Consider the following 71,176-nt stretch of genomic DNA (forward strand, 5'->3'; position numbering starts at 1 on the left):
CGAGCCAATGCTCCTTTATCCGGCAGCTACCAACAAAGTCGTCACCTCGTCATCGTGGTGGAGCGAAAGGAAGAAGGTCATGAATATGACGTCCGGAGACCTGTCTACTACATCGGCGAGGTGCCGACGGAATCAAAACAGAGATATCCTCACTTTCGAAGCTAGCTTATGGCGTGTTCCTAGGCAGCCGGAAGCTGAGGCATTATTTCCAAGAGCATCCAAGAATGCCGTGAGCAAGGCTCCGCTGTCAACAATTCTCAACAACGCTGACGCAACAGGACGTACGGCTAAATGGGGCATCGAATTATCCGCCTTCGACATCGCTTACAAGCCAAGGACTGCGGTAAAATCCCAGGTTCTGGCGGATTTCGTTGCAGATTGGACAGAAGCTCCGGATGCAAGTCTGGAGCCGGAACCAGAAACATGGGTCATGCACTTCGACGGATCCAAGCAGCATCAAGGCTCAGGAGCCGGAGTCACCCTGAAATCCCCTACCGGAGAAGAATTGCAGTATGTTCTGCAGATCCACTTCGAAGCTACCAACAACATGGCGGACAATGAGGCTCTACTACACGGTCTGCGCATCGCTAAGGAAATTGGGATCAAGCACATCATATGCTGTGGAGATTCCGACCTGGTGGCACAACAAGTAGCCGGAACCTGGAACGCCAGAAATTCCGTCATGGCGGCCTACAGAGACGAAGTTGACGAGATTGCCAAGAGCTTCCTCGGATACAAAGTCAAGTACGTCGGAGAGACGATAACACAAATGCGGACATGCTATCCAAGCTCGGATCCGGCAGGAAACCAATTCCGCCGGCATTTTCTGGAGCATCTCCGGATACCCTCGGTTAAGGGCGCTAACCGGAAAACCCAGAGGTGGCAGTGTCTCCGGCTAGGGAAGTGATGGCTATCATTCCGGCTTGGACCCAGCCTTTCCTGGACTACCTCATCGATCAGAAGTTGCCAGAGGACGAGGTCCTCGCACGACAGATCGTCAGACGAGCAAGAACCTACACAATAGTTGATGGACAGCTCTACAAACGAAGTGCAGCAGGGGTATTTCTTAAATGCGTCTCCAATCAAGATGGCATTGAAATCCTCAGAGAGATCCACGCAGGGGACTGCGGGCATCACGCCGCTCCCAGATCACTCGTTGCAAAAGCTTTTCGGTTAGGTTTCTATTGGCTTACAGCTAAAGAAGACGCTGATAAAATAGTCAAGACCTGCCGAGGTTGTCAGTACTACGCTACTCAGCCAAACGCTCCAGCCCAAGAGCTGAAGACCATACCTATCACCTGGCCATTTGCAGTCTGGGGGCTTGATATGGTTGGTAAGTTAAAAAAATCATCTCCTGGCGGTTTTGAGTACCTCCTGGTCGCTGTTGACAAGTTCAGCAAATGGATCGAGGCTAAGCCAGTGAGAAAAGCCGACGGTGCTACGGCACTAAAATTCGTCTGCAGCCTCGTGATGAGATTCGGCATCCCGCACAGCATAATCACAGATAATGGCACGAACTTTGCTCAAGGAGAATTGAGGGATTATTGTGAGACAATGGGGATACGACTGGACCTCGCATCTGTGGCTCATCCACAGTCCAATGGTCAGGTTGAAAGGGCTAACGGCCTAATATTATCAGGAATTAAACCACGCCTTGAAGGACCGCTGCGACGAGCAGCCGGAGCTTGGGCTGATGAGTTGGAGGCTGTTTGTGGAGTTTACGAACTACCCCTAACAGATCAACAGTGGTTTACCCCTTTTTTCCTGGTATACGGATCCGAAGCCGTACTTCCCTCCGACATCATCCACGATTCACCGCGAGTTTCCGCCTACAATGAAGAAACAATGACGAGGCAAGACAGCTATCTGTGGACCTGATCGAGGAAGCTCGGAACTTAGCAGATCGAGAGATCCGCCATCTATCAGCAAAAGCTCCGACGTTATCACGATCGTCCGAGTTCGGAAACGCTCCTTTATGGCAGGAGACCTGGGCCTCCGCCTTCGACAGGTGAAAGACCATAAGCTGCAATCTCCATGGGAAGGACCCTTCGTCGTTAGCAAAGTGCTTCATAACGGGTCGTACTACCTTGTTGATTTCCGCGAGTTAAGGGATAGACCTGCTAACTGGCACCGGAAACGCAAGCGTGAGGATCCGGATGACATCTACGATGAAACAGATCGCCCTTGGAATATCGCACAGCTACGTCCTTTCTACACTTAGCATATATTTTCCGAGTTCTAAACTCTGTAATAGTTATACATGATCAATGAAATAAAGCTTCTGGTTCACTCTTTTGAGTCTTTTACCTCCTTTACTTGTTCATTTTAGATCGTGTATGTTTTTTCCGACTAAAACCGCAGAGCTGGATTTTTCCGCCTAGGCGTGTATGAAAGTTGTGATTTTCAAAATCGTCCTTTAGGACGTAAGCTTAAGTTTTCTGATTAAGTTGTTATCTGTTGCGAACTCGTGGATTCCTAGTAGCGATCTCCGGCACCTATGCCTGGGGGCTTGTTTCCGCGGTTATGGACGGACTGCCATTGGGCTTCGTCGCGCCGGCGAGCGTTTCCGGCTAAGGTTTTCCGGCTCGTGGAAGGTCAAGCGAGCAAGCCGGAAAATAGCGAAATCAGCACTTGCTTTCCGACATAAAACGAAACATGCGCATAATATTTAACGGATAGCAGGATAAGTTTTTCCGCCCCATGCATTATCGTTTCGTTCCTAGCTACTTAAGAATTTAGTCTTATTACAAACCCTCGCTGGGGCCAAAATGATGCAACTTTTTTCAATGTTTCAAACAGGAACTCTACTCGGAGTCCTCCTCTTCAGATTGCTGGTAGCTGGAGCCGTCGTCCTTTGCCGCCGGATCCGGCTTGCAGTCGTCTCCAGAGTTTTCTCCGGAGTGCTCGCTGCTGGACCCGGATCCTTCCCCATAATACTCTGGCTCGCCCGCTTCCTCCTCCGCTTCGGAAAAACCTTCTGGCAGATTGTGCTGCTTGTACCAGAACGAGTGATCCACTCGCCTGACAAACAGCTCTTCATAGCCTTCAGTTTCCGCGAGGAGGGCGCTCATGTCGGAACTCTCGGGGGCTCCGCGTGCAGCTTGCGCCAGGTTGAGTGAGGGAAGAAAGCCTTGCAGTGGCCAGGACTAAGGAGGCGGCTCCGCGCTGAAGATTTTTGCCAGTCCTTCATGAACTCCGGCACCTGTCGCATAAGTTTGGTCATGTGTCGATGACACTGGTTTTGGCCTTCTTTAGCCGCAGAGCCGTGGCGATTCCGCGACAAGCCCCAAACAGCGCATCAATTGATTTCCGCGCTTCTTCGTACGCCTCCGTCCTCGTCAGATTTGAATCCTTTGTCCATTCAAAGCCAAGGCTCGCTGCGGAAGAAAGAGGATCAGTTCCGTCAGAGAAAATATGCAAAGGTGGTCGGAGCAACGACGCGGAAAAATGCTTACGGAAGATAAGCTTGTCAATGGCTTCCGCCTCCGCTTCCAGGGCTTTGTTCTTGGCAATCAGGGAGAGCGCGCGGCCTTGGCTTCTCTCCAGCTTGTCGATCAGTTCCGCCTTCTCACGGGCGTGTTTCTCGGAGAGCTCCTTCCTCGCCTCAGTCTCTTTGCTTGAAGATTCTTTCATGAAGCTTTGGAGGGACTCGTTCTCCGCCTCAAGCACCTTGACCTTGGCGGATAGTTCATCAAGCGAGGAATGCTTGGCAGTTTCTTCTGAAAGCAGAATTGAACATGTTATGCACCTTGAACAACTGTCAGCGCAAAACAAAAAGCGAAGATCCGGATCTCGTACCTTGAAGTCGGGTCTCAAGCAGCTGGATAGCCTTTCGGCTATTTTCCGCGTGTTCGCGCAGTCCCTCGATCTCCTTGATTTGCTCCAGCACGTGAATGCGCAAATCTTCGTGCAGTTTCCGCGTGGACTGAGAAGCAGCAGAGAGAGTCGGATATTAAAATCTGGGGGGCTGGCAAAGATTTCGAAGACTTGGCGAAGATTTCAAATTTCCGCCTAACAGTACATTTTGAGAAGCATCGGCTAATACATGTTACACGGAACTATATCACCCAATGCTTGGGGGCTAGTATTACCTGCCGCACTTCCTTGTGCTTGACGAAAAATTCCTTCAGGCTGTCCTCCAGTTCCGCGAGATAACCCACCTCTTCCTCCGGCTTCCCCCATACCTTGTTCAGCATGGCGGAAACTTCCGCGTGACGCTCTGCGAGTGTAAGTTTTTGGAGGGATGGAGTTGGCTCGAGGTTGACGCGGGTCGCATTGGTAACTTGGAGGAGCTTGGCCTTTTGCTCTTGCTCCTCATCAGTAGGTCCCGCGAAAGCGGAACTTGGTTGATCTGGTGGAGGCACGGGTGAGGAGGTCCTCTGGGCGGAGTCGCCATGGTGGGCAGGGTCTTCGGAAGGTCATCGAGGTCAATGATGTCCTTCGGATTTGGCTTCTTGGCAGATGAAGCCTTAGGCGGAACTTCCACCTCAGGAGTGATAGGGAAGGAAGCCGGAGATGGTTTGACTTTCTTCTTGATGACCCTTGGGGCCTTGGGAGGTTGGCTTCCGGAACTTTAGGAAAAACATACAAATATAAGAGCAAGTGTTAACCAGAACTTGGGTCTCGGAAGAAGACGCTTACCCGGAAGGCTTGAAAAAGTGCTGGATGGCAGGCTGCCCCTTGTTGCTGGTATTGATCAGCGCGAGGCGCTTCTTTTCCGCCTCAGCTTTCCGGGTAGCCGCGATGCTGAGAGTTTCGCGGGGGCGTTTCGCGTAAGGGCTGGAAGGGGCTGGCTTCTTCCTCTTCGCGGGACGTGGAGCTTCAGGAGCTTCCGCCTCTGACGTGGCTTCCGGATCCGTGTGGCCGGTGGATGGGACTCGGAGGAGAGTTCCGAGCTCATTTTCCTCAAGCGCCTCGAGCTAGTTCAAAGTTACACTTAGCCAAAAGTTTGAAGAAAAGCGATAAACCAAAGTCAAGACGACGTACCGCAGTTCCGGATCCCTCCGTGTGGATGTCTTTGTTGCATACGTGAACGTGGAGTTCACGTGGGATCTTGATGAGGACCCGGATCCTTTTGTCGATGGCGTCGGCGGAGAGGTTATCCTTGGTGGCGCGCATCGGATCGTCGCGCCCTGTGTATTCAAACATCGGCGGTCCCGATGTTGCAGCCGGGCTGGATCCGCTTCGTGAACCACGAGAGGGTTAGGTCTTTTCCCGTCAGCCCCTCCTCCGTAAGCTTGCAGATCCGCCCGACAGCCGCGGGTCAGCTGAGGCGAGTCGGAGAAGTGGGGGCAAGGCGTCCAAGACGGAAGCTCGGTGGCGGGGCAGTTCTTGAAAGGTGGTAGCTTCTTGTCGCTCGCAGGGTCGGAGACGTCCTTCAGATAGAAGAAGCCCCCAGACCAGTATCTCGCGGATTCGTGGCGGTCGGTGGGGGGGTAAACGCGGCCCGGGCGGATGATGAAGGTGACGGATCCGCAAGTCGCCAACTCGGAAGTTTGGCGGATCTTCTCCTTCTTGACAGAAAAGTAGTATTGGAAGAGAGAGAGCTCTGGGGTTACCCGGAGGTGGCCTTCGCAGAGAGCAACGTGGTTGCTGATGGCGAGCACGCTGTTCGGAGATATGTTGTGAGGTTGGAGTCCGTATGTCTTCAGAATCTCCCGGAAGAAATCTGAAGGCGGAAACGAAAATCCGCGCTCCACCAGTGCCTTCGTCAGCACCATCTCGTTGTCCCTTGGAGCCGGAGCTGGTTCATTTGGAACTGTCCTCCAGCTTCCGGGTTGCAGGAAGCCCTCTGACTCGAGATTCTTTAACTCCATCTCGGTGGTGGTACAGGGCCACCACTTCCCCTTAGCTTCGGAGTCGCGCTTCCGAGCTTTTGATTTCTTGGCAGCCTCTTCTGTTAGCTGCTCCGACTGGCCCGCCTCGGAGGTTTTCTCCGGGTGAGCAGAGGTCCCCTCAGTCTCCTTGCCGGAATCCTTTGTAGGATCCAGCCTGATGGGAACAAAGGGAGGAGGGGCGGAGGAAATGGGCGTCGCCATGATCGGTTCCGAGCTCGGAGGCGGAGTTGTCGAAGACATCTGAAGAAAAAAGGTTGGCGGAAACTTTCCTTAGTCGGATCTCAATTCGTCTTCCCCAAGTTCATCCCTACCAACTACGGCGCGAAGTTTGAGCTCGAGGATTTACCGTAATGGCGCGTGCGGTGGTCGGGGTTGCCGGCGGCGAGTTTTTCCGCGCGGTGGTTCGCCGGAGTTAAGAACACGAAGAACACTGCGGCGGAGGGCTCGCTCCGGCAATGCTCCGGCGACTTTCCGGCAGGTTCCGGCGCGGCGGAGAAGAGGCTCGCGGGCGGCGCTCGGAGGAGAGGTGAAAAGGGGGTGAATGGGGTGAGAAGGGGTCGACGGCTGATATTTATAGGCTGAGGGGATAAGATTCGTGTTCCGCATCCCGTGGTCGGAACGCAAGCGTCGCGCCGTTGGATGCGTGACACGTGTCCCAAACCCTAGCGGTAAAAATGGCTAGAGATAAGTTACCGCGCAAATCGCGCGAAAATGGCGCCAGAATTGGCGGAACCGTTTGAGTCTTTTAAGATTCCGGGTGATTGCGTGAAGATAAGTTGGCTCTTGTTCGCAAAGGTGGAGTAACCCGGAAATGTTCTTTGGAACGTCGATGGATGAAGTCCCGCAGGATGAGAGCATTTTCCGGCTATAAGTTGGAAAAAGAAGAAAATGCAAAGTTTGAGCTCTTCAAGTTTCTCCGCGTTGCCGACGATGCCGGAAACCTAAGAAACAAGCATGGCGGAAACTGCTGGCGAAACTCGGAGAACTCTGGGGGCTACTGTTGTGGGTATACTTCATGGGTGTACCATCGACAGTGCCTAGATCCGGCAAGCCCGGGTGGCCTGGCGACGGTGATGAGGCATGTGGCCCATCGGGCGGCCCATTCTTTGTTGATCATGAAGGAAGAAGTCCAGCCCAGGATCAGCAGGCCGGATCCGCACCGACCTAGGAGTGACCCGGATCCAGGGAGGCCCATGAGGAACCCGGATCCAGTACGACATGTATGGAAGGCGGATCCGTGACGTGCACGGCAAGATATTGTACCGTAGCTAGGCTATCTGTAATCCGGCTAGGACTCTCCGTGTAAACCCTAGATCCGTGCGCCTTTATAAGCCGGATCCCGGGAGCCCTAGAGGCACAAACACAACTCATTGTAACAACGCGAAAGCGCCCAGATAATTCCAGACAAGCAGCAGTAGGCCCTGTCATCGTGCAGGTGTTCCGAAGCTGGGTAACTCGCGTACCACCGTCCCGTGTGCACTCCGCCCTATGGCCCCTACTTCTTCTCCCCCTCGTGAGGATCCCTCCTCCGAGGTACCGTCGATTAGGCAACGACACAGAGGATGTAGTAGATCCTCCTCGGAATCCCGACAGCACGACGGCGTGGTGTCGGTGGTGGTGGAGATCTCCGGCAGGGCTTCGCCTAAGCACCATGGGAGAAGATGGAGGAGGGGAGAGGCTAGGGTTTGGGAGATGGGGGCTTTGGGGCGCCGGCCAGGGGGCCCCTTTGGTGGTGCGGCCAAGAGTAGCTTGCCCCCTCCCTCTCCTCCTCATTATGTAGGTGGAATCCCTAAGGCTTTGCCCAAAAGTTCGAATAAGACCCCAATTCAAAACTTCCATATGGACGAAACCTAGAGGGAGAGGGACTCTCCCTTTCCCCCCTTTCTTGGCCGGCCAAGGAGGTGGAGTCCACCATGGACTCCACCCTCCCACTTGGTTGGCTGGTTAGGGTTGGTGGAGTCCAACCGGGACTCCACCTTCCATGGTGATTTCTTCCGGAAAGTTCTAGAACATTCTAGCGCCTTCCATAAATGCACCGGATCATTTCTAAACTTGGAAAGTGACTTCCTATATATGAATCTTATTCTCCGGACCATTCCGGACCTTCTCGTGATGTCCTGGATCCCATCCGAGACTCCGAACAAACATTCGAACTCCATTCCATATTCCATATCTACTTAAAACGACATCAAACCTTAAGTGTGTCACCCTACAGTTCGCGAACTATGTAGACATGGTTGAGAACTCTTTCCGACCAATAACCAATAGCGGGATCTGGAGATCCATAATGGCTCCCACATATTCAACGATGACTTAGTGATCGAATGAACCATTCACATACGATACCGATTCCCTTTGTCATGCGATACTTTACTTCTCCGAGGTTCGATCATCGGTATCTCCATACCTTGTTCAACCTCGTTACTGACAAGTACTCTTTACTCGTACCGTGATATGATATCCCTTGTGAACTAGTCGCATGCTTGCAAGCTAATTATATATCATTCCACCGAGAGGGCCCAGAGCATATCTATCCGTCATCGGGATAGACAAAATCCATTCTTGATCCATATGCCTCAACACATTCTTTCCGAATACTTACTCCCATCTTTATAACCACCCATTTACGCAGTGGCGTTTGATGTAATCAAAGTACCCTTCCGGTATAAGTGATTTACATGATCTCATGGTCGAAGGACTAGGTAACTATGTATCGAAAGCTTATAGCAAATTGAACTTAATGACGTGATCTTATGCTACGCTTATTTGGGTGTGAGTCCATTATATCATTCATCCAATGACATAACCTTGTTATTAACAACATCCAATGTTCATGATCACGAAATCATGATCATCTATTAATCAACAAGCTAGTTATACAAGAGGCTTACTAGGGACTCCTTGTTGTTTACATAACACACATGTATCAATGTTTCGGTTAATACAATTATAGCATGGTATGCAAACATTTATCACAAACACAAAGATATATTATAATAACCATTTTATTATTGCCTCTTGGGCATATCTCCAACAGTCTCCCACTTGCACTAGAGTCAATAATCTAGTTTACATTTGTAAAGATATAACACCTTGGCCTTCTGGTGCTTATCATGTTTTGCTCACAGGAGAGGTTTCAGTCAACGGATCTGACACGCTCAGAAACGTATGTATTTTGTAATTCATTTGCGCCTCAACGCATCACTCATTTTCCAAATGAGTTGGCATTAATCGTATATGTTCGGTCTTCTGGTGGAACCTTAATTCCGCGGTCTGAAATATGTCACTAATATTGTCACACACAATATAGCTTCAAAGTTCTGACACCAAGTTCTATTGTCCTCCCACTCAAATACTTCGCTAGAAACAATTTCTTGGAAATAAGAAACATCGACAAACACTTTTGTCTTTGTCTCCATAGTGGAAAGAATTCCCAATCAATTCTCTGGGATAACCAACAAAGACATTCATCCGATTTTGGTTGTAAACTTATTTACTTATGCTATGCATACCAAAATTTAAGAAATGACTATTAGGGTTTACACCCATGCCATAACTCGTATGGTGTCATTTCAACGGATTATGATGATGCTCTATTCAGTGTAAAAGCGGTAGTCTCTAAAGCATAATCCACAAAAATATAATGGCGTCATAATATATTATCTCATCATTAATCCAACAAGGTTTGGATACGTCTCTTGGATACTCCATCATCACTATGATACTCCAAGAAACGTGAGTTGTAGAACAATTTCAAAACTCTCTTAGATGTTTGCTAAAAATCGTAATTCAAATATTTCCACCATGATCCAATCATAGATATTTTACTTTTCTATTACGATGATTTCCACTTCATGCTGAAATTTATTTGAATCTATTCAAATGTTTCAAATTTCTTCCTTATTGAATAAATATATCCTTATATATACACTCAATTCATTGTTGGAAGTTTTCATGAAGTAGAAGAATCCCCCGCACACAGCTATGCCCAGTGAACCACATACATCATCATGTATGTTTCCACTAAGTTAGTTGCCCGTTCAACTCTTGGTCTATGAACGGTATTTCAGTCATTCTCTTTAGAAGAGATTTGCAAGCGTCAAACGATTCAAAAATCAAATGACTCCAAAAATCCATTTGCATGGAGTTCCTTCATGCGTTCCTTTCTAACATGACCTAAATGGCGGTTCCACAAATGAGTGGAATTCAAATCATTTGCCTATGGCGTTTTAGCGTCAGTGTTATGCATGTGTGTTTCACCATTAAGATTTATAATAACGTATCCATCGTACATGGAGTATGGTCATAACCTTTAACAACTCATTGTTTTTATTTGACCAGAGCTAAATAATAATTATTAAGTTCTTTATTATATATCTGAAGGGCTAGGTAGAATGCTGATACGTCTCCGACGTATCGATAATTTCTTATGTTCCATGCCACATTATTGATGATATCTACATGTTTTATGCATACTTTATGTCATTATTATGCGTTTTCCGGAACTAACCTATTGACGAGATGCCGAAGGGCCAGTTGCTGTTTTCTGCTGTTTTTGGTTTCAGAAATCCTAGTAAGGAAATATTCTCGGAATCGGACGAAATCAACGCCCAGGGTCCTATTTTTCCACGAAGCTTCCAGAAGTCCGAAGGGGAAACGAAGTGGGGCCACGAGGTGGGGACACAGTAGGGCGGCGCGGCCCAAGCCCTGGTCGCGCCGGCCTAGTGTGTGGCCCCACCAGGACTCCACCGACCTTGCCCTTCCGCCTACTTAAAGTCTCCATCGCGAAAACCCTACCACGTTCGACGATACCAGAGAAAACCTTCCAGAGCCGCCGCCATCGCGAAGCTAAGATCTGGGGGACAGGAGTCTCTGTTCCGGCACGCCGCCGGGACGGGGAAGTGCTCCCGGAAGGCTTCTCCATCAACACCACCGCCATCTTCATCAACGCTGCTGTCTCCCATGAGGAGGAAGTAGTTCTCAATCGAGGCTCGGGGCTGTACCGGTAGCTATGTGGTTCATCTCTCTCCTATGTGCTTCAATACAATAATCTCATGAGCTGCCTTACATGATTGAGATTCATATGATGATGCTTGTAATCTAGATGTCATTATGCTAGTCAAGTGGATTTTACTTATGTGATCTCCGGAGACTCCTTGTCCCACGTGTGTAAAGGTGACAGTGTGTGCACCGTGTGGGTCTCTTAGGCTATATTTCACAGAATACTTATTCGCTGTTATGAATGGCATAGTGAAGTGCTTATTTATATCCCTTTATGATTGCAATGTGTTTTGTATCACAATTTATCTGTGTGCTACTCTAGTGATGTTATTAAAGTAGTTTATTCCTCCTGCACGGTGTAATGGTGACAGTGTGTGCATCGTGTAGTACTTGGCGTAGGCTATGATTGTGATCTCTTGTAGATTATGAAGTTAACTATTGCTATGATAGTATTGATGTGATCTATTCCTCCTTTCGTATTGTGAAGGTGACAGTGTGCATGCTATGTTAGTACTTGGTTTGGTTATGTTGATCTGTTGTGCACTCTAAGGTTATTTAAATATGAACATCGAATATTGTGGAGCTTGTTAACTCCGGCATTGAGGGTTCGTGTAATCCTACACAGTTAGTGGTGTTCATCATCCAACAAGAGGGTGTAGAGTCTAGCATCTATCTATTTATTCTGTTATGTGATCAATGTTGAGAGTGTCCACTAGTGAAAGTATGATCCCTAGGCCTTGTTCCTAAATACTGCTATCGCTGCTTGTTTACTGTTTTACTGCTTCTTTACTTCCTGCAATATTACTACCATCAACTGCACGCCAGCAAGCACTTTCCTGGCGCCGTTACTACTGCTCATATTCATTCATACCACTTGTATTTCACTATCTCTTCGCCGAACTAGTGCACCTATTAGGTGTGTTGGGGACACAAGAGACTTCTTGCTTTGTGGTTGCAGGGTTGCATGAGAGGGATATCTTTGACCTCTTCCTCCCTGAGTTCGATAAACCTTGGGTGATCCACTTAAGGGAAACTTGCTGCTGTTCTACAAACCTCTGCTCTTGGAGGCCCAACACTGTCTACAAGAATAGAAGCACCCGTAGACATCAAGCACTTTTCTGGCGCCGTTGCCGGGGAGGAAAGGTAAACGGCACTCACACACCGGATCCCGGCAACGAAGCACTTTTCTGGCGCCGTTGCCGGGGAGGAAAGGTAAAAGGCACTCATACTTCGGTCCCAGGTAATAAGTACTTTTCTGTTGCCGTTGTGTGTGCGCTCGAAGCTATTTCCTTTAGATCCTGCAATTGCATCTTTTGGTTTCTTGTTTTACACTAGTAAGGCTTAATGGAAGACAACAACAAAATGAGAGATCTTTATGAACTTTATCTGGAATTAGGACATGATGTGTTTGAAGAGAAAATTAAAAAACCCATGGAACTTATGCATGCTAATGGGAATGTTATTAGTATGAATGCTTTGAACACCATTGTTGCTAATGCTATGGAAAATTCTAAGCTTGGGGAGGTCGGTTTTGATGAAAATGATCTCTTTAGCCCTCCGTGTATTGAGGAGAAAGTTTATGTTGATTATGATATGCCTCCCATATATGATGATTATAATGATAGTGGTCTTTTGGTGCCGCCTACTATGGAGGATAAAGTTTATTATGATGATACTATACCTTCTATATTTGATGATGAGAATAATAATGATAGCTACTTTGTTGAATTTGCTCCCACTACAACTAATAAAATTGATTATGCTTATGTGGAGAGTAATGATACTTTTATGCATGTGAATAAGAATGCTTTATTTGATACTTATATTGTTGAGTTTGTTCATGATGCCTCTGAAAGTTATTATGAGAGAGGAAAATATGGTTGTAGAAATTTTCATGTTACTAAAACACCTCTCTATATGCTGAAATTTTCGAAGTTACTCTTGTTTTATCTTCCTATGCTTGTCACTTTGTTCTTCATGAATCTATTTGTGTACAAGATTCCTATGCATAGGAAGTGGGTTAGGCTTAAATGTGTTTTGAATTTGCTTTTTGATGCTCTCTTTTGCTTCAACTCTCACCCTTGTGCGAGCATCGTTAAAATTGCTGAGCCCATCTTAATGGCTATAAAGAAAGAACTTCTTGGGAGATAACCCATGTGTTTATTTTACTACAGTAATTTTTTTTTATTTGTGTCTTGGAAGTTGTTACTACTGTAGCAACCTCTCCTTATCTTATTTTATTGCATTGTTGTGCCAAGTAAAGTCTTTGATAGTAAAGCCAGTACTAGATTTGGATTACTGCGCAGGAACAGATTTCTTGCTGTCACGAATTTGGGCAGGATTCTCTGTAACTAACTCAAAAAAATCTGCCAATTTACTTGCGTGATCCTCAGATATGTACGCAACTTTCATTCAATTTGAGCATTTTCATCTGAGCAAGTCTGGTGCCACTTTAAAATTCATCTTTACGGACTGTTCTGTTTTGACAGATTCTGCCTTTTATTTCGCATTGCCTCTTTTGCTGTGTTGGATGGATTTCTTTGTTCCATTGACTTCCAGTAGCTTTGGGCAATGTACAGAACTGTTAAGAATGATTGTGTCATCTCTGAACATGTGAATTTTTGATTATGTACTAACCCTCTAATGAGTTTGTTTCGAGTTTGGTGTGGAGGAAGTTTTCAAGGGTCAAGAGAGGAGGATGATACAATGTGATCAAGAAGAGTGAAAGCTCTAAGCTTGGGGATGCCCCGGTGGTTCATCCCTGCATATTTCAAGAAGACTCAAGCATCTAAGCTTGGGGATGCCCAAGGCATCCCCTTCTTCATCGACAAATTTATCAGGTTCCTCCCTTGAAACTATATTTTTATTCGGTCACATCTTATGTACTTTACTTGGAGCGTCTGTTTGTTTTTGTTTTTGTTTTTGTTTGAATAAATGCTTGTGTGGGAGAGAGACACGCTCCGCTGGTTCATATGAACACATGTGTTCTTAGCTTTTAATGTTCATGGCGAAGGTTGAAACTGCTTCGTTAATTGTTATATGGTTGGAAACGGGAAATGCTACATGTAGTAATTGATAAAATGTCTTGCATAATTTGATGCTTGGCAATTGTTGTGCTCATGTTTAAGCTCTTGCATCATATACTTTGCACCCATTAATGAAGAAATACATAGAGCTTGCTAAAATTTGGTTTGCATAATTGGTCTCTCTAAGGTCTAGATAATTTCTAGTAAAGAGTTTGAACAACAAGGAAGACGGTGTAGAGTCTTATAATGTTTACAATATGTTTTTTATGTGAGTTTTACTGCACCGGTTCATCCTTGTGTTTGTTTCAAATAAACCTTGCTAGCCTAAACCTTGTATCGAGAGGGAATACTTCTCATGCATCCAAAATCCTTGAGCCAACCACTATGCCATTTGTGTCCACCATACCTACATACTACATTGTATTTCTCCGCCATTCCAAAGTAAATTGCTTGAGTGCTACCTTTAAATAATTCAAAATTTATCACCTCTGATTTGTGTCAATGTTTTATAGCTCATGAGGAAGTATGTGGTGTTTATCTTTCATTCTTGTTGGGCAACTTTCACCAATGGACTAGTGGCTTCATCCGCTTATCCAATAATTTTGCAAAAAGAGCTGGCGCGGGGTTCCCAGCCCCCAATTAATCAACCTTCATTAATAATTCTCTTCACATGTTTTGCTCTGATTCATCAGTAAGCAACTTAATTTTGCAAATAGACACTTCTTCATGGTATGTGAATGTTGGAAGGCACCCGAGGATTCGGTTAGCCATAGGTTGGGAGGAGTGTCATCCATAAATAAAACTAAAATACATGTGTAAACAAAAGAGAAGAGGGATGATCTACCTTGCTGGTAGAGATAACGTCCTTCATGGGAGCCGCTCTTTGAAGGTTTGTCTGGCAAGGGGGTTAGAGTGCCCACTACCATTCGTTGACAACAACAAACACCTCTCAAAATTTTACTTTTATGCTCTCTTTATGTTTTCAAAACCAAAGCTCTAGCACAAATATAGCAATCAATGCTTCCCTCTGCGAAGGGCCTTTCTTTTACTTTTATGTTGAGTCAGTTCACCTATCTCTCTCCACCTCAAGAAGCAAACACTTGTGTGAACTGTGCATTGATTCCTACATACTTGCATATTGCATTTGTTATATTACTCTATGTTGACAATTATCCATGAGATATACATGTTATAAGTTGAAAGCAACCGCTGAAACTTAATCTTCCTTTATGTTGCTTCAATACCTTTTACTTTGAATTATTACTTTATGAGTTAACTCTTATGCAAGACTTATTGATGCTTGTCTTGAAAGTACTATTCATGAAAAGTCTTTGCTTTATGATTCCTTTGTTTACTCATGTCATTACCATTGTTTTGATCGCTGCATTCATTACATATGCTTACAATAGTATGATCAAGGTTATGATGGCATGTCACTCCAGAAATTATCTTTGTTATCGTTTACCTGCTCGGGACGAGCAGGAACTAAGCTTGGGGATGCTGATACGTCTCCGACGTATCGATAATTTCTTATGTTCCATGCCACATTATTGATGATATCTACATGTTTTATGCATACTTTATGTCATTATTATGCGTTTTCCTAACTAACCTATTGACGAGATGCCGAAGGCAGTTCTTTGTTGTCTGTTGTTTTTAGTTTCAGAAATCCTAGTAAGGAAATATTCTCGGAATCGACGAAATCAACGCCTGTGGTCCTATTTTTCCACGAAGCTTCCAGAAGTCCGAAGGGGAAACGAAGTGGGGCCACGAAGTGGGGACACAGTAGGGCGGCGCGGCCCAAGCCCTGGCCGCGCCGGCCTAGTGTGTGGCCCCACCAGGACTCCACCGACCTTGCCCTTCCGCCTACTTAAAGTCTCCGTCGCGAAAACCCTACCACGTTTGACGATACCAGAGAAAACCTTCCAGAGCCGCCGCCATCGCGAAGCCAAGATCTGGGGGACAGGAGTCTCTGTTCCGGCACACCACCGGGACGGGGAAGTGCCCCCGGAAGGCTTCTCCATCAACACCACCACCATCTTCATCAACGCTGTTGTCTCCCATGAGGAGGGAGTAGTTCTCCATCGAGGCTCGGGGCTGTACCGGTAGCTATGTGGTTCATCTCTCTCCTATGTGCTTCAATACAATAATCTCATGAGCTGCCTTACATGATTGAGATTCATATGATGATGCTTGTAATCTAGATGTCATTATGCTAGTCAAGTGGATTTTACTTATGTGATCTCCGGAGACTCCTTGTCCCACGTGTGTAAAGGTGACAGTGTGTGCACCGTGTGGGTCTCTTAGGCTATATTTCACAGAATACTTATTCGCTGTTATGAATGGCATAGTGAAGTGCTTATTTATATCCCTTTATGATTGCAATGTGTTTTGTATCACAATTTATCTGTGTGCTACTCTAGTGATGTTATTAAAGTAGTTTATTCCTCCCCGCACGGTGTAATGGTGACGGTGTGCATCGTGTAGTACTTGGCGTAGGCTATGATTGTGATCTCTTGTAGATTATGAAGTTAACTATTGCTATGATAGTATTGATGTGATCTATTCCTCCTTTCGTAGTGTGAAGGTGACAGTGTACATGCTATGTTAGTACTTGGTTTGGTTATGTTGATCTGTTGTGCACTCTAAGGTTATTTAAATATGAACATCGAATATTGTGTAGCTTGTTAACTCCGGCATTGAGGGTTCGTGTAATCCTACATAGTTAGTGGTGTTCATCATCCAACAAGAGGGTGTAGAGTCTAGCATCTATCTATTTATTCTGTTATGTGATCAATGTTGAGAGTGTCCACTAGTGAAAGTATGATCCCTAGGCCTTGTTCCTAAATACTGTTATCGCTGCTTGTTTACTATTTTACTGCATCTTTACTTCCTGCAATATTACTACCATCAACTGCACGCCAGCAAGCACTTTTCTGGCGCTGTTACTACTGCTCATATTCATTCATACCACTTGTATTTCACTATCTCTTCGCCGAACTAGTGCACCTATTAGGTGTGTTGGGGACACAAGAGACTTCTTGCTTTGTGGTTGCAGGGTTGCATGAGAGGGATATCTTTGACCTCTTCCTCCCTGAGTTCGATAAACCTTGGGTGATCCACTTAAGGAAAACTTGCTGCTGTTCTACAAACCTCTGCTCTTGGAGGCCCAACACTGTCTACAAGAATAGAAGCACCCGTAGACATCAAATGCCAATGATGAACATAATAACACTTTATTTTGTCCAGACGTGCATTATTACCACATTCCTTATCAGTCACTTAGGCCATTGTATTCTTGAATTGCGTTGTGTTGTATGACATCTCATACCAACCAATATGGTACTTATATCCAAGAATTCCATTGTGTGACTAATCAAAGAATACATTCATAACATGTATATCATCTATATACACCTGAGCTAGACTTTCTAGTCTTTTCTTTCTTTCTGCCAAAATATTTTGTTGTTTCTCTTTTAGCTTTCCTCATTCTCAGAAAACACTTCAATATGAAAATTTATTTCTGCCAAAAATATAGCTAAAACTTATTCGAATATGAAAATTGTTTGAATTAAAAAATATTCGGATCTAAAAAATGTTTAAATTTAGAATATGTTCAAATTTAAAAAGTGTTCGAATCTAAAAAAATGTTTGTATTAAAAAAATGAATGAATCTAAAAAAGTTTAAATGTTTTTTTAGAAAATAAATCTAAAAACAGTTGGATCTGGAAAGTGTACGAATTATAAAAATGTTCGAATTTGAAAAAAAATCGGATTTTAAAAATTTCAGAAAACTTGAGAATTTAAAGTTTGAAAAAAGTTCAAGAAAAACTAACTGGAAAAATTGAAAAACCCCGTCGAAAATCAGAATAAACTGAACAAAAGCGAAAAAAGCAGACACTGTCGCCGTTAATGGGCCGGCCCAGAATCAGTCCTCCTTGTGCGGAGCGCTGGATTGCTCCGGCTATGAGCGGAGAATAGGAACCGCCCCACGTGCCTCCGTGCACCACGATGCTCCGAGACTTATTAAAAGTTTGGACACTCTGCGGTGCGGGGACACGTGTGCCTAATCCGGTGAGTACCTGTGTGTTTCCATTTCAAAGAAGTCCACGATGTACGCCGCGTTGACGTGAAACTCTTTAAGTCCACGCTTGTCACGCACAAAACCTCGAAGCCTCCGGAGAAAACCCAATCTGGGCACCACCACCGTTGATATCCCCATCCAACGCGCGCCTCCCCGTCTTCGTACCAAGCTACCCCGATCGAACCGCCATATAGGAAAGAAAATCACGCACCAAATTCAATTCGCCCACGTCGATCGGGACTTCCCGGAGACGGAACCGCCAACCGTGTGGATATCCAAAACCTTGCGCGGTAAGGAATCCCGCATGATATGATCGACCACGAACCGACCCCGACCACGTTACCTCCTTCCGCTTCTATCTTCTCTCCCGCTCCTATATAATCCCTCCTCTTCTACTCGATCGACGTCCCCGTCATCACATCACAGTTTGAAAACCTCCAAAGCGCGCGCGCTCATCGGTCTGTCGGAGCTTCTTCGTGTGAACTTCGTGCGCCATGGACGCCGCCGCCTCGCTGGACGCCGGTTTCGACTTCGACGACCTGGGTTTCCTGGACGGGCTGCTGGAGTGCTTCGACCTGGACCTACCGGCCGACTTCGGCGATTCCTTTCTCGGCGAACCAGGCAAGGACGGCGGTCTGGGCCTGGATCTGGGTTCTCCTGACGGCGGGAGGGAGAGCTCGCCGGAATCCGTGGTGACGGACGACGGCGCGCCGTCCTCGGGAGATCGCGAGGAGGACGACGGCGGGATGTCGGCGTACGTGAGCGATCTGGAGAGGTTCCTCATGGAGGACAGCGTCGATTACGAGGTCGGTGCACCACCGACAGCGGAGCACAAGGAGTTTGCTCCGGATGAGTGCTTCTTAACCGATTACTTTGTTGCAGACGACGGTTGCACAGAGCCGGCGGCCGGTGCCGGCGTCAACGACGCCGACACGACGGGAGTGGAGGACGAGCTGGAGCTTGCCGTCGACGACTACTTCCTGGACGACTACTACGTTGAGGACCAGGGCTACGCCATGTCGGCCGCGGGTGACACTGTCGATGATGATGATATGGGGTTGAAGGAGGAGGAGATTGCGGGCGACGAGTACTGCTTCGAAGACTTGTTTGCTGCTGACGACGTCAACGGTTGCGCCGAGCCCGCGTCTGCTGCCGGCGTGTTGGATGCGGCGTCCTCGTCGGAGGACGACGATTTTGCCGCTCGCGAGGACGAAGCTTCCTCGAGGAAGCGCGCAAGGTACGAATGAATTGAATCGGTTTCGTTCATTCATTCTGTGCTAATTGCGAACTTTTAAATCTTAGGAACCAATCAGATGTTAATTACAAGTGCTAATCCAATTGGAGAAATGGAACAATCTGTAAATATATATAATTAGATATAAGTAGTACTAGTGCTCTGTTTAATACGACGTGGAAATTCGTCAAAGTTTATGTCCTCCATGTCTGTTCTTGTTTCGTAAATCCCACCGTGTTATGATCGATCCTCTAGAAGAAGGGGTTGCTTATTTGAAACTGTCAGCGTGCATCTATTTATGCTCTTTTTTTCTTGGGGATCTATTTATGCTATTGGATTGGATGATACTCTACAAGCATCCAATTTAATTTATACAGTATGTTGATACTGTCAGCATGAATCTATTTATGACCTTGGATTGGATGATATATAAGCACCCAATTTGATTATATCTGTTGATAATGATATTCATCATCCATACCCTGAGGCAGAGGAGGGGCGTCGCCCCTTCACCATGCGAAGCAGAGCTCGGGGTAACCAGATGGCGTTGCACCTCGGTGGAATTACAAGGATGCCGCCGCCTTGGCCATCAGTACCACCGGCTGCCTTCCTCCGGTGTATGCGGCAGCGCGTGGCTCTCGATTTGATCGATCCTCACCTGCAGCTTCCATCGTCTTGAAGGAACCAAATTGCTCTCGCCGCATGGTGCCTATCTCAGGTATTCAAACTGGTAGGTTGAAAGTCCAGAGGAATACTACGGCATATTTCCGTGTTCTTTACCATTTTAGTTTACCTTCCAGCTGGCTGGACCAGGCCAAGCTTGGGGCCTACAGAAAACTTACTGCTCCAAAGCCTTTGGCCATGTCAGAAAATCACCTAAAACGAATTTCACGTAAAGCGGCCTGAGAAATCCCCTTCTTCACCAGTCTACAAAATTAATTTGACGTGAAACTCTGAACTTTGCTTTAAGATTGGTATTTTTTCTGAAACTTTGCATTCAGAATTCTAAGAAATCTATCCTGGAGAAGGTTTAGAGAATGGATTAGCCGTTTGGAGTAACTAGATATTCAGCATGGAAGAATTTAAAAGATTTTTAAAGAAAAGTAAAAAAAAAAAAAGATATCGTGGGAAGTAGAAGAGAGCAAATGAATCACTGAGGTAGAGGGGAATCTACAAAAAAAAAATAGCACCCAGGAGATATGAACTAGAGGCTTCAAGAAAATTCGTGTTCTCATAATTCTATGAAGCCAATAAATAAATATTATTCATGAAAAAATAGAAGAAACACATCTAGATTTGGATATTTTTATGGAATATTCTAGATACAAGATACTCCCTCTGTTTTTATATACAAGGCCATCATTCATTTTGAGCTAAAACTTTGACTAATATATTTTGATCAACATAATATGAATTATATATCACCAAAAGTATACTATTGGATTCATATTTAAAAGATGTTTTCAACATATACTTTTTATCAATCAAATTGTTAGTCAAAGTTTTGGTTCGGAATACTTAGTGCCCTTATATATGATTTTTTTAAATGGGGTACCCAGCCTCAACACGGAACGATGCATGTAGTCATTTTGTTGCATTATTAAATTGCTAATTGCTAATTCTTAGTTAGTCGACTCCTTAGACATTGGATTTGTCACCTGATTTGTGCTAATATGATAGTTGCAAGTGAGATGCAACTGAGGTTTCCTTAGTTACAAATGGGTTGCAACTAAGATTTTCCTAGTTACACCTAGGCTGTAACTTACAAAAAAAAAATAAGCTATTGAATTTGCTCCTGAGATTCATGCTGGCCTATAAGTTACACATGAGTTACAAGTCTAGATGTGCCCTTACTAAAATGCTATGTCTAGGTCTCAAGTTAACTGAGTCTGGCTCACCTAAGAAAAGTGTAAGGTAAGGAGCACGATTCGATCTTCCTGCTCATGATTGAGACCACGTGGCTCGTAGTCGCACGGGGCTCTCTGCTCTACTTGCGGTGCTACAGGGAACTCATCCTCAAGTACGACATGGCCAGGCATGGCCTCAGGATGATCCACCGACCTGATGTGTTCCAAGCGAATGCGTATGGCGTTTCTGTGAATGATGGTGCATTGTATTAGGAGTTGCCGGAGGCCAGGATTCGTGTCTCTACATGTGGTCAAGGTAGGCAAGTGACATCAGTGATAAAGGATGGGATCAGAACAGGGTCATCAACCTGCGCAATCTGCTTCCAATTGAAACTGGAACTTCCTTTACTACGAAGGTGGTAGGCTTTGCCGCAGAAACAAATACCATTTTCATTAGCCTACCCATTGGTGCATTTGCAATCGATCTCCAATCAGAGTGTGTGAAGAAGGTGTGTGATTGGGAAATCTCACACTCTGTTTCCAGTCTTCGGTTTCTACACTCCAGGTAATATACATTTTTCCTTGTGGTGCCTGTGATATGTGATGATGTATTCGGTAGTTTGCGTGCGGTTCAACTTTCAGACTCCTATAGGGATCATTGTGGACTCCTCAAGACATAAACAGAAAATTCAGATTAACTGTTTGTATTCTCTGTACCCTCATCAATGCTCATATTGCATAGCTACATAATTCTAATGTGATTTTTTATTTGCTAGGTATGATGAGATGTTTGCAACATCCAACCTTTTGCTCTTCGTTCAAGTTTATGTAGCTTTATAGTCCAACCTAAATATAAGCAGTGAGTTGGTTGCCATTAGTACAAAGTCCATCTTTGTATTATTACTTGTAAGAACATCAACATGATTTAAATTGGAAACGCTGATAGCTGGCCGTTAATAATGTATTAATAATGTGGATTCATATAGCTACTTAATCCAAGCTAAGCATTGGCTGGCCGTTAGTACATAGGCCATGCTTGTACTATTATTTGTAATGAAGTCTCTAAAATTGAAACTGGAAATCCTGATAATTGATTAATTGTGAGGAAGTGACTCAAAATTCCCCTTTTATCATATCATTTTCCTAAGCTCTATTATCTTACTTATTATAGTAAGCAAGAAACAGTTTCTCACGTTCTGAACAACAAGGTATATTAGGTTCAGAGGGATTTTGGAAGGGGATTCTCTGAAAATGTGGTAGCAGTTGCAAACCTCTGCTGATATTGCCTTGAGTTATAAGCTAAATCAAGTGATTTGGAGCTTAAATCCTAGTATGGGTTGCTCGAAGAGATCTTGCTTTGTCGTTTCAAAACCTCTACGGTTTCCTATTCTTCACAGGGAAGTTTGGAGAATTGGATTACTTCTGAATATTACTTTAACCTTGAAATGGAAATAACTGTCAGTTTTATGGGTAAATCTGCAAACATAGAGCGTAGTTTCTAAGATTTTAGTTGTCCAAATACGTTTGTAATGTGGCATCTTGCTCGTTTGGCCTACAAAGCATTCCTAGCAGCTAGCTACATGGAAACGGGGTTTTCAGTTTCAGAATCTGGTCGCAGCTGGAATAGCTGCTGCAACATGGGCTATTTGGGAGGCATCTTCCTTCAGAAATGTTGTTATGTGTCATCTTAATGCGCGAATATACGAAGTCTGCTATTGGTTTGATGCTTGGTGTTTGTTGTTGAAGCAGGAAGACAGAACCAGATGACAGCACGAAGGTTACATCAGGTAGCCAGGTAGTTGTTTGACAGAGCGAAGTGCTGCCGAGTCAAATGCCATGGACTGGAGGCAGGTTAACCGAAAGGCGTGGTCGCTGCTTGGTACTTGTTGGATGCATTGTGTGTTTGCTGTAATGTACTTGTAAGTCTTGTAAGTCGTTTGAGTCAGTTTGTAAGAGAGGTAGGCGTAATGGTTGAGGGTTTCTAAACCTTGTTAGTACCTGAACTCTTTAATCTGCTAATGAAGGTTCATTATGTTTCTCTAAACTTTCTAGTGCTAATGCTAATTTTGCTGTTGCTTAAGCTGCTTGTCATCACTCACTGCTAATGCTAATTTTACCTGTTAACTTTTGATAAGTATGCATGGATAAAATTTTAATAATTCTGCACAGCTCACAAAATACATATTTTTTTCACAATATTTGCAGATATCTAGTACTCTGTATTAATTAAATTTCAAATGCACGTAGTTAGTTTTATTCAATTTCTTTGGACCCATGCCCCAGATCAGTAATATCTCGTACCTTTTGTCTAACCTCCAGCGACTTCAGTTCTCCAAGCTAGTCGTCCTGGACGGTACTCTCAAAAAAGTCGTCCTGGACGCAAAAGATGGTGGGCTTTTCTGGTTGGATCATCTCAAGAGTGCCATCGAGCATCTTGATGACCTCTCCCATGGAGGGTCGCGTCTCAGCACGGTCCTGGAGGCACCAGATGGCCGTGTTCACCATGCGCTCAACCGTGGCCTCGTCTTTCCTGGCTTCCGCTAGGATTGCCGGGTCGAGGATGTCCTCGATCCGGCGATCTATGTAGCACTTCTCATAGGCCCACTTGGGGAAGTAACAATCCTCGCTGTCCGCTGAATCTTGCCGGAATCCATAGTTGCGGCGACCGGAGACAATCTCAAGGAGCACCATGCCGAAGCTGTATACGTCGGCCTTGGCCGTGATGGGCTCACGGTGGATGACCCACTCAGGCGCCATATAACCACGGGTACCACGGATCCTGGACATTGTGACCTTCTCTTCTTCCATGCTAGTCAGCTTGGACAACCCGAAGTCGGACAGCTTGGGGCAGAAGTTGTCGTCTAGGAAGATATTCTCCGGCTTGATGTCACAGTGCAGCAGCCACTCCGAGCTGTACTCCTCGTGCAGATACACCACGGCACGCGCCACCCCAAGTGCAATCCGGTGGCGCGTGTTCAGCTCCAGCAGGAGCGGCTGCCGCTGATGATCGTCGCCCTCCCCCGTGGACGCCGCAAAGAGGTACTTGTCGAGAGAGCTGTTAGAGAAGAACTCGTTGACGAGCATGAACTGTTCCTTATCCGCGCAGAATCCAAATATGCGCACGACGTTCAGGTGATTCATCCGCGCCATGATGGTCACCTCCCCCCAGAACTCCGCATCACTGCCGCCCACACCGTGCAACTGCTTCACCGCCACAGCACGACCATCAGGCAGCTCTCCGCGGTACACTGTGCCGTACGCGCCGCGGCCCACCACGTTGGTGAAGTTCTTTGTCGCCGTCTTCAGATCTGCGTACGAGTACTGCGGGACGCCGACGGAGGCAAGCAGACCCTTCTTGAAATTTGTTGTGTTTCTATTAAAAATGCTTACATTCTTCATCTTACCGAGAATCGATCCGGAGGCAACACTGCCTGCGCCAGGATTGTCTACTTTCAATTCATTTTGACCTCCACTAAAGAAACGCCAACTTGTTTGTGACTTTGCTTGGGATTTCTCTACAACTGCTCTGAGCTCCCGGAGGCGTCCAGCGACGTCATTCATTTCAGGACGCTCGTCATACTCCTCTTTCAGGCAATCTTTTGCAATTTTTCCAATTGCCTCGAGAACCTTGATGTTGCTCTCATTAGCAATGTCTGCATCGAACAACTCTCTTATAGACGTCCGTTTTGCAGAAGCTTTACCAAATCTCTGAATGACTCTCTTTGCCTTGTCAGTTGGTTTTGTTTTGGTGATTAGTTCCACAAGAACAACCCCGAAGCTGTAAACATCACTCTTCACGGTCAGACACCCCTGCTTTGGAAACTCTGGATCCATATAACCAATACACCCTTTCACATTTATAGTGCATTCAGTGTTGCTGTCTCCCAAGAGAAGCCTAGATATTCCAAAATCTGATATTTTGGCGTGAAAATTATCATCCAGAAGGATATTAGAGGGCTTGATGTCGCAGTGAAGAACAGGGCTGTACATGGAGTGCATGCAGCCTAGGGCTTCTGCACATTCTATAGCAATGTTCAATCTTGTGGCCAAAGAGATTGGAGTATCACCCAAATGAAGCAGATCACTGAGATTTCCATTGCTAACATGCTCGAGGACCAACATCTCAGCATTTTCCTCAACGCAACACCCAATGAGCCTAACTACATTCTTATGATTGATTTGACTATGAATGATTACCTCTTTAGCGAACTCTTGCAGCGAATCTGAGTGGATATATTTCTTCACTGCAACTGACTGATTATCCTCAAGGATTCCTTTGTAAACCTCTCCAAATCCACCGTTTCCAAGTTTGGTGCTGTAGTTGCTGGTTATTCTCTTAATCGTATCTTCCGAAAAATACTTGATATTATGATTGTTCTTCAATCTCCACTTTGTCTTGTCGGTATCTTGGATCAAGTCTCTAAGCATATTTTCTGGAATCTCTGCTTTCTGTTCCATTTTTGTTGCTAATACAGATTCCCGACACTCAGTATATAATGTTGATAACCTATCCACGGAAGTAAGGGTCAACTACAGCAAAATCTGTTGAATTTTTATGGAATACATAAACCCAAGTCGAAAAAAGGACCCATAGAAATGGTCACCTACAATATTTTGTTCCTTTCTCTCCAATGAATTATTGCCGATAACTTTGCAATGTAGATAACCTGCCCATGGAAATAAGCAGTCATTTACAGGAAAATGTGCGAAAATTTGTGGAATATATAAAACCAGGTCGAAAACAAATATCCATAAGAATGGTCGCCTACAAGAAATTTTATTTCTATCCAATGCATTGTTGCTTATAATTTTGCAACAGATGTACACGGATGTACACTCAGTATATATAATGTTGATAATTTATTCATGGAAATAAGTAGTCATTTACAGGAAACCTGCGAAATCTATGGTATATGCAAACCCAAGTCAGAAAAAAATATCCATTTACATATGAATGGTCACCTACACTAGTGTGAAAAAAGGAGGATTAGCATTGTCGCTTCAATGTACCTGAGGATCAACGGGAGCTGCCACCACCCCAAGATCCAGCAGCAAGCCTGCAACCCAGCAATAAATTGGATAATCCCTACAAATCCAGATCCAGATCCAGCACGAACCACCTTGGCTCTTGCTAATATCCCCTACTGCGCATAGATCAAGCTGCACCTTGGCAGCGAATGGGAGTGGCAAACTATCACAGATCTATCTAATACCTGCGTATATCTCACTCTGGTCAACGGGACTGTGCACTTCAGCACGCGGCTGCCGCACAGCATCAGAGGAGTGTACGATAAATAATTGCCATACTTCAGAGAGCACACACAAGGCCTTTTTCAATGTTTAACTACATGCTGCAAGTGAGGATTTGGCAGAAGAGAGCCAAAGACGGAAGAGACGGAGAAAGAGCACCGGAACAGGAGACGAAAGTACATACTTCAAAGAATTGAAGTATGTGATAGCGGTGACTAGGGATGTGAATGGGACGAATAATTTTCATTCATTTTTAAGAATATGGTTTGCATTTTTAGAAATCCGTCGGATATGGATGTAGATACGGATAGTGATCAAGCGGATATCCGACAGATAGCGGATATGGTATTGATACTATCCAACGGATACGGATTACCTGCTATTTTTTTGGATTATCCGAGGTTCATAAATAGGATAATCCAAGAAAATTAGCCCAATCCTAAATATTTAGACAGTATAGTTAGTTCATCGGCTGAAATATGTATGCTATTAGGATCCAATTTACTTTGTTGTACGAAACAAGTGTGTAAAATTAGTCTCAAGAAATTTACCTTTCTGCATCTTTCTAGTTTGCTGATGATCCATTATTCAGCCATCTTACAAACATAGCTAACTGATTAGTTTGCTGGTATAGAAGTAAAAGTGGTTAAAATTAGTCTCATATAATCATGGAAACTTTACATTTTTGACCTTTTATCAGATTTAAGATGTACTAGTACTACAATGTATTTTGTTCGAGATGCACAAACATTTCTGGATCGGGATGCATGTCCATATAGGAAGCACGACCCCTACTTTAAGTTGAAGCATGACGTTATTGGAATTTTCGGGTTCTCGTCGATTCAGAAGTGCACCGCCGCCATGAGGATGCTTGCACACGAAGCACCTGCCGACACACAGGACAACTACCTTCGCATGAGTGAGTCTACTGTCATTGAGTGCATGTACAAATTTTACCGAGCTATGGTGGAAAAGTTTGGTAAATACTAGCTAACTGAAGAAGAGACTGCATCATACCCAAAATGTTGCGAGAGGATTTTCTAGGATGTTTGAAAGCATCGATTATATGCACTGGTCATGAAAGAATTGTGTGTTTGCTTGGCAAGGTATATACAAAGGCCGTCATGGATATTGCAGTGTGATGCTTGAAGCTGTACCAGATTATGACCTATGGATTTTGCATTCTTTCTTTGCCATAGCGGGATAACACAATGCCATCAACGTGTTGCAGCGGTCTCCGATGTTCAGCAAACTAGTGGAAGGTCATGTTGCACCATGCAACTATGAGATTAATGGCCACCAATATACCAAAGGCTCCGCCGCAAAAAAATATATCAAAGGCTATTATCTAGCCGATGGTATATATCCAAAATGGGCGAATTTTTTCAAAACAATCCCAGCTCGATCAGGTCATAAGAATTGCCACGTTGCTTCACGATAGGAGCCTTGTAGGAAGGATGTTAAGCGGTCATTTGGTGTGCTTGAAGCTCAATTTTCTAATGTTCGGTTGAAAGGATACGGATGTCGCCTAGAGGGGGGTGAATAGGCAATTTAAAACTTTTACGAGATGGGCTTAACAAATGCGGAATAAAACTAGCGTTTACTTTGTCAAGCCCAAAGCCTATATACTATTGTTCACCTATGTGCACTAACAACTTATGCTAAGCAATACAAGCAAGTATGTGATAGCAAGATATATATAACTTCAAGCACGATGGCTATCACAAGGTAAAGTGCATAAGTAAAGAGCTCGGGTATAGAGATAACCGAGGCACGCGGGAGACGATGATTTATCCCGGAGTTCACACTCTTGCGAGTGCTAATCTCCGGTGGAGAGGTGCGGTTGCTTAGTGCTCCCGAACGCCACAAGAGGCTCACCTTGAGGTGTGGTTGCTCGATGCACACCAACGCCACAAAGGCCTCACCCCAAGATGCGGTACTCACACCACACACCGAACGCCACGAAGGCGCCTCACCTAAATCTCCGGTGACCCTCGCCACAAAGGCCTAGGTCACGGTTCCACTAAGGGATTTCCTTCGAGGCGGAAACCGGGCCTTACACAAAGATTGGGGCACACATCCACAACTTAATTGGAGGCTCCCAACAAATCGCCACAAAGGCCTAGAATCCGTCTAGGGTTCCAAGAACCCAAGAGTAACAACCTTCTTGCTTTCACCACCACGAATCACCGTGGAGAACTCAAACCGATGCACCAAATGCAATGGCAAGAACACCACAAAGATGCTCAAGTCCTTCTCTCTCAAATTCCAACAAAGCTACAAAAGCTATTGGGGGAATAAGAGAGGAAGAACAAAGAGGAGAACACACAATTCTCCAAGATCTAGATCCCAAAGATTCACTCACAAAGAGGTGATTTGGTTTGGTCAAAGTGTGGATCTAGATCCCCTCAATCTTTCTCTCAAAAAGATGCAAGAATCATTGGTTGGGGAAAGAGAGATCAAGCTCACAAAAAGTCAATCAACAATGGTGGTGAGCTTGAGAGAGAGAGGAGGAAGAAGAAGAAGCAAGCCGTCAAAAAAACCAGGAGAGAGAGGGGGCTTAAAAAGGATGCCCCAATTTCTGCCCGTTGGAGTGCTGCGCGCGGGGAAGAAGGGGACCGGTAGTACCGGCCCATGGTGGCCGGTACTACCGGCCAGAGATGGCAGGAGGCGGCGGGGGAGGCGTGCTGCGGGCAGGGAGGGGAGGCTGGAGCCTCCGGCCATGGTACCGGCCGGGGTACCGCCGAACCTCCCCATAGCCCTGGACTTCTCTGAGAGCCACGACGCCTTAGCGGTACCGCGGGCGGTACCAAGCCCGGAGGCTCCGGCCAAGGTGAGGCCGGTGGTACCGCCCGTGCCTCCGGCGGCTGTCCCTCCTCTCCTTTTCCTTTCTTTTCTTTTTATTTCTTTTAAACCCAAATATGGAAATGCAAATATCTTGAGATTGGTGAATCCAAACGAGATGAAACCAATTTTGTTGGAAAGAGGACAACAAGAGCTACCCAACAAAAAGTGGAAATATGGAAATCAGTGGGGGTGATTTTCTATGATTTTTAGAGGTGCAATACCTCAACATGAGAAACCGAGAAAATCACCAAACTCGAAAACGCAACAAGTGATCTATGCAAAATCCGTTTTCGATGAACTAGAGCTTGTCATGAGAATAAGCACAAGCTCTAAAACATCACATGGATAAGATCTAAATAACAACCAAGAAAGATGATGCAAGGATGCAAAGGTTTGAGCTCTCTCCGAACGATACAATCGAGTTACTCACTCGAGAGCCCTCTTGATAGTACGACAACTAAACTATAAACCGGTCTCCAACTACACCATGAGACCGGTGAGAAAGAAACCCTATCAAGAGCAAACCTTAACCTTGCGCATTCCACTTGATCTCGATGATGACGATCTTGACCGCAACAAGATGGAACGCCTTTCTTGATTGTGCTTGCTTGACGAAGTCTTGTAGATTGCTCCCCCATAATCCACCATGGGAGAGCTTCTTCTTCGGCGCATCTTCTCAAATCCATGAACACCATATGGATGGCAAGCTTCAAGCATATGATCTCTTCGAGTTGGCTCATCTTGAACTAGCACTTCATTTCTCCATGGCAAGCTTCAAGCTTATGATCTCTTCGAGTTGGCTCATCTTGAACTTGCACTTCAATTCTTCATTCTTCATCATGTTGATGTCTTGAAGTAACTTGAGGGCACACTTCATCTTCATCTTCAAGACATACTTGACACTTGATATACTTCATCAATTTCTTCTTATTGCAACCTTGAAGCCAACATATGGTTCAAGAATTGCCTATGGACAACTCCTACAAATATAACTCAATGCAAACATTAGTCCATAGGGATTGTCATTAATTACCAAAACCACACATGGGGGCTCCATGCACTTTCATCGGTACCCTGCTCTAAGCTGGTCTCACGATCAAATGTGAGAGGTGATGCAGGCTTGTGTGATCATGCACGACATGATTATGGAGGATGACCGCAAGAATCGGGTCAGGACACATGTTGGTTCCTATGAGTGTCAGTGTCATCTTGCGGAGGTTAATCATGACGTACCTGCAGATTTTGTTGATTAGATCCGTGACATCAATGTTCACCAGCAACTTCAAAATGATCTCGTTGAGCATCTCGAGGGTCAAATGATTATCAGTAAATGCTGAGGTGCTTGATCTAGCCCAACTTTTATTATATTTGTTGAGTTTCTTATTGTTTGTTGTCTTTTAATTTGAAAAAAATTTAGCAAACATATTTGTTTGTATGCTATGTTTAATAAAATGGTTGTGTTTTCGAATTCTCTAACAAAAAAAATTAGGTCCTCGTTTGGGGGCCGCGGCTAGGCAGCGACGTCCCCCAAACGCAGCACAAAGAAAAATCGTCTCCCAAATGCTCGATCCGGCGCGATTTGGGGGACGCTTTGGGGGACAGGACTGGAGATGCTCTTAGCTTTCGAGCAACCTGGCCTTCTCGGTTTACACGCCCTTTTTTTATGCACGCTTCTGTCCCTTTATCTTTTTTCGCTTGAAGAAAGGAGGGTAATCTCCATCTCATATTAAAGGCGGTATGCATTTTACAGTCAAACCTCGGAAAGGAAAAGAAAATTGCAATAATGGCCAACACTATTGCACAAAGAGCCTCCAAAATGTAGAAGAAAACGTGATCGACTACTCGGTCCTCTGTACCGACGGCGAGCCTCCATCGTCGGTCACCTTGAAACCGTCGGGGATGGACCACTTGACGGTGAGAAGCCGTTGATGCCTACGGGAAGCTCTAGAGGTGGAGTAGAACGCCACCTGGAAGGGCCACCCTTGCAATCAAAGTCACAGACGCAAAATGTCCACCACGTGGTAAGCTCGATGTTGTCGTAGAATCTTGATCTTCCACCTTGAAGATGCATAGGGCGATGTACATTTTCTCTTCCTCTCCTCGACTCCATGGCCAACCAGAGGGGACTTCACCACCCCAACACTCCCACACTTCAAGGTGGCTACGCTTGTTTGGGGGACTCTGACTCCAAGGTAAGTTCCATCATCTTCCTCCATGGAAACATGAGAGGGCACCTCGCCTGTGGCTGCCTAGTGCCGAACTGTTATATTATGATCCAAATTCATATACTAAAGGGAGGCTAACTTCTGACGAGCGGAGCGAGGCCCGTCGCGGGAGGCTTGGACCGAAGCGTAGCGTAGTCAGAAGTTAGCCCATACGTCGTGCCCTACAGGGACGCCTGCGGGGGGTGCGGGGGGCTGCTGTCCCCCGCGGTACGGATCGTTGCCACCGTCTATATATATTCCCTGTAAGCCGCCGCTAGGGTTTGTCGCATCATTGTATACCCACGGCGTTTGTAAACACCACCGAAATAGTGAGTTTTGCTGGCTGGCGCCCGTGGTTTTTCCCTTGTGTGTTGCAAGGGTTTTCCACGTTAAAATCTCGTGTCCTCTGCAGTGTTTTACTTTTTGTTCTTCGTTTATTGTGCATCTCGATTATATAACAAGTGGTATCAGAGCCCGTGTTCTTTGGATCTAGGGTTTACGAGATGTCGTCACTGAAGTTCGATCTACCGCAGCTGGACTACACCACGAGATTTGCTTTGTGGCAAGTGAAGATGAGGGCGATTCTCGCCCAATCTTCAGATCTGGATGAAGCGATCGATGCTTTCGGCGAGAAAGCGATGGATACCTGGACCGATGCGGAGAAGCGAAAAGATCGTAAGGCTTTATCGTTGATTCAACTCCATCTGTCCAATAATATTCTGCAGGAAGTGCTGCAGGAGAAAACCACCGCCGAGTTATGGGTCAAACTAGAGGAGATCTGTTTGTCCAAGGATCTCACGGGCAGATTACACGTGAAGATGAAGCTGTTCTCGCATAAGTTGCAAGAGGGAGGTTCGGTAATGAATCACCTATCTTCCTGGAAAGAGATTGTTTCTGATTTGCAGTCTATAGAAGTTAAGTATGAGGATGAGGATTTAGGTCTTCTTCTTTTATGCTCGCTGCCTAATTCTTTCAGCAATTTTCGTGACACCATATTATTGAGCCGCGACAAACTAACTCTCGCGGAAGTTTATGATGCTCTCCAACAAAAGGAGAAAATGAAATCTATGGTGCAGGCTGAAATTTCGTCCTCCAAGGCGGAGGCATTAGAGGTCCGTGGCAGGTCTGAGCAGCGAGATAACTACTACCACAACAACAGAGATAAGAGCAAGGGCGACAGAGGCCGCTCAAAGTCCAAAGGACGTGACAAGTTCTGCAGGTATTGTAAGAAATCTAACCACAATATTGATGATTGTTGGAAGCTGCAGAACAAGGAGAAAAGGAACGGAACTTACCAACCGAAAAATAATGATGGTAATGGTAAGGCTGCCGTTGTCACCGGTAAGGGTGAGGCTTTGTTGTTCTTGGTAGTGATAGTTACGATGGAGATTGCTTAGCTGTCTTGGCTGCATGTGTTTCACGTGATGATGAATGGATTCTTGATACCGCATGTTCGTTTCATATTTGTCTGTAACAAAGATTGGTTCAGTTCTTATGAGTCTCGTGCGAGTGGAGATTTTGTGCGTGTGGGGAATGACAACTTGATCTGACATTGTTGGCATTGGTTCTGTTCAGATCAAGACCCATGATGGGATGACACACACGTTGACAGGAGTGAAACACATACCCTCCATGGCGAGGAATTTGATCTCTTTGAGTACCCTTGATTGTGACGGGTACAAGTACAAAGGAAGGAAGAAACTTTTGAAGGTATCATCAGGTTCTCTCATTATTATGATTGGTGATATGAATTCTGCGAAATTATATGTCCTTAGAGGTAGCACTTTGCCTGGTATTGTTGCTGCTGTTAGTTCTGATGAATCTAGTAAGACTAACCTTTGGCATAAGCGTCTTGGACATATGAGTGAGCTTGGCATGGCAGAATTGGCAAAGAGAGAGCTAATTGATGGCTGCGATTTTGGTAAGCTTGAGTTCTGTGAGCACTGCATCTTTGGTAAGCATAAAAAAGTAAAATTTAATGCTTCCGTTCATACCACCAAAGGCATTTTAGATTATGTACACGCTGATGTTTGGGGTCCGTCCCGTAGAACTTCTAACGGTGGTGCTAATTACATGCTTACTATTATTGATGATTACTCAAGAAAAGTGTGGCCATATTTCCTGAAACATAAATCTGATGTTTTTAATGCTTTTAAGAAGTGGAAAGTTATGGTAGAAACCCAAACTGAAAAGAAGGTTAAGATACTCCGTACTGACAATGGTATGGAATTTTGTTCAAATGAATTTGATGAGTTTTGCAGCAATGATGGGATGGTAAGACATCATACCATTCCGTACACCCCTCAACAGAATGGCGTGGCTGAACACATGAACAGGACCATTATTTCGAGGGCTCGCTGCATGTTGTCTAATGCAAAGATGCATAGAAGTTTTTGGGCTGAAGCAGCCTCCACAGCATGTTATCTCATCAACAGGTCACCTTCTGTCCCACTTGATAAGAAAACTCCAATTGAGATATGGTCTGGTTCGCCCGCTGATTATTCAGATTTGAGAGTTTTCGGTTGCACTGCTTACGCTCATGTTGATAATGGAAAGTTGGAGCCAAGGGCTGTTAAGTGCATCTTCCTTGGTTATGGTTCAGGAGTTAAGGCATATAGATTATGGAATCCTGAAACTAAGAAAATTGTGTTGAGCAGGAATGTCGTTTTTAATGAGGCGGTTATGTTTAATGATAGCCCGTCATCGATATTTCGATGCTATTGATTCTCCTGATGTTTCGATGATGAGCGGCCTGAAATTGGCGTGCAGGTGGAGCACGCAAAGGAGAATGAAAATATGGTTCCTGAAACCAACAATGATGATAATGATGTTCCACCTTCACCACCTTTTGTTCAGCGACAAGGACGGTCTATTGCTACTGACCGCCCTAAGAGAAATATTGCACCTCCTACCCGATTGATTCAAGAATGTGATATTGTTGATTATGCTTTGAGTTGTGCTGAACAGGTGGAGCATGATATTGAACCAGCTACATATACTGAAGCCATTGCTTCGGTTGATAAAGAGAAGTGGGTAGGTGCGATGCAAGAAGAGATGCAATCGCTTGAGAAGAATGGCACATGGGATGTTGTGCGCTTGCATAAACAAAAGAAGGTTGTCCGCTGCAAGTGGATATTTAAAAGAAAGGAAGGTTTGTCTCCTAATGAGCCTACACGGTTTAAGGCAAGGTTAGTAGCAAAAGGTTTCAGTCAAATTCCAGGTGTTGATTATAATGATGTATTCTCCCCGGTTGTGAAGCATAGTTCTATTCGTGCTTTCTTTGGTATTGTTGCTATGCATGATCTTGAGCTTGAGCAGCTAGATGTAAAGACTGCTTTTACGCATGGTGAGTTGGAGGAGGAGATATATATGGACCAACCTGAAGGTTATGTTGTGCCTGGTAAGGAGGATCTTGTTTGCAAATTAAAGAGGTCCCTTTATGGTCTGAAACAGTCACCACGACAGTGGTATAAAAGGTTTGATTCATTTATGCTTACACATGGTTTTGAGAGATCTCAGTATGATAGTTGTGTGTATATCAAGTTTGTTAATGGATCACCTATTTATTTGCTGCTATATGTTGATGATATGTTGATTGCTGCCAAGAGCATGAAAGAGATCACTATTTTAAAGAATCAATTAAGTAGTGAGTTTGAGATGAAGGATCTTGGTCCTGCTAAGAAAATACTAGGCATGAAAATTAAAAGGGACAGAAAGTCTAGTTTGTTGTTTCTTAGTCAGGAAAAGTACATTGAGAAAGTTCCTCATCGTTTTAATATGCATGATGCAAAGTCAGTTACTACTCCTATTGCTTCTCATTTCAAGTTGTCAGCTTTGCAATGTCCTAGCTCTGAAGATGATATTGAGTACATGTCTCGAGTTCCCTATTCTAGTGCTGTTGGTTCCTTGATGTATGCCATGGTTTGTTCACGTCCTGATCTGTCATATGCTATGAGTTTGGTCATTCGATACATGGCTAATCCTGGTAAAGAACATTGGAAAGTTGTTCAGTGGATTTTCAGGTACCTTTGTGGCACATCAAAAGCTTGCTTGAGGTTTGGCAGGATTGGTGAGGGGCTCGCCGGATATGTGGATTCAGATTATGCTGGCGATTTGGATAAGAGAAGGTCCCTCACAGGTTATGTGTTTACCGTTGGTGGATGTGTTGTTAGCTGGAAGGCTACTTTGCAGGATGCTGTTGCACAATCTACTACTGAGGCTGAGTACATGGCTATTGCTGAGGCAGGTGAAGAGGCTGTTTGGATGAAAGGTTTATATGCTGAACTTTATGGAGATAATTCTTGCATTAAGTTGTTCAGTGACAGTCAAAGTGCTATTTATCTTACTAAAGATCAGATGTTCCATGAGAGGACAAAGCACATTGATATTAAGTACCATGCAATCAGAGATGTGGTTGCAAAAGGTAAAGTGAAGGTATGCAAGATAAGTACTCATGATAATCCTGCTGATATGATGACTAAGCCTGTCTCTGTGTCCAAGTTTGAGCTTTGCTCAAGCTTGATTGATATAACTGTTTAGCCCAAGTGGCTATTGGCGGCAGCAAGTGTTTTCTTTGTTGATTCAGGTGATTGTTGAAGTTCATGCTACAAGGAATTTGTCTCAAGGTGGAGTTTGTTATATTGTGATCCAAATTCATATACTAAAGGGAGGCTAACTTCTGACGAGCGGAGCGAGGCCCGTCGCGGAAGGCTTGGGCCGAAGCGTAGCGTAGTCAGAAGTTAGCCCATACGTTGTGCCCTACAGGGACGCCTGCGGGGGGTGCGGGGGGCGGCAGCCCCCCGCGGTACGGATCATTGCCACCGTCTATATATATTCCCTGTAAGCCGCCGCTAGGGTTTGTCGCATCATTGTATACCCACGGCGTTTGTAAACACCACCGAAATAGTGAAGTTTTGCTGGCTGGCGCCCGTGGTTTTTCCCTTGTGTGTTGCAAGGATTTTCCACGTTAAAATCTCGTGTCCTCTGCAGTGTTTTACTTTTCGTTCTTCGTTTATTGTGCATCTCGATTATATAACACGAACGATCGTGTTTTGTTACACCCGAATGATTTTTTTGTAGAGCTAGGTTGTGCAGCAGCGAACCTGTGCATGCAACATTCCAACGAGGCCAAGTCTTTTGCTTTTATTTGAAGAAACATTTCGACAAGTCAGTCCATGAGCCCGTATTTTTAACCAAGCGAACTTTGCTCGGGAGTCAAGAGCGCATGAGAAGGAACGAGTCGCGAAAGAGATGATGCATCTATTTATTTTGAGAGAGAATGGAGACTCGAAGATGTTACATGGCCTCCATCAGAGTTTTGCGAGATAGATTGCTTTGAGGGCCAGTTTTGTCAAAATTGAGGCATGCATGCGGCAACATTCCTACTAGTCAGTCGATCAGCACGCACGTTTAAATCAAAAGGTAAACATTGTTTCGGCATGTAGTCAGGAGGGCGTGAAGGAGCTGAGTGTACTAGGTATTGGGGATGCGCAAAAGAAGTAACGCATATATTTCATTCAATAAGCCTACATTAGCGCAACTTTTTTTTTCGATAAAGGGAATATATTAATATCAAGAAGATACCAACTGCAACAACGCACCACCCTAGTGGCACTACGAATGCACAAAGCCAAAAAACAAGAAAAGAAAACTAAGAAACAAAAGTCCCGCTACAGTATCTCGGGCCTAACAACAGCAATACATCCATCGCCAAGACAACACCTGAATTACAGACTTTCAAAAAACGACGCCTCCAAGAAGGAAACAGTGCTCAAACACCGTCGTCGCCCGATCAAAGATCTTAGCTTTCACCCTGAAGATAGTCCCCGCTCTCAAAACAATGCCTCCACCAAGGTCATTGCCAGGCACAACCAATTAAGGCCAGACCTTGGGTTTTCACCCTGCAAGGTATGATTCTGCACTTCACCTGTGTTGTCGCCGCCACTTTCATACCGCTGCTGTGAAGCCCGGAACACCAAGCAAGTCCCTCAACAGCGTAGAGACTTGAACCTCCCTTAGCTAGTCCTCCCCTCCGGCCTTCATGAAATTCTCTTCTTCCGACTTTCATCATGGATCCATAGTCACTTGATGTCAACACAGAAAAAGAGCTTCACACCGCTCCCTCCAGAACCAATCGGTCGGAATAAAAACATGGGTGCGCACGACCGAATACCTCCGATTCAGCAAACTCCAGGAAAAAGCACTGTTGCATTCGCCGGCGGAGCCTTCCGGAACTCAACACTCCGGCCAGATCACGAGACCAGGCCTCCGGTAGGTCCTCCTCTTCACGCAAGAGAGACCCTAGGACCGCCACCTTTAGTCAGGTCGGACCCCCACGTCGGCGGCCATCCTGGGCTGGCCACTCCAACCCTCCACTGGCGACACCATCGCCGGCTTCCAAGCTCCTCCATCTCGCCGCCGGAACGCGGTGATAGATCAAAAGATCCACCACCACCAACCGCAGGCCGATCCTCTCCGGCGAAGAAGAGGGTCACCTCCACCGTCGAACCCAAGGCTGCTGCCCCGGGCGTCCTCGTACCGAGGGAGAAGTCCAAGATCATCGCCCCTCACCGGCGAGAGGCGGAGGGAAAGGCGATGTCCGCCTCCACCAGCCACCACCGCCGGCATGCCGCCGATGGGAGGCGGCGAGGCCGCAGCCCGCAGCTGGAGCGTCCCCGGGAGGACCGCCGCTGCCCCTCCATCCTCGTCCGACCGCCGCCGCCCCGGGAGGCGGAAGGGCCGCCGCCGCGTGAGAGAATCCTTGGCCGCCGTTCCTGACGTGTCACGAGGGAAGGCCCCCGCCGCCGCCACGCCTCGAGATCTTTGCCCCGGCGGCGCTGCCGCCGGCGGCGGCGGGAGGGTTGGGAGGCGGGGTGCGGGAGGCTAGGGTTTCCTTTGATCACATTAGCGCAACTGACTCTTGGAAAAGGGTATACAATTTCTTTGCCGTGTGCACAGATAAAAACGCACGGCAAAGATCTTGGCCACGGGAAAGATAGACACGAGCGCACGGCAAAGACACGATTCACGGCAACGACGGAAGAGGCCGCACGGCAAAGAAAGGTGCACGGCAATGGACCAACACACCGCACGACAAAGATTCGGTGCACGGCAAAGGCGTTAGGCATTGCCGTGCAACGTTGGCGCACGGCAAAGCAACCTTTGCCTAGTGTTTTTAACAAACGTACGGCAATGAAGGATTTGCCTAGTGTAAGCGCACGGCAAAGATGTAAAAACTGGATTTCTTCTTATCTCAAAAGGTGTGGCGTGGTATAGTTATCAACAAACAAACACTTAGCCTAGTGGCAAGGTCGCATGCTTTTCCTACACTGTGTCCTCCTAGGTTCGATGCCCAGACCAGCCAAATTGCGCATTTTTTTAAATAAAACATGTTTGGCACATGGCAAAGAAGCGACCTGCCTTTGCCGTGCAACATTGGCGAGTCACACGGCAAAGAAGGCTTTGCCGTCAATGGCATTGGCGTGCGACCTTTGCCGTGTGGAGTCGCACGGCAAAGGCTTTGCTGTGCATATAGGGTCCTTTGCCGTGCAAATAGTTGCACGGCAAAGACATATTTTCATGTAGTGAATATGGTGACATCAGGCTTTTCTTACCATCGCCATATCGAATTTTTGCTTAGTTGGAGTAGAGATAATGAAGGGAAAACAAAGGTGTCTTCCCTAAAAAAATCCTTTAGAAAGGCTATTTTCTCTATTATATCACATGTCTTTCCTTATTAGCCTAATTTCATATTAAAACTAATTAATTATTAACTGTTAGGAATGATGCATTGTATGACTTATATCTAGTTTTTTGTGTATAAACTTGGACTGTTAAGAAAAGAAGAGTCTTTTCTAGTGTTTTGTCTATACATTACACATTGTACATCACTTGTGTGTGAGAAACAGACCTGGATAGACGGGGATGCGTCAGATCATCCCAACCGCTAGGCTATGCCTTCAAATGATAGTTCAAACTGACCTCGCACGAATGAGCGCATCCATGAATTCTAAAATCATACGGTCACCATCCACTGAGGATGGATATATCGATTCTGATTTTAACCACGCAAGCAGCTGAGCTGACAAACACAAACAAACCAGAGCGGCCATGGCGACGACCACAACAACGGCTGTGCCGTCCGCCGGCTACGGCGCGGACGGCATCTACCGCTCGCCGCGGCCGGTGGCGCCGATCCAGACGGACCCAAACCTCTCCATGACGGACCTCCTCTTCCGCCGCGCCGACGCCTGCCCAAGCGCGCTCGCCCTGGTCGACGCCGCCACGGGCCGGTCCCTCACCTTCGCGGCCCTCCGCTCGGCGATCCGCACGACCGCCGTCGCGCTCGCCACGCGCGCGGGGGTGCGCCCCGGCGACGCCGTGCTCCTCGTCGCACCCAACTGCGTCCTCTACCCGGTCTGCGTCTTCGCCGCCACCGCGCTCGGCGCCGTCGCCACCACCGCCAACCCGCTCTACACCACGCGGGAGATCGCCAAGCAGGCCGCCGACGCCCGGGTCAAGCTCCTCATCACCGTGCCCGACCTCCTCCCCACCGTCGCCAGCCTCAACCTCCCCGTCATCCTCCTCGACTCCGACGACCTCCCCGCCTCCGCCACCCCGAACGTCACCCGCTACTCCGACCTCGTCTCCGGCGTCGAGGAGACCGCATACCGCCGCCCGGCGACAAAGCAGAGCGACACGGCCGCGCTGTTCTACTCCTCGGGCACCACGGGGGAGAGCAAGGGGGTCGTCCTCACGCACCGCAACTTCATCGCGGCCTCCACCATGGCCACCTCCGACCAGGACCAGCGCGGTGAGGGCGCCAACGTGTGCCTCTGCTTCTTGCCCATGTTCCACATCTTCGGCCTCGCCGTCATCACCTTCGCCCAGCTGCAGCGTGGTAACACCGTCGTCGTCATGTCCGGCTTCGCCATGGACGCCGTCATGCGGGCCGTCCAGCGGTACCGCGTCACCCACCTCTTGTGCGTGCCGCCGGTGATGATAGCGCTCGCCAAGCAGGGGATGAGCGGGAGGCACGATCTCAGCTCGCTCAGGTTCATCTTGTCTGCTGCCGCGCCGCTCGGCAAGGACGTCATGGAGGTCGTGGCCAAAACCTTCCCCAAAGCCGACATTGTACAGGTATGCAGTCACTTATTAGAAGTTTTTGTTGGATGTCTATTTAGCAGGGTAATTGGGCTTGGGCTGGCGGCACCGTGGCCCGCCGTTACCACTTACACATATAATTTAGAACTTCGGAGTTTACCACAATATCGATGTGAACCAATTTCAAAACTACTCTTAAGCGGTAAATTGATTTCCTGCGCACTGCTTAGAGCATGTTCAATAGCTTACCCATAATTTGGATAAGCAAACTGGTTATGGGTTATGGAGAGAGGCGGATTGGGTAAGCAAAAAAAAAAATTATTTCTAACTTACCTATATGGTGGATACCCAAAACTGTTTTGCTTATTTAGGAGCAATTCCCACTACTCTCCAACATATAGCATACATCCTTCGAACTAATTATAAATTTCTACACGAAATATGACACCACCATCTTCATTGAAGCCACCACCATCATTGCCTCTCCCGTACCCTCTTGAAATCAAGATTTGGTCATGAAGCACCTCCAAGTAAGGTCGGCCCTTCTCGTCTAGACCAATTTGATACATGAAAATGATCTTTTGCTCGCTCTCAAGCCTCTTGACCAACTCATCATTTTCCACGTTCGTCTTCATGATCTCAGCCTTCTTCTCCTCGGCCGCCGCCCTCCTCTCCTTGCCCCCACCCTCGTCTTTCGGAGGCGAGCTCATTCCTCACCGCCACCTTTGTTCTCCAGTGACTCCTTGTACAGATTGTCACATCCTTTTTCCCTCGTCTCTTTAGCTTTATTTCTCTCATCGGGGCTCTTTCTAGTTACAGACGAAATACCTAGGAGTGGGGCTGCTTGAGCCTTCATCAACGGTGTCAAAAGCCAACCCTTCCCCAGCCGAGGTAGATGGGGTTTTCCTCTTGCTTGGGATTTTGCTGGTGAAGCAGTTCTTCCGTTTCTCATCATTCTCAAGAAGTACCCAACAATGGTCTAAAGTGAAATATTTGCCCACCTTTCTTCTTTGGTTTTCTCATGAATAAAATTTCAGCAATGTTGATCTACAAATAAAAGAATCAAGTAAGCATAATAGAACCAACTTGAGCATAAAAGAACCAAGTTATGCATACAAAAAAAACTAGATATTCTGCATAGTTGATCTTGGTCATTAGTCCCATTTGGATTGATATAGTAGACTTGAGGCAAGAAACACGGCCATTTAAAATTCTTGGTGTTGATGTTTTGCAAACGGTGTTGGAGAGAAACTTGAGTCCTTTCCCTCTTGGAGTTAGGTCAGTTTTGGTCATGGAAACACTCCCAATATGATTTGATTTATTATTCATTCCCCGTGATGGGATCTATACCAATACGCCTACATGCATTGCACGAGGCCTCATCTTCTTTCTTAGTGAATTTAACTCATCGCACCGCCCTTTGCAGAGTTGGTTCATTGACAAAACCCTCACCAACAAAACCATCTTCATCATCTTGTTGAATTTCTTATGATCCAACATCATCTTGTGCAAATTCTTTTGATGGTGTTTCTTGTGATGCAAATGGTGATGTAATATACGGTGCATCACCACAAGTGAAAGGGAGAAAGGCCTCATCATCTGTATACTATATGCAAAGGCAAATAAATTAGAAAGTACATAGATAAATTTCTATGCCAAGAAATTCCAATCAATCTACTAAATTATACATGCTTATGCAACTTCAATCAATGAACCTATGCAATTTCAATCAATGTATACGCCTATGCAATTTTAATGAATCTACTAAATTATAACATATATAGACCAATGTTGGCATAAAAACTATATTTTGATCGTGAAATGAACTATGTATTTGCCTAAATTTAGTATATATTCACTCTCTAATGAAATTTAGTATAAAAAGTTTGAAATTTCTCTTTCCTTGCGGCCATTTGGCCAAACACCACGAGTGCGCCACCGGCGAGAGCGGTGCGCAACGAAGTTGCAGGCACCATTGGCGGCATGGGTTCTGATGTAGCTCGAGGAGGTGCATGCATGCATGACCGGAGCAGGTTAGGAGGGATCAGAGGAGGATTGTGGGAGGTGTGTGAGGCCGTCCATGGCGTGGTGGCATGGTCGGGCAACCACGGCGGGACGAGGAAAAATTTCGGTTTGGCTCTCCCGCCGAGTTTTCTGCAAATATGGGTCTTTGGCTGGTCTTACCCATATATGGGTATTTGGGGTCAAATTTTGGGTTAAGTTCCAAAAAAATAAGGGTATGTAACCACTTTTGGTTATGTTGTTGAAGCAGTTTTGTTTTGCCTCATTACCCATTAAAAAGAAGTTTTTGGCTAAGATTTCCACCTTCTTGGTAAGCTATTGGAGATGCTCGTATCATGTAGTACTATGCCTTTATTCTCTTGTTCACATGTTATATTGTGTGTTGTGATCCTCTGTCAGGGCTATGGTATGACCGAGACTTGTGGGATGATATCATTTGAATTCCCAACAAATGGGAAGGCTCGTCGATTTGGGTCAACTGGAGCGCTTGCCAGTGGTGTTGAAGGAAAAGTTGTCGATGTAGAGACACTAAGACATCTGCCACCGAATCAACTAGGAGAAATTTGTGTACGGGGACCACATATAATGCAAGGTAAAGATCTAGTTCTTGTACCATGTCTTCTGGACCAAACATTCATCCATCATTTGCTTGATCAACAATGGCATAATACTAACCTTAGTGTAAATGATGTTACAATGAAACTTTAGTAATTAGTGGTATTTTTTAGTTAAACAACAAGGTAAAAATGAAATGTTTTTCTTTCACATGTTTATTGACAATGTACCTGGTGATTTTATTTAACATGAAACTCTAGTGATCATGAAGAAACTATTATTTACATTTCTATACTATTTTGCACCAACAAGAAATTTTCCAATATATTAAGTCCTAAAGGGAGTATTGGGGCATCACTTCTTTACAATCATTCGAGTATTGAGTCAATTTTCTCTAGGGTATTTCAATAATGTGCAAGCTACTGACTTCACAATCAAGCAAGGGTGGTTGCATACTGGTGATCTTGGATACTTTGACGAAGAAGGCCAGCTTTATGTTGTTGATAGACTTAAAGAGCTGATTAAGTACAAAGGTTTCCAGGTACACTACAGAAATACTCGTATTTTTCTCTAGTGGTAGATAGAATCTTGAGATAAAATACATCAACCATAACTAGAAGAATACATTGCAGTTGTGCCTTCATCACCTAGACAAGCTAATGTTTGTTTTTAATAGGCAGGTTTAGTACTAATTGATGAAGATTTGGCAACTGAATGTGTGAGGAACGTCTGTTGATCACTTTCAACATAATTAGTGTCCATTTAATATTTAATGTGTGCCTGATGCGGTGCTCTTAAGGCAAGGGTTTATTGACAAAAATAAATTGAGATTAGTTGCTGAAGTGCTTAAGGTTAAGCACAATTTTACTGGCTTGCGTGAAGAGGATGAGGGAGCAGATACATGTGATTTTCTGAAGAAAGATACTTCCTCCGTTTCATGAAGGTTGTCTGAGATTTGTCAAAATTTAAATATATCTAGAATTCTAGATGCTATTATATTTAAATTTTGAAAAATCTCAGACAATCTTCATGGGATAGAGGGAGTAGAAACAATGAGCAGAAAGGCTTGTGTTTACAATGGCTCAACGTAGTCGTTGGCCAACATTGAATTTCTTATTATAAGGTACAGTTAGAGGAATACAAATAGCAGGCATGATCTTTAAGACAAAAAATGGTCATATTCACACCGAAATCATGAATGGAGCACGAGCTCCATGGTAGCCGTTTAAAAAAAAAAATACGCGACATTTCTAAGTTCGAAAAAAATCAGAACAAAAACCCTAAGTGCGGATAATGTCAAACTTTACCAGCGTGCAAAATCTTAATTAAACATTCGTCGTATTCTAAGCTACATAAAACTGGCAATCTGACAATTTTTCAAGTTTTGAAAATGTGCATTGTTCACCACACCTAGATCCACACATTTGAAATTTTTACTTAGCCTAAAATACAACAAATTTTTGGATCGCTTTTGCGAAAATTAGTAGGTTTCACCATGGATAATTTTTATTCCGATTTTCTTGAAACTTTCAAATTCCTAATTCCAATATTTCAACAAAATATCTTGCTATAACACGGGAGCCATTTGTCCATGCCCCATATACACAGCAATATTTAGTATACTGCTTTTCTCTGTTCAATATGTAGTCAAATGGCCCAAACATCACTGATGTGGTGTTCCATGATTCCATGACTTCAAGATTTTAAAGTTTCACCAAAAAATAATTTTTTAACAAAAGTCCTATTTTTCTTAACTTGAGCATGATGGTCTTTTGTGTTGTCTGAATAGTAACCTTTTTGTGCTAGTACCCAACCTAATTCTCGCGATAGGAACTCATCCTTTTGCACTAGTGTTTCCTTGATCATTTTTGTTTTTTAAACTTGTAGATTGCACCTGCTGAGCTTGAAGGATTACTTTTGTCTCATCCAGAGATTCTAGATGCTGTCGTTATCCCGTACGTTGCACTTCTTAAAATTTATTTAATTGTCTCTAGCAGCTTTTGAGTACAAAATTTGCATCCCGTCGGTTTGGGCTCCTTTATCAGCTGTTTCTTATCTCTTGACTTGGAGCTGTGCTTGTTTCAAGGTTTCCTGATACTGAAGCAGGCGAAGTTCCTATCGCCTATGTTGTGCGATCACCTTCCAGTTCATTGATTGAAGTTGATGTCCAGAAATTTATTGAAAGTCAGGTGAGGCTGACTACAGACTCTGCTAAACTTTGACCGTGCAGTACCTGTAGTGGAACACCATCACTAGCATAAAACATGCTTCAACTGCGTACTGCCCATGGTAATGCACTTGTAATTTTTTAACTTACATCCCATCTCAGGTCGCATACTACAAAAGGTTGAAGAGGGTTACCTTTGTGGAGAGCGTACCAAAGTCAGCTTCAGGCAAGATTTTGAGAAGAGAGCTCATCGCCCAAGTCAGATCGGAACAAGCCAGATCGTCCAAGCTATAGCAAATCTACTGCATGAGCAAATCTTCCTGCTAAATTTAAAACTTCACACCTGTGCAATGTTAGGAGGTTTACAAATTCCTGAATCGCAGCTTTCATTTTTGTGCACCATGTGTGATGCAACACCAATGTGAATCTCAACATTGTACAGAAGTTTGCTTGTGACATTGTTCCGCAAATGTGCCATTATGTGCTATATATAGTATACTATCTATACAAAGAATGCAAAATAATGAAAGAATATGAACGGGTTACGGCTATACGTATTCTAAATCTGTCTATACAGAGAATGTATATGTGCTAGTTCAGTCGAATCGTAAGTATCCCTGTGCTCATGCGCCAAAAAAAATGGCCACTGGAAATCATGCGAAAACCGAACGTTATCTTTCCGAATATATAATGAAGGGCAGAAGCGGAATTGTGCCTGAGATTTAGTCTCGGGATACTTGCAATCTTAGAGATGGCTAGAACTTTTTTAACGTCTATCTGTTGCGCCTATCATCTTCGTGACGTAACAAACTGCACTACATGCTGCAGTTCTGCGTAGTGTAGGTTTTCCTCTGAAAAAAATAATACTGTAGCAATGCAACATCGAGTTGAAGCCAAGATGCTATTGAGCCCTTGAGCCAACTTCCCGGCCCGGTTGGCTTCAACGTACTCTAGTTTTTTTTTTTTCCTCTTCTTCCCCGTCCGCTCATGAACCAGGTCGCAGCACCTCCTAATTCTAGGTTCCTAGGTGACACTGCCGGCTAACGCTGCGCGACCGACTTCAGTCTATCATTTGATTCAGACAAGCACCTGTAGCACCATTAACACACCAGAGCGTAATAACTCGAACCAACCAAATGCAACTCACCAAGCGTCGAATCTGAGCACTCCGGGTGCGGTATCGCTATCGCCGCATCTTGGCTTCAACTCCTGGCTCGGGTCGGGCTCATCCAACTCGATCATGGCACGCGCAACGTCGTTGTCTGCATTTCCCGCCCGTTCGTCCGTCAGTCCCCATCCACGCCATATTCCGGTGTCAATTCATGCCACACTTCCATTTGGGGGCTACACGCTGAGTCAGTAGTGTAGATAAGTGTCGTGACATTCTTAACAGTACAAAAGCGATGCCGCAGCCGGGAAGTCGAGAGCTCTCCACACGAGGCAGAGCGGCGAGATCCCCGCCGCCTCCTTCATCAGTGTCGCATGTATTTTGGACGCCTAAATTGACCGTTGCGTACGTTTGCGTCGATCCGTGAGTGCAAAAATGGTCTTGTGTCCATTTGCGTTGGGCGTCTCTATTGGCCCGACGCATATTAACCGCTGGCCATTTTTTCTGAAATATCCAAAAACAGGAGAAACAAGCAAATAGCATGAACATACAGCCATCGTATTGGCTCAAATTGGGGTCTTAAATAAGTTCATCGCATTGTGCACAAGGTACGATACAAGATTTAGTCCAAAAGATACCCAAACATGGTCAAAATATCAAATACTGTCCAAAAAGAGGCCATCGTGGTTGACAATGACGCCGCAGATTAGGCACCCCGCGCGTGAATTTCTGCGCGCTTCTTCGGGAACCAAGCCTTGGTGTCGTCGTCCATGTTGCTCAAGTCGGCTATCATGATCCTTGTATCCTCTGCCCGGATCTTGGTCTAGGCATCCATCCTTCTAGCCTTGGTGTCACACAATTTGGCCTTAGCATCTGCCTTTTTGGCCTCGACGTCCATCCTTTGGACATCAATGACCTCTTTGGTGAGGTTGAGGTAGATGGCAGATGCGGCCTCTTTTTCTCGTCCCTTTTGTCCAGGCAGCTTGAGAGTCCGCCATGATGTTCTCCAAGGTCTGGCTCAACGCAAGGGTTGATGCCTCCCGGGCAAGATCGGCCTTGGTATACTTATGGCCCAGGGAACAAGGTGGAAGGGCTTTCTGCCTAGGATCGTCATCTTTGCTGTCGACGACCAACATGGTTGTCCAACTCTTGACAGCTTCATGGTAGGTCTCATATAGCCAATCCTCCACTTTGACGCGTCCTTCAGCTTTTCCCAGCGATGGATCATATAGAAGCCCTTCCTATGTTGTGTTGCCTTGAATTTCTCCAAGGCCCTGGGTAACTGCAATTGGTAAAACTTAGGTTCATGGGTTGCTAATGCTAAATATATAGATGGAATGATGATGCTCGTTTCTTTACCACTCCAAGCACGCTCGTGCTGCTCTGGGGGTGGGAAACAACATGATCAACGGCGGCGCAGAACTTGGAGGTCTCTTGTTTGATGTAGTTCCATCTTTTTGTGATGGACTCTTCTGTGCGATCGCTTTTCATCTCGTAGGGCGCGTGACGCTTTCTATCATCGTACTCTTGGATCACCTTGGCCCAGTAGACCTTGCCATTTTGATAGGCACCATTTATGCAATCATGGCTGGCCGCAAGCCACGCATCGCACACACATTTGTCCTTGTCGTCGTTGAAGCCGCTAGTCTTGTGGCTCTCCCCCTTCTTCTTGCCAGCATAATCCCTGGTCAGGACAGGCCCTATTGGCGCCTCCTCATCGGCATCGACCCAAACGGTTGTTGCCTGCGTGGGCTGGGTGGAGAACAACCATTCGCCATCGATGTCGACCCATCTTGCGTCTGTGGCCACTGAATTTGTGCCCATGTCCTGACGCCACCTTCGCTGATGAAGCCGCCGCCGAAGATCATGGCCAGGATATCGCCCTCATTGCGTTCCGTCCAATAGGCCCATGAATGACACATGGCAGAGCGAGACACTGAGAGAGCAAACGTATAGGGTCGTCCATTGTCGGGGCAGATGGTGTCATTTCCTCAAACAGGGTGCGGGGCACTATCATGCTCTCCTCCGGGACCTGTCGCGTCTTCTGTGTCGCGGTCGGGCACGAGTCACCGCTCCTCAGCGTCCTGTCCAGGCTGGGAACCGGGGGGCCGTTGAAGTGCACCGGGGTGGCGCCGGAGGCGAACCGCGATGCCAAGTGGACCTTCGAGGCTGCAGGCGTTCCAGGACGCAGCTGGAAACTTACCGAGATCACCGACAAGGCCGGGGGAGCGACACCCACGATCCTCTCTTGCTTGAAGAAGAGCATGGCCTCCGCTAGGCTAGGATGGAGGGGCCTAGACCGACGATCTACGTAAACAAACATAGATTGATTATTATTGTGCTTCTCTTCCCAGCTCCCGTGTCGCTCCCGTGTGGGCGACCCCGGGGCGACTCAAACCCTAACTCAACCCCCCTTTCCCACACTCTCTCTCCCCCGCTGTCACCGGCGCCCCCCCCCCCCCCCCCGAACCCTCCCTCTCCAACCCTGCCTCTCCGCTCTCCTCCTTTGAACCTGAACCCTGGCCAGCATCTCTCTCCCCGACGGTGATGTATCTGAGACGTTCTCCGACAGCTGGTGCGGCGGACGGGCATCTCCTGCCATGGGATAGCTCCAGCTCGGCTAGGGTGCTGGTGCGTGGTGCTCTCTGGTGGTTATGTCTCTCAGCTCCAGCTCGGATTCTGACTTTTGGCTGGGGTGAAAACCTGCGCGGCGTGTCTGAGGCCGGCGGCGGCGACGGCCAAGGGCGCCGCTTTCTTGCTGAAGACGCCGCCACTACTTCCTCCCTATCCCTCCCGTTGCTCCTGGTGAAAATCTTGATCTGCTCGGATCGGACAGTTGTGAAACCTTTTGGCGTCGTTCCCTTGATGAAGGCGCCATCTTGGAGCCCACGGTGTGTCTCTCAGTCGGCGGTGGTGCTAGCGATGGCGGTGAAGCTCCTTGGAGATGGTGTCTCCGAAGGTGGTGATTGTGTGTTGGCGGGGTGCAGCGTTTGTTGGTGCGTCGGCTCGGGCTCTAGGTGTCGTTGCCTAATCGACGGTACCTCGGAGGAGGGATCCTCACGAGGGGGAGAAGAAGTAGGGGCCATAGGGCGGAGAGTCCTCGGGACGGTGGTACGCGAGTTACCCAGCTTCGGAACACCTGCATGATGACAGGGCCTACTGCTGCTTGTCTGGAATTATCTGGGCGCTTTCGCGTTGTTACAATGAGTTGTGGTTGTGTCTCTAGGGCTCCCGGGATCCGGCTTATAAAGGCGCACGGATCTAGGGTTTACATGGAGAGTCCTAGCCGGATTACAGATAGCATAGCTACGGTACAATACCTTGCCGTGCACGTCTCGGATCCGCCTTCCATACACGTCGTCCTGGATCCGGGTTCCTCATGGGCCTCCATGGATCCGGGTTACTCCTAAGGTCGGTACGGATCCGGCCTGCTGATCCTGGGCTGGACTTCTTCCTTCATGATCAACAAAGAATCGGGCCGCCCGATGGGCCACATGCCTCATCACCGTCTGTGGGCCACCCGGGCTTGCCGGATCTAGGCACTGTCGATGGTACACCCATGAAGTATACCCACAACAGTAGCCCCCAGAGTTCTCCGAGTTTCTCTTGCAGTTTCCGCCTTGCTGGTCCATCATGATCTCCGGCAAACGTTGGTAACACGGAGAAACTTGAAGAGCTCCAACTTTGCATTTTCTTCTTTTTCCAACTTATAGCCGGAAAATGCTCCCATCCAGCGGGACTTCATCCATCGACGTTCCAAAGAACATTTCCGGGTTACTCCCTGCTCGAACGAGAGCCAACTTGTCTTCACAGGATTACCCGGAATCTTAAAAGACTCAAACGGTTTCGGAATTCCTTTGTCTTTAGATCATACTTAACAACGGAAGTTCCACATTCCCCGCGCACAACTTCCTCATTTCCCGCGCTAAATTTTCGCAGATGCAAATCTTCAGCCGGAATTTTCGGGAGTGCACGGTTAAGTTACCTCCACGCCGTTTTACCGCAGTTGACCTAAACACGTGTCAACCATCCAACGGCGCGACCGTTCAGTTTCCACCATTGGATCCGGATCCCGAATCTCCGAGCGCGGCCTATAAATACCCCGCGGCCCGGTAAAAATCCATTCTTTCACCCCCTCTCACCACATCGTCTTCCTGCTCGCGCCGCCCGCCAAATCTCGATTCCGGTGAGCTTCGCCACGGTGAACTTCGCGCGCCGCCGAACCAAGGCTCCCCTCGCACCAAGATTCCCACGTTTGAACGCGAAACTTGCTCCGCCGCCGATTCGTGGTCACGCGGGTCGATTTTCTTCAAGTTCGGCGACCTCATCTTCGCCGGAGCTCCGTCGAGCCACCGCGCCATTAGCGGTAAGTACGCCGGCCTTGTAGAAGACAACCTAGTGTAGGAGATAGGCTTAGCGATCCGGGTACTCAAACACTTTGTATGGGTGCAACCGGAAGCATGCCACTCGAATCGTCGCTTTGTACTGGTAGCTCTTCGAGTAGCCCGGATCCCAACCAAATAGAACCCATATGCCCGGATCCCATATCATTCTTGCCACCGTATGTTTCCGACATCAGACTAGCTCAATCTTTTTCCGCATCTTCCAGCACCGCTCCAGGCCGGATCCCTACCCTCCAAGAGCTCCAAGAAGAACTCGAGGGGCAAGCTCGGATGGCAGCAAAGGTGCAAGAGGCGGAAAACAAGAGGGCGTCCAAGGCTCGGATCCGCGAAGGAGAACGGGGTCAATGGTGGCCTTGCGCGACCACCGACGCGGAGCTTAGAGAGCTGCAGAACGAGGGCATGATCTCCACACACTGGAGTTTCACTCGTGACTCCGACGTCCCCAAGCCAGAAGCCGGAGAAGTTGTCATGACCAAGGCTTGGGTGGAACGCGGACTTTCACTCCCTTGTTCGGAATTTTTTCTCTCCATCCTCAACACCTACGGGCTCCAGCCCCACAACATTTGCCCCAATTCATACCTTCTCTTGTCCAACTTCGTGACTCTCTGCGAAGGACATCTTGGGATCCGGCCAGATGTCAAGTTGTGGCAATTCTTTTTCCGGGTGAAGAAAGAAACCAAGGACAAAGCAATGGTGAACTGCGGAAGCATGACATTTATGCTCCGCCCTAACCGCATGTATCCTCCCCATGATTCACACGAATCCGTCCGGTACTGGAATGCCGGATGGTTCTACGAGAAGAATGTTTCCGTTCCGGATGTCCACGAAGGCCTCCCCCAATTCGTCAACGAACCTCCAGAAGAACTTGCAAGCTGGAGCTTCGTGCCTCCACTCGCCCTGACCCCAACCTTGGAGAAGGCTGCGCGGAGAATCTCCTGGTTAGTCCACGACGGACTGACCGGAGCCCAGCTCACGCTTAGCTGGTTCTCCCGGAGAATCCAACCTCTTCGCTACAACGCGCGCCTGATGTGCGCTTATACCGGGGCGGACGATCTTCTCCGGGTTACCCGCCACGATCTTCCGGCCGATTCTCTGAAGAGAAGGATCAAGACGTTGGTGAAGATTCCGAGGGGCCAACAGGTCCCGGAACTGTTCAAGGATATTTACACGAACGATCAGTGTCCTCCGGTAAGCTTCGTTCTTTCCTTTGCTTCAAACTTCACAAGTTTTTTGATGTTTAACTCTAACTTTTGTTCATTTTCCTTCCAGCTCAACACTTTGGCGGAGGAAAACTTCCGCACCATCATTCGCGTCCCCGTCACCGGCGACACGGCGGAGGAGGCTCCGGAAGACGACGAGGAGGAAGAGGACCAGGCACCCCGCAAGGCGGCCCCTCGACCTACAAAGCGTCCCCGCGCCAAAGCTTCCGGCTCTGAAGCCGGAGCTAGCGGCGAGGCCTCCGCCAAGAAGCCGAAAACGACGAAACCACCTCCGCTTGACTCAAGGAAAGCGGAGCGTGCGCGTCTAAGGATGCTCTCGACGGCTGGCCAGGGCACACGCCCCATCATCCCCGGCGCCCCGTAAGTTTCCGAACATGATGCGACTTTAACTTAGCGAAATTATCTCTTGTCTAAACCCTTTCACTTGTTTGCAGGAATCCGAAAACCGCTGCCACGCGGACCACCAGCCAGGAGCCCATCACGAAGTATATGAAGAAATCTCCGGCTGTTGGTCCCTCTACTCCAGTTCCACCAAGCGCTACCCACCCAACTCCTCAACCGTCGCCCCCTCAGGCTGATCCATCTCCCCCACCTGCCGCAAACACTCCACCGGAAATAATTCCGGTTAGCAGCGGGCATGCGGAAGTAGAAGATCCTAAAGCCAAAGGCCCAGCCCAAGAAGAAGCGGAAACACAAGGCCAAGGAGAGGCGGAAGTCACTTCTTCCGAGAAAGCTGGAGAGGGCGCTGGCGACATGATCGTTTTTCCGAAGAATTTTGGAGATCCGGCTGACACCACTTCCACCCCCAAGGCGTATGCCACCAAGTTTTTCAACAAGCTGACTGAGGCGGAGAAGTGGGAGCTTGAACAAGACCTGCTCAACGCCATGCTGAACAACGCCTGGGGGAAGCCTGATTCCAGGACTTCGGAAATCCAGGACTTCAAGAAAAACGTTGGCCAGTTCTGCGACCAACTCATCTGCAAGCAAAAGGTACTCCCCAGTAGCCCCCAAGCATGTAGGCGGAAACTCAAAAAGTAGTTAGCGCTTAGATGCTTAGAGAAAAATTACTTCCGGGAAAGTTTTTTAGAATGAACAAGTAGCCCCCAAGCATTTTTACTCCTGCACTGTTTAAATTTTACAGGAACAGCAGGCGCTGCACTACGAGCTGCACAAGAACATTGCCCTGCAGCGCCGCGTTACTCTGAGTCAGGCGGAAAATATCCGGACCCTGAAGGATGAGAATGCAGAACTGGCCAAACAACTGGCGGACGCCCAAGGTTGGTTTCCGCCTTCTTCGTCATTAGCCAAATTCCGACTTTGAATTTGCTGTTAACTTATGTTATTATAGGCGCATCCTCTTCCCTTGCTACAGCCTCATCTGAACTTGAGAACCTGCGCTCCTCGTACCAAGATCTGGAGACGAAATTAAAGGAGGCGGAACTAAAGAGGGAGCAGGCCGAGAAGCAGCTGGCGGAGAAAAACTCCGAGCATATCAGGGAAAAGGGCGAGCTGGAACTGAAGAAGAATGCTGATAGCGAGACCATCAGGAAGCAGCAAAAAGAGCTCAATGGACTCCGGAAATTTATGGAGACGGCGGAGCATCACTGGGACTTGCTCAATGAGAACATCTTGGGTATGATATCGGAGCCTTGTCAAGATATTTGCTCCGAGTTTTTTTTACTTTGCGCTCAAATTGCATGCTTATATCCTGATTATCTTTTATGCAGAGCCGCTTGGGTACCCGGAACAGCGCCGGAATTTGTTCCCACGGGACGACCTTCTGCAACTCGCGGGCGATGACTGCAAAGATCTCATCTCCGCCTCCCGCAAGATATGCTATAACTTGAACATCAAGAGGTGCCGCACTTGCGACGTGCGCAAGCTTATTGGTAAGATGGATGTACTGCCGGAGCTGGTGACAGATCTGCAAGCATCTTCAGCCCGAGGCGCAGCTGCAATGGCCTTGACCATGTGCCTAGCACATACTCCGGGTCTTGATCTTGATGAAGTGACCACGGGCGTTCCTCCGGATGCGGATGTCGGCGCGCTGCTGGATGCAGTGAGCGGCTACGACACCCGTATCGCGCGTAGGATCCGGCACGAGGAATTCTACGACAAGGTCGTCCTCGCTGCTGACGAGCCCTTGGAAGCGGAACTTCAAAAGGAACTCGACGCCAAGGCGTGACCTGCGGAATCCGGAGCCCAGTTTACCTGGACCAGCTCCAAGGATGCTCCCCAAGAGGAACCCAAGACCAGCACTGCTGCTTCTGAAGAAAAAGAAAGTGAAGAAGACGTGTCTTCTCCGGCCGAAGGTGCCAAGGAAAAGGATCCAGAGGGCAAGACTTCTCCGGCTAAGGGGGAGTGAAAACTTTTATTCCTGCGGGAAAAACAATGCATCATTTTGGCCCCAGCGAGGGTTTGTAATAAGACTCTAAATTCTTAAGTAGCTAGGAACGAAACGATTATGCATGGGGCGGAAATACTTATCCTGCTATCCGTTAAATATTATGTGCATGTTTCGTTTTATGTCGGAAAGCAAGTGCTGACTTCGTTATTTTCCGGCTTGCCCGCTTGACCTTCCACGAGCCGGAAGACCTTAGCCGGAAACGCTCGCCAACGGCGACGAAGCCCAATGGCAATCCGTCAATAACCGCGGAAACAAGCCCCCAGGCATAGGTGCCGGAAATCGCTACTAGGAATCCACGGGTTCGCAACAGATAACAACTTAATCAGAAAACTTAAGCTTACGTCCTAAAGGACGATTTTGAAAATCACAACTTTCATACACGCCTAGGCGGAAACATCCAGCTCTGCGGTTTTAGTCGGAAAAACATACACGATCTAAAATGAACAAGTAAAGGAGGTAAAAGACTCAAATAGTGAACCATAAGCTTTATTTCATTGATCATGTATAATTATTACAGAGTTTATAACTCGGAAAATATATGCTAAGTGTAGAAAGGACGTAGCTGTGCGATGTTCCAAGGGCGATCTGTTTCATCGTAGATGTCATCCGGATCCTCACGCTTGCGTTTCCGGTGCCAGTTAGCAGGTCTATCCCTCAGCTCGCGGAAATCAACAAGGTAGTACGACCCGTTATGGAGCACTTTGCTAACGACGAAGGGTCCTTCCCATGGAGATTGCAGCTTATGGTCTTTCACCTGTCGGAGGCGGAGGACCAGGTCTCCTGCCATAAAGGAGCGTTTCCGAACTCGACGGCTGTGATAGCGTCGGAGCTTCTGCTGGTAGATGGCGGAGCGCTGATCAGCTAAGTTCCGAGCCTCCTCGATCAGGTCCACAGATAGCTGTCTGGCCTCGTCAGCTGTTTCTTCATTGTAGGCGGAAACTCGCGGTGAGTCGTGGATGATGTCGGAAGGAAGCACGGCTTCGGATCCGTATACCAGGAAAAATGGGGTAAACCCTGTTGATCTGTTAGGGGTAGTTCGTAAACTCCACAGAACAGCTTCCAACTCGTCAGCCCAAGCTCCAGCTGCTCGTCGCAGCGGTTCTTCAAGGCGCGGCTTAATTCCTGATAATATTAGACCATTAGCCCTTTCAACCTGACCGTTAGATTGTGGATGAGCCACAGATGCAAGGTCCAGTCGGATCCCCATTGTGTCACAATAATCCCTTAACTCTCCTTGAGCGAAGTTTGTGCCATTATCTGTGATTATGCTGTGTGGGATGCCGAATCTCATCACGAGGCTGCAGACGAATTTTAGTGCAGTAGCACCGTCGGCTTTTCTCACTGGCTTGGCCTCGATCCATTTGCTGAACTTGTCAACAGCGACCAGGAGGTACTTGATGTCTACGTTCCCCCTCCTTTCCTGTAGACAGTGTTGGGCCTCCAAGAGCAGAGGTTTGTAGAACAGCAGCAAGTTTTCCCTTAAGTGGATCACCCAAGGTTTATCGAACTCAGGGAGGAAGAGGTCAAAGATATCCCTCTCATGCAACCCTGCAACCACGAAGCAAGAAGTCTCTTGTGTCCCCAACACACCTAATAGGTGCACTAGTTCGGCGAAGAGATAGTGAAATACAGGTGGTATGAATATATATGAGCAAAGAGCAACGGTGCCAGAAAATAGCTTGCTGGCGTGTAGTTGATGGTGGTAGTATTGCAGCAGTAGTAACACAGTGAAACAGTAAACAAGTAGTAGTAACGCAGCAGTATTTAGGAATAAGGCCTAGGGATTACACTTTCACTAGCGGACACTCTCAACATTGATCACATAACAGAATAGATAAATGCATACTCTACACTTTTGTTGGATGATGAACGCATTGCGTAGGATTACACGAACCCTCAATGCCGGAGTTAACAAGCTCCACAATAATGCTCATATTTAAGTAACCTTATAGTGTAAGATAGATCAACAGACTAAACCAAGTACTAACATAGCATGCACACTGTCACCTTCATGCATATGTAGGAGGAATAGATCACATCAATATTATCATAGCAATAGTTAACTTCGCAATCTACAAGAGATCATGATCATAGCATAAACCAAGTACTAACACGGTGCACACACTGTCACCTTTACACACGTGCAGGAGGAATAGAACTACTTTAATAACTTTGCTAGAGTAGCACATAGATAGTAGTGATACAAAACTCATATGAATCGCAATCATGTAAAGCAGCTCATGAGATCATTGTATTGAAGTACATAGTAGAGAGATTAACCACATAGCTACCGGTACAGCCCCGAGCCTCGATGGAGAACTACTCCCTCCTCATGGGAGCAGCAGCGGTGATGAAGATGGCTGTGGAGATGGCAGCGGTGTCGATGGAGAAGCCTTCCGGGGGCACTTCCCCGCTCCGGCAGCGTGCCGGAACAGAGACTCTGTCCCCAGATCTTGGCGTCGCGATGGCGGCGGCTCTGGAAGGTTTCTGTGGTTTTCGCCAATCGTTATAGGGTTTTCTGATCCAGGGGCTTTTTATAGGCGGAGAGGCGGCGCAGGAAGGTCGAAGGGGGGCCCACACCCTAGGGGGGCGCGCCCCCCCCTAGGCCGCGCCGGGGTGTGGTGTGGTGGCCCTGCCACCCTTCTCTGGCGGTTCTCGTGTGTTCTGGATACTTCCGGGTAAAATAGGAACCTGGGCGTTGATTTCGTCCGATTCCGAGAATATTTCGTTACTAGGATTTCTGAAACCAAAAACAGCAGAAAAACAGAACGGCACTTCGGCATCTTGTTAATAGGTTAGTTCCAGAAAATGCACGAATATGACATAAAGTGTGCATAAAACATGTAGATAACATCAATAATGTGGCATGGAACACAAGAAATTATCGATACGTTGGAGACGTATCAGCATCCCCAAGCTTAGTTCTGCTCGTCCCGAGCAGGTAAAACGATAACACGTATAATTTCGGAGTGACATGCCATCATAATCTTGATCATACTATTTGTAAAGCATATGAGCTGAGATCAAATCATTCAAAGCAAGTATCTATATTGACATAAGAGATGATAATGCAAGAGTTAGACAAGCTAAAAGTTTTCATGAACTATTGCTTTAAAGACATGCAACCGTACAAAGTTCATTAAAGATGTATTAAGTATTCAGCATAGAAGTTCTATCCTTCATTCCAAGCATCAAGTAAATTTTCACAACATAAGAAGGATTCAGTCAAGTAAACATAAACATGAACATCATGAATCAACTGTTTCGAAGTCTACTCAACCGGTGAGCGCAAGCATTTGGTATTAGCACCAGGATGTTATGGCATAAAGAACGTTAATGGGGGTTTGGAAGGCCAAATGGAAGAAAGGCTTGCAAAGCTGTAAATGACCATTAGACAAGAGGAAACCTTATGATCGAAGCTTATGCAAGGAGTAGTGATTGCCATGCAACGGATGCACATAGAGCTATATGTGTATGAAAGCTCTCCAATGGAACTAGTGGGGGTGCATCCAACTTGGTTGCTCACGAAGACCTAGAGCACTTTTGAGGAGGCTCATCATTGGAATATACAACCCAAGTTCTATAGTGTAAATTCCCCACATAGTTATACTAGTAAAACATGAAAACTCTCTCATATGAATGTAGGTGCTGAACATGAGCACAAATGATGACTATGAATAATGCTGGTGCTAAAACATGAGCACAAGTGTGGATAAAAGATAGTAATGCTGCCCCCTTTTTCTTTATTCTCTTTTTTTCTTTTTTTTTCTTTTTTTTTCTTTTTCTTTTTTTCTTTCTTTTCATTTTTTTCTTTCTTCTCTTTTTCTTTTCTTTTTGATGGCCTCCACGGCTCTTTCCATTTTTAGGGGCAACATCCTAATATGACAACACACTTTTTGGTACAAATAACTCATAATGAATGAAACATGATGTATGAAACTGTATGCCTCTGCCAGTGTAGCAGGATGTGCAATGATCTAGCGTAACATGGGTAAACCACACATCAGCTGTATATGATCATGCAAAGCAATATATAAATAATAAATGACAACATGGCATGTAATGTAAAAATGGATGTTGCATGTCAATATATCTCTAACAGCCTATGGAAATGCTGTGGTAGGTAGGTATGGTGGTTGTTTTGAGGAGATGTATGGGCTTATGTGTAGGAGAACAAGAGAAAGTTCTCCCACGGGTTTGGATGTACCGGCGAAGTATGCACAATTCTCAATGTGAGCAAAAGGCAATGCATGATCCGAAGAGGCTAGCAAATTTGGATGGTGGAAGTGCCAAAAACCGTAGCTTAACATTAGTCAAAAAGAACTCACAAGCTTATTGCAAACAACTAGCAGGTTCATCATTAAGAGCATGATTAAAATTTACTCCAAGGAGGGCCGTTCACGGTGGCACAAGTACCCCGCTAGCTCCCTCGACCTTCAGCACAACTTAGTTATTACGATGAACTCTCAGACATGGAAAGCTATCAAGTCCAACTACGCCTTCAACTATTTAAATAGAGTTTGTAGTACGGCACAAGCTTAAAGACAACAATCCACTACTAATTTTAACTCATTTATCCAGCAAGCCTTACCATCTAAATATCTCAAAACATTTGCAAAGAATCAAGTTATCAAAGCTCAATGTTCTACAAGTATTTTATTATACACTACCACATGCAACATTTCCCGTTTCCAACCATACAACAATTTAACGAAGAAGAAACTTTGCCATGAATATTATGAGTAAAGCCTAAGGACATACTTGTCCATATGCTACAGCGGAGCGTGTCTCTCTCCCACAAAAGCATTTATTCAAACAAAAACAAAAACAAAAACAAACCGACGCTCCAAGCAAAGCACATAAGATGTGATGGAATAAAAATATAGTTTCAGGGGAGGAACCTGATAATGTTGTCGATGAAGAAGGGGATGCCTTGGGCATCCCCAAGCTTAGACGCTTGAGTCTTCTTGATATATGCAGGGGTGAACCACCGGGGCATCCCCAAGCTTAGAGCTTTCACTCTCCTTGATCATGGTATATCATCCTCCTCTCTTGACCCTTGAAAACTTCCTTCACACCAAACTCGAAACAAACTCATTAGAGGGTTAGTGCATAATCAAAAACTCACATGTTCAGAGGTGACACAATCATTCTTAACACTTCTGGACATTGCATAATGCTACTGGACATTAGTGGATCAAAGAAATTCATCCAACATAGCAAAAGAGGCAATGCGAAATAAAAGGCAGAATCTGTCAAAACAGAACAGTTCGTATTGACGAATTTTAAAATGGCACCAGACTTGCTCAAATGAAAATGCTCAAATTGAATGAAAGTTGCGTACATATCTGAGGATCATGCACGTAAATTGGCTTAATTTTCTGAGCTACCTACAGGGAGGTAGACCCAGATTCGTGACAGCAAAGAAATCTGGAACTGCGCAGTAATCCAAATCTAGTACTTACTTTACTATCAAAGACTTTACTTGGCACAACAAAAACACAAAACTAAGATAAGGAGAGGTTGCTACAGTAGTAAACAACTTCCAAGACACAAATATAAAACAAAGTACTGTAGCAAAATAACACATGGGTTATCTCCCAAGAAGTTCTTTCTTTATAGCCATTAAGATGGGCTCAGCAGTTTTAATGATGCACTCGCAAGAGATAGTATGTGAAGCAAAAGAGAGCATCAAGAGGCAAATACAAGACACATTTAAGTCTAACATGCTTCCTATGCATAGGAATCTTGTAAATAAACAAGTTCATGAAGAGCAAAGCGACAAGCATAGGAAGATAAAACAAGCATAGCTTCAAAAATTTCAGCACATAGAGAGGTATTTTAGTAACATGAAAATTTCTACAACCATATTTTCCTCTCTCATAATAACTTTCAGTAGCAACATTAGCAAACTCAACAATATAACTATCACATAAAGCATTCTTATCATGAGTCTCATGCATAAAATTATTACTCTCCACATAGGCATAATCAATTTTATTAGTTGTAGTGGGAGCAAATTCAACAAAGTAGCTATCATTATTATTCTCATCAAGTGTAGGAGGCATAGTATAATCACAACAAAATTTACTCTCCATAGTAGGTGGCACCAAAAGACCACTATCATTATAATCATCATATATAGGAGGCAAAGTATCATCAAAGAAAATTTTCTCCTCAATGCTTGGTGGACTAAAAAGATCATGCTCATCAAAACCAGCTTCCCCAAGCTTAGAATTTTCCATATCATTAGCAACAATGGTGTTCAAAGTATTCATGCTAACATGTTCCATGGGTTTTTTAATTTTTGCATTAAACCATTCATGTCTTGACTCAGGAAATAGTACAAAGAGCTCACAGATGTTTTCCATTATGCCTTACTAGTGTAAACAAGAAACAAAAAGTTGCAATTGCAGGATCTAAAGGAAATAGCTTCGAGCACAAACACAATGGCGCCAGAAAAGTACTTTACCTGGAACCGGAGTATGAGTGCCTTTTACCTTTCCTCCCCGGCAACGGCGCCAGAAAAGTGCTTGGCGCGTAGTTGACGAGGGAGGAAAAGTGCTTAGTTGCCGGGCTTGCCAATGTGTGAGTGCCGTTTACCTTCCCTCCCCGGCAACGGCGCCAGAAAAGTGCTTGATGTCTACGTTCCCCCTCCTTTCCTGTAGACAGTGTTGGGCCTCCAAGAGCAGAGGTTTGTAGAACAGCAGCAAGTTTTCCCTTAAGTGGATCACCCAAGGTTTATCGAACTCAGGGAGGAAGAGGTCAAAGATATCCCTCTCATGCAACCCTGCAACCACGAAGCAAGAAGTCTCTTGTGTCCCCAACACACCTAATAGGTGCACTAGTTCGGCGAAGAGATAGTGAAATACAGGTGGTATGAATATATATGAGCAGTAGCAACGGTGCCAGAAAATAGCTTGCTGGCGTGTAGTTGATGGTGGTAGTATTGCAGCAGTAGTAACACAGTGAAACAGTAAACAAGTAGTAGTAACGCAGCAGTATTTAGGAACAAGGCCTAGGGATTACACTTTCACTAGCGGACACTCTCAACATTGATCACATAACAGAATAGATAAATGCATACTCTACACTTTTGTTGGATGATGAACGCATTGCGTAGGATTACACGAACCCTCAATGCCGGAGTTAACAAGCTCCACAATAATGCTCATATTTAAGTAACCTTATAGTGTAAGATAGATCAACAGACTAAACCAAGTACTAACATAGCATGCACACTGTCACCTTCATGCATATGTAGGAGGAATAGATCACATCAATATTATCATAGCAATAGTTAACTTCGCAATCTACAAGAGATCATGATCATAGCATAAACCAAGTACTAACACGGTGCACACACTGTCACCTTTACACACGTGCAGGAGGAATAGAACTACTTTAATAACTTTGCTAGAGTAGCACATAGATAGTAGTGATACAAAACTCATATGAATCTCAATCATGTAAAGCAGCTCATGAGATCATTGTATTGAAGTACATAGTAGAGAGATTAACCACATAGCTACCGGTACAGCCCCGAGCCTCGATGGAGAACTACTCCCTCCTCATGGGAGCAGCAGCGGTGATGAAGATGGCGGTGGAGATGGCAGCGGTGTCGATGGAGAAGCCTTCCGGGGGCACTTCCCCGCTCCGGCAGCGTGCCGGAACAGAGACTCCTGTCCCCCAGATCTTGGCGTCGCGATGGCGGCGGCTCTGGAAGGTTTCTGTGGTTTTCGCCAATCGTTATAGGGTTTTCTGATCCAGGGGCTTTTTATAGGCGGAGAGGCGGCGCAGGAAGGTCGAAGGGGGGCCCACACCCTAGGGGGGCGCGCCCCCCCCCTAGGCCGCGCCGGGGTGTGGTGTGGTGGCCCTGCCACCCTTCTCTGGCGGTTCTCGTGTGTTCTGGATACTTCCGGGTAAAATAGGAACCTGGGCGTTGATTTCGTCCGATTACGAGAATATTTCGTTACTAGGATTTCTGAAACCAAAAACAGCAGAAAACAGGAACTGGCACTTCGGCATCTTGTTAATAGGTTAGTTCCAGAAAATGCACGAATATGACATAAAGTGTGCATAAAACATGTAGATAACATCAATAATGTGGCATGGAACACAAGAAATTATCGATACGTTGGAGACGTATCAGTACTCAAAACCGCCAGGAGATGATCTTTTTAACTTACCAACCATATCGAGCCCCCAGACTGCAAATGGCCAGGTGATAGGTATGGTCTTCAGCTCTTGAGCTGGAGCGTTTGGTTGAGTAGCGTAGTACTGACAATCTCGGCAGGTCTTGACTATTTTATCAGCGTCTTCTTTAGCTGTAAGCCAATAGAAACCTAACCGAAAAGCTTTTGCAACGAGTGATCTGGGAGCGGCATGATGCCCGCAATCCCTCGCGTGGATCTCTGAGGATTTCAATGCCATCTTGATTGGAGACGCATTTAAGAAATACCCCTGCTGCACTTCGTTTATAGAGCTGTCCATCAACTATTGTGTAGGTTCTTGCTCGTCTGACGATCTGTCGTGCGAGGACCTCGTCCTCTGGCAACTTCTGATCGATGAGGTAGTCCAGGAAAGGCTGTGTCCAAGCCGGAATGATAGCCATCACTTCCCTAGCCGGAGACACGGCCACCTCTGGGTTTTCCGGGTTAGCGCCCTTAACTGAGGGTATCCGGAGATGCTCCAGGAAAATGCCAGGCGGAATTGGTTTCCTGCCGGATCCGAGCTTGGATAGCATGTCTGCCGCTGTGTTATCGTCTCTCCTGACGTACTTGACTTCGTATCCGAGGAAGCTCTTGGCGATCTCGTCAACTTCGTCTCTGTAGGCCGCCATGACGGAATTTCTGGCGTTCCAGGTTCCGGCTACTTGTTGTGCCACCAGGTCGGAATCTCCACAGCATATGATGTGTTTGATCCCAATTTCCTTAGCGATGCGCAGACCGTGTAGTAGAGCCTCGTATTCCGCCATGTTGTTTGTGGCTTCGAAGTGGATCCGCAGAACGCATGCGCAGTTCTTCTCCGGTAGGGGACTTCAGTGGTGACTCCGGCTCCCGAGCCTTGATGCTGCTTGGATCCATCGAAGTGCATGACCCATGTTTCGGTTCCGGCTCCAGGACTTGCATCCGGAGCTTCGTCCAATCTGCAACGAAATCTGCTGTAAATCGGGATTTTACCGCAGTCCTTGGCTTGTAAGCGATGTCGAAGGCGGATAATTCGATGCCCCATTTAGCCGTACGTCCCGTTGCGTCGGCGTTGTTGAGAATTGTTGACAGCGGAGCCTTGCTTACGATCATTCTTGGATGCTCTTGGAAATAGTGCCTCAACTTCCGACTACCCAGGAACACTCCATAGGCTAGCTTCTGAAAATGAGGGTACCTTTGTTTTGACTCCGTCAGCACCTCGCTAATGTAGTAGACAGGTCTCTGGACGTCATATTCATGACCTTCTTCCTTTCGCTCCACCACGATGACGAGGCTGATGACTTTGTTGGTAGCTGCCAGATAAAGGAGCATTGGCTCTGACTCTGCTGGGGCTGCCAAGATAGGTGGGGAGGTGAGAATTTCCTTCAACCCTCGAAGAGCTGCGTCAGCTGCGTCGTCCCAGACAAATTTGTCTGTTTTCTTCAAAGAACTTATACAGAGGTAGCGCCTTCTCGCCAAGACGGCTAACAAACCTCATCGATTGCTGCGACACAACCAGTTAGTCGTTGCACATCTTTGAGACAAGTTGGCCTTTTGATGCACAGGATTGCCTTGATCTTTTCCGGGTTAACCTCAATGCCTCTGTGAGAGACTATGAAGCCAAGGAGTTTTCCGGCTGGCACGCCAAAGACGCACTTCAGCGGATTCAACATCATCTTGTACCTGCGGAGGTTGTCGAAGGTTTCTGTGAGGTCGCTGATCAAGTCGGATCCTTTCCGGGTCATGACCGCGATGTCGTCGACGTAGGCGTGCACGTTCCGGCCAATTTGGTCCTTCAGGCACCGCTGCATCGTACGTTGGTAAGTAGCACCTGCATTTTTCAAACCAAAAGGCATAGTAACATAGCAGTAAGTACCAAACGGGGTAATGAACGAAGTCGCCTTTTGGTCGGATTCCTTCATCCGGATCTGATGATACCCGGAATACGCATCAAGAAAACACAGAAGCTCCGCCCCCGCCGTCGAATCAATGACCTGGTCAATGCGCGGCAAGGGGAACGGATCCTTCGGGCAATGTTTGTTCAAGCCAGAGTAATCGATGCACATTCTTAGTATTTCAGTGTTCTTTTTGGGTACAAGGATGGGATTCGCGACCCAATCGGTATGGATGACTTCTATTACAAAACCTGCTTCTAGTAACTTTGCTAGTTCCATTCCTATGGCGCGGCGCTTCTTATCTCCAAAGCGTCGCATAGCTTGCTTCACTGGTTTGGCCCCCGGATTTATGTTGAGGTAGTGCTCGGCGAGTTCCCTAGGTACTCCGGACATGTCAGAAGGTTGCCATGCGAAGATATCCATGTTAGCGCGGAGGAACTCGACGAGCGCGCTTTCCTATTTGGGGTCCATGTTTGCTCCGACTGAAACCTGCTTGGAAGAGTCACCTGGAATGAGGTCATGCTTCTTGGTTTCTATCGCGGGCTTGAAGGAGGTTTTCTGCTCGGAGATCTGCTTCTTGGTGGTCTGCATCTCAGTCTGATCCACCGCGGCTCTGTTGCCGTTCAGCTCTTCTCCGGATATCACAGACTCTGCGAAGGCGGCTTCGCCTAACTCGCACTCATGAGCCTTTTTGTAGTCTCCGGATACGGTAATCATACCTTTAGGACCCGGAATCTTGAGCTTGTTGTAGATGTAGCACGCTCTTGCGTGGAACTTGTGGTAGGTGGGCCTGCCGAAGATGACGTGGTAGGAGCTCTTGAAGGGCACAACTTCAAACGTGATCTTTTCTTCGCGGAAATTATGAACATCGCCAAAAGCCACGGGAAGTGTGATGCTGCCGAGGGAGTTCGCCTTCTTACCCGGAACCACACCATGAAACTCAGTGGTGCTGTGCTTGAGCTGTTCCTTGGTGAGGTTCATCCGCTCTAGAGTCTCCAGGTACATGATGTTCAAGCTGGCTCCGCCATCCATGAGGCACTTGGAGAAGTCATACCCGTCTATGCGGGGACTTACAACCAAGGCGTAGCATTCCTTTGGCACAATTGCGGGATGATCCTTCCGGTCAAATGTGCACGGGATTTTCGACCACCTGACGTACTGCGGCACAGCCGGAACTATGGCGTTCAGGATCCGGGTAGCTGACTTGGAGGCGCGCACTGTTGGGGTTCCGAGGAAAGTGTGGTAAGCCCCCACGCTCTTTTTGTCGAATGGATTGGATTTACCTGCGGTTCCTGCCTTGGGATCCGGCGAGTTATCATCCTCATCCATCGCCTCGGAACTATCGTCCTCCTTGTCTTTGTTCTTGCCCTTGCCACCTTTTCCGCGAGGGCGGTGCTTCCGGGCGCGCTTGTAGCCGGCCTCCGGGTCGTTCTTTAGATCATTGACCCACTTGCAGTTGCGGTTGGTATGAGTGGACTTCCCTGTAACCGGATCCAGATGGGCCAGGCAGGGCATGTCTCTATACTCCTCATATGTTTGCGGAGCACGGGATCCGCCAGCAGTGACCTCGGAGGTATGCTGCTGACCCCGGCCGGCTCCGCCTCCGCGTCCGCGTCCTCTTCCGCCTCCTGGACCTCCGCGTTGAAACGCCATGGCGACCATCTCGGATCCGCCATTCTTCTGGTCATCAGGGTTCTTGCGCTTATGGCTGCTGCTGCCGCCGTTGTCACGGTTCTTCTTTTGTTGATGCAGGGGGATTGCTGTAGCTGCGAGATCACCGCCAGCGTCGTCATCGGCGGCAGTGTGATCGCTGGCGATGGTGATCATGTCGTCCAACGTTAGTTGATTTGCATTGACCATGCAAGTTAGCTTGTGTCGCAGCAATCCTCCTCGCTGCAAGCCCCCAATGAAGGCATGCATTGCTGTGCGGTTGTCAACGTTCTCGCACTCGTTTCTACATGCCAACCATCGGGTGAGGAAATTCCTCGATGTTTCGCCCTTCTTCTGGATGCAGCCCGCAGTCGCTTGTTGTGGCAGGTCTCTTGTAGGTGCCCCTGAAGTGTTTCTCAAAGCGTTCTTCAGGTCGAACCAAAGAAAAGATGGAGTTCTTCTCGAGGTCGCCGAGCCAGATCCGGCCGGACCTACAAGGTACAATCGGAGCATGCGGCAGGCGATGTTAGGGGTTCCTCCGGCGAAGGTTCTGACATTGTAGTAATCCTCAATCCAGGTATCCGGCCTTTCGGTGCCATCATAATGCTTCAGATTTCCGGGTAGCTTGAGGTTCATCCTTGGCTTTGGTTCCTCTCGAATCATCCTGCCAAAGCACTTTGGGCCAATGTAGTCGGTTCTGTACTCGTTAAGGCGGTCCCGCGCGTCACGCGAGCCGTGGCGAGGAGACTTTGAGCGAGAGCGAGATCTCCGGCCATTGCCTCCGCCTCCACCTCCGCCGCCACCGCTAGGTGGTGGTGAGGGAGACCTGCGAGGTGGGCGGTCTGACTTCTTGCTTCCGCCATCTGAATCTCCTCGGCCTTCCTGGTGCTGACTCCGGCTCCTGTGGCTGCCTTCGCCTTGGCGCTGGCTGCCCTGGTCGTTCCGGCGAGGCTCCGGGTCACGGCTCCGACGAGGCTCTGGGTCCCGGCTCCGACGAGGCTCTGGGTCGTGGCTCCGACGAGGTTCTGGATCACGGTTCCGGCGAGGTTCTGGACCGCGGTCTTCATTCCGACTCCTCCTGGGCTCGGGCTCATGAACATTGTTCTGATTCCGGCGAGGTTCCGGCGAGCGCTCCCTGTTTCTGTTTCTTGGCAGCACGTTGTCGCGGATAACAATCGCACCATGCCCTATGGGCCTGGTGTTTCCGGCTGGACTACGGCGGCGAGGGGGTCGCGGGTAACCGTTGGGCGGAGGAGAGGGGTTGCGGTATTTGTCTCTTCCGGAGTACATCGCATCCTTTCCCTTCCTTGGATCCGACGGAGGCGTCTGTGACGGGACGGGGATCGGATTTGGGTGCTCCCTGGCCCTTCTTCTGCGCTCCGAGGATCCGGTGTGCGATTCATCGTCCTTCTGCGCGGTAGATACACAGTTATCCGGATTGGATTCCAACCTGCGCGAAGTATCTGCCTTGCTCGTCGTCGTATTGCTGAAGCGACAAGTGTGCGGAGATAGTTGATATCAACTTCTTCGTCCTTCTTCTTCAGCAATTCCGCTGCTTTCTGCATGTTGTCCTTTGGAGTTTCCAGTGGCTGGTGATCTGCGGGCGTGTTGAAGGGTATTCTGCGAGGCGGAATTGCTTCTCTAACAATTCGATCGGCCTCCGCCTGCGCATAGGTCATCTTTACCTCCCACTCAGCCCTCATGTTCTTGACCAGCTCGAGTGTGGCAGTAATCTCGCGGTCCTGTCTCTCGAAATTTTCCGTCCAGGCTGCATGATCTGCCCTTCCTACCTTTAACGCAGCTTCGGTGTCGGCGAGCCTCTTGGCTGTGGCCAGCATTTCCTTTCTGGCGGTCTCTAGAGCCTCCAGATCTGCGGCGTCGCCCGGGGTTATAGGTGTGTTAAGAACTGCTCGCGCGGCCACCTCCTCTGCTGACAGGATTTCCTCCGAGGAAGAATCCCTTTGGGGTCGCACCCGAGACATTGGAGATCCTTGTTGGGATGGTTGAGGGTCGGATTGGCTGACTTGGTCTCCAGATCCAGTTTGTCCCAGCGCTGCTACCGTTGCGAGAACCTGCTTAGGCTGGGCGGAGTCGACTTCAGGCTGATCTCCGTATCCGTATTCCCTTATCTTGCGAACGAAGTCATCAGATTCCATGGACGGGGTGTCTCCGGAAATTGGGCTCAGATTACCCAAAATCGACTCTTCAACCGGAGCTTCGCTTTCTCCGACAAGCTGAGCCTGATCCGGATCTGCGCCGTTTTCCGGTGCCTCTACCTGCTCAGGACCAGCTCCGTCTTCTTGAGGGGCGGTTCCGGCGGTATGGGCCAAGAAGTGTACGAAGTGGCACCTCTGCTTTTCTAACACCTGGGAGACCCAGGCGGATCTGCATTGGTCTTCCACCTTTGTTTCCGGCTCAGGGGCGGATTGGGTGGGCTTTGAAATTTCCAGATCCAAGGCGGAATCTTCTTTGGGAAGCTCCTGCATCTCAGATCGGATCTTCGCGACAGCGTCCAGCTCTGCGGCGGTCGCGTCTGCGTTACTTACCAGTGGGTTTCCGTCGGAATCGACGGTTTCCCCGATGAAGATGTGTATGCCGCCAATTGGGACGATGGAGAGCTTGACGGGGTTTGTCCTAGCCGGAATCCAGCACTCATCCGGAGGGACGATCGGCAGATTCCCGGCGTAAAGGACGCGCCCCACAGCAATGGTGTCGTCGTAGCTTCCCATGGCGGAACCCTCCTGCTCCGCCTCCAGACGCCACAGGCCCCACGGTGGGCGCCAACTGTCGTTGCCTAATCGACGGTACCTCGGAGGAGGGATCCTCACGAGGGGGAGAAGAAGTAGGGGCCATAGGGCGGAGAGTCCTCGGGACGGTGGTACGCGAGTTACCCAGCTTCGGAACACCTGCACGATGACAGGGCCTACTGCAGCTTGTCTGGAATTATCTGGGCGCTTTCGCGTTGTTACAATGAGTTGTGGTTGTGTCTCTAGGGCTCCCGGGATCCGGCTTATAAAGGCGCACGGATCTAGGGTTTACATGGAGAGTCCTAGCCGGATTACAGATAGCATAGCTACGGTACAATACCTTGCCGTGCACGTCTCGGATCCGCCTTCCATACACGTCGTCCTGGATCCGGGTTCCTCATGGGCCTCCATGGATCCGGGTTACTCCTAAGGTCGGTACGGATCCGGCCTGCTGATCCTGGGCTGGACTTCTTCCTTCATGATCAACAGCAACTGGGCCGCCCGATGGGCCACATGCCTCATCACCGTCTGTGGGCCACCCGGGCTTGCCGGATCTAGGCACTGTCGATGGTACACCCATGAAGTATACCCACAACACTAGGGAGAGCTCTGGCCGGCCGATGACGCTGTTTCTTGTCTGCATAGGGACAGGGGTTCCCTCCGGCGACAGAGACTGAAGGCGAGATGACAATGCCCCAATGCAGAACATGATCCTCATCTTTTTCGATGTAGTTCTCCTTAGGAGTTTGTTGCTTGCTGTTTAGCTCTTCCGGTTGACCCGGTTTACTTTTGATGCCTAGCTAGTTCATCTTGTGTGTGTTGGGTGTTGTTGTAATGATAAGCACTCTTGTATCTTCCTCCAATGTGATGTTATTAACTTAACACTGGACCTCGGCCTTAAGTTTTTTTAAAAATCTCAGATTCTCAGTTTGATTAGCAAGTACTACAACCAATCCTAACCAAACTAGTATGCGTGCGACCGGTCGTTGCTAGCCAGCGGTTGGATTGTCCAGCTAGATGGCTAGCTCGCCTAGCACGTACTAATACCGGTGTACAGCTGCCTTGGCAAAACTTGAAGTGAGCTCCCGAGCTGTCACGGAGTCTTGACTTGCTACCCTACAAGTTGTGGATTAGGACCAGTGTGATGCTGACTTGGATCTAGTTCTCCTTGCAGTTTGATTTGTTCTTCGCTGAAGCTGGCGACTCTTGTCGTGGTTACCTTCATTTTTTTCTTCTTTTGCCGTAAACCGACTACTATTATACGGAGTAGTATCATCATGCTGAACTGATGATGATAATGCACATCGTCGTTGCCGGATAGCTTTCGCTCTCAAATCTCAATGCAGCATAGCATAGGTCTTCTCGCCTGGCCTACGTCCAATTCCAAAAGGACAAGCTAGCAGCATAAACAAAAGGGAGTGTGTGATGACCGTTGCGTTGCCTAGGTAGACAGATCTTGTCTCGTACTTTTTATCATATCCGAGCCGAGGTAGCGCTCACGACCTCGTGCTGCAATCGAACAAAAGGTAGAATCTTGTCACGCTCGCTCACCGTGGTGGACCAAGCCCCACACGGCACACCCCAAGATCTTCTTCCGCTGACTTTACACGTGTCAGGATGATCGATGTATGGATGTGTATATATGGAAATGCAAGTGCAAATGCCCGTGTTTTTCTAACGATATCTTAAGCGGTCCGATCCATTTAAGACATCTATGTCTGTTTTGGTTTGGTTTGGTTTGGCCGATAGCGGACATGAAAGTAATTGTTGGGACACCTTTGCCTATTTGGGTCGAGGGCCAACCCAGCGGCCCGACTTATTTTGTCTGGCTTGGCCATTTTGACCGATCTCTTCCCATATTTTCAACTCAAATGGCTTGGAAAACATAATGTTGCAATCGAATAGATTTAATAAGCATACATCCAAGTAAACAACATAGTTCACATGCAATGTAGTGCAACAAATTAAAGAACATACTTCGTCCTGGTGGCCTGGCAATCACCACTGATGCTCAATCAAATCTAGCTAAAAACGATCATGAATGGGCGGTCACGGAGCTAAGTGTGCACATGAAGGAACTCGTTCTATGTAGATGCTCCAGGTGTGTGGCTCAATCGACTCACCCTGAAATTGCCATCGTTGGCCATGGAGGCATGCATCATCAAGTCCTTGCTCAACGATGTTGTGCATAATCACAGAAGTGGTCATCATCTCCCATATGGCCTCAAGGCTCCATGTTCTAGCAGGGTGACGAATAATATCCCACCGAAAATGGTCTAGATTTTGTAATTCAAACTCGGTTGCGCAAATGGCCAAACTATTCCGGGGCATCGATGCCGGTGGGCGGGTATGAGCCCGGTGCCAGCAAGTGCGCATGATGA

The 71,176-nt window shown here is 47.0% G+C and overlaps 3 protein-coding genes across 13 annotated transcripts; 2 read left to right on the forward strand and 1 right to left on the reverse strand.

Annotated features, from left to right (window-relative positions):
* The first annotated feature begins 18,285 nt into the window (after positions 1-18,285).
* Positions 18,286-23,073, forward strand: LOC127336719 (uncharacterized). Of its 7 annotated transcripts, none has more exons than XM_051363557.2 (2): positions 18,286-19,185; positions 22,779-23,073. In XM_051363557.2, the coding sequence occupies exons 1-2, from the start codon at positions 18,443-18,445 to the stop codon at positions 22,834-22,836; spliced, it is 801 nt and encodes a 266-aa protein (XP_051219517.1). In that variant the 5' UTR covers positions 18,286-18,442; the 3' UTR covers positions 22,837-23,073. The 7 variants fall into 7 exon arrangements, 1 of the variants encoding a protein (XP_051219517.1); XR_007873493.2 differs by having other exon boundaries at positions 18,289-21,594; positions 21,806-23,073; XR_007873492.2 differs by having other exon boundaries at positions 18,289-21,594.
* LOC127336718 (uncharacterized) lies at positions 19,987-26,483 on the reverse strand. 4 transcript variants are annotated; one of them, XM_071826806.1, is made up of 4 exons: positions 26,040-26,483; positions 25,638-25,696; positions 23,331-25,536; positions 19,987-20,109 (listed from the first exon to the last, which is right to left on the reverse strand). In XM_071826806.1, exon 3 carries the CDS (start codon positions 25,485-25,487, stop codon positions 23,367-23,369), a length of 2,121 nt encoding a protein of 706 aa, XP_071682907.1. In that variant the 5' UTR covers positions 25,488-25,536; positions 25,638-25,696; positions 26,040-26,483; the 3' UTR covers positions 19,987-20,109; positions 23,331-23,366. The 4 variants fall into 4 exon arrangements, with proteins under 4 accessions (XP_071682907.1, XP_051219516.1, XP_071682909.1 ...); XM_051363556.2 differs by lacking the exon at positions 19,987-20,109 and adding an exon at positions 20,183-20,201; XM_071826808.1 differs by lacking the exon at positions 19,987-20,109 and having other exon boundaries at positions 23,055-25,536; positions 26,040-26,086; positions 26,243-26,483.
* Positions 26,484-39,360: 12,877 nt separating this feature from the next.
* LOC127336717 (4-coumarate--CoA ligase-like 1) lies at positions 39,361-45,646 on the forward strand. Of its 2 annotated transcripts, XM_051363554.2 has the most exons (6): positions 39,371-40,468; positions 42,854-43,046; positions 43,408-43,550; positions 44,897-44,964; positions 45,096-45,198; positions 45,339-45,646. In XM_051363554.2, the coding sequence occupies exons 1-6, from the start codon at positions 39,440-39,442 to the stop codon at positions 45,468-45,470; spliced, it is 1,668 nt and encodes a 555-aa protein (XP_051219514.1). In that variant the 5' UTR covers positions 39,371-39,439; the 3' UTR covers positions 45,471-45,646. The 2 variants fall into 2 exon arrangements, 1 of the variants encoding a protein (XP_051219514.1); XR_007873491.2 differs by lacking the exon at positions 44,897-44,964 and having other exon boundaries at positions 39,361-40,468; positions 45,339-45,359.
* The last annotated feature ends 25,530 nt before the right edge of the window (positions 45,647-71,176 follow it).

Source organism: Lolium perenne, chromosome 2 (assembly GCF_019359855.2).
Source record: "Lolium perenne isolate Kyuss_39 chromosome 2, Kyuss_2.0, whole genome shotgun sequence".
In the NCBI taxonomy this organism is placed as follows: Eukaryota; Viridiplantae; Streptophyta; class Magnoliopsida; order Poales; family Poaceae; genus Lolium; species Lolium perenne.

Excerpts from the sequence above, each read along its gene's own strand:
- LOC127336719 (XM_051363557.2), top strand. The coding sequence starts at position 18,443 with ATGGACGCCGCCGCCTCGCTGGACGCCGGTTTCGACTTCGACGACCTG. Across the intron at positions 19,186-22,778 it reads TCCTCGAGGAAGCGCGCAAG|GAAGACAGAACCAGATGACA; the intron begins GTACGAATGAAT and ends TTGTTGAAGCAG.
- LOC127336718 (XM_071826806.1), bottom strand. The coding sequence starts at position 25,487 with ATGGAACAGAAAGCAGAGATTCCAGAAAATATGCTTAGAGACTTGATC.
- LOC127336717 (XM_051363554.2), top strand. The coding sequence starts at position 39,440 with ATGGCGACGACCACAACAACGGCTGTGCCGTCCGCCGGCTACGGCGCG. Across the intron at positions 40,469-42,853 it reads CCAAAGCCGACATTGTACAG|GGCTATGGTATGACCGAGAC; the intron begins GTATGCAGTCAC and ends ATCCTCTGTCAG. Across the intron at positions 43,551-44,896 it reads TTAAGTACAAAGGTTTCCAG|ATTGCACCTGCTGAGCTTGA; the intron begins GTACACTACAGA and ends TTAAACTTGTAG.